At 44.4% G+C, this 69,285-nt stretch overlaps 8 protein-coding genes across 9 annotated transcripts; 3 read left to right on the forward strand and 5 right to left on the reverse strand.

Annotated features, from left to right (window-relative positions):
• Positions 1-6,156: 6,156 nt before the first annotated feature.
• On the reverse strand, positions 6,157-6,929 carry LOC101758734 (BTB/POZ and MATH domain-containing protein 3). The gene has a single exon (XM_004977625.2). The coding sequence runs from the start codon at positions 6,901-6,903 to the stop codon at positions 6,157-6,159; it is 747 nt and encodes a 248-aa protein (XP_004977682.2). The 5' UTR covers positions 6,904-6,929.
• A 4,396-nt stretch (positions 6,930-11,325) lies between these two features.
• On the forward strand, positions 11,326-14,740 carry LOC101771282 (proline-rich protein HaeIII subfamily 1). Its single transcript, XM_004974912.4, has 2 exons — positions 11,326-11,788; positions 13,994-14,740. The coding sequence occupies exons 1-2, from the start codon at positions 11,461-11,463 to the stop codon at positions 14,605-14,607; spliced, it is 942 nt and encodes a 313-aa protein (XP_004974969.1). The 5' UTR covers positions 11,326-11,460; the 3' UTR covers positions 14,608-14,740.
• Positions 14,741-23,969: 9,229 nt separating this feature from the next.
• Positions 23,970-27,574, forward strand: LOC101771675 (probable glucuronosyltransferase Os04g0103100). Its single transcript, XM_004974913.4, has 4 exons — positions 23,970-25,134; positions 25,717-25,969; positions 26,323-26,535; positions 27,118-27,574. The coding sequence occupies exons 1-3, from the start codon at positions 24,401-24,403 to the stop codon at positions 26,491-26,493; spliced, it is 1,158 nt and encodes a 385-aa protein (XP_004974970.1). The 5' UTR covers positions 23,970-24,400; the 3' UTR covers positions 26,494-26,535; positions 27,118-27,574.
• A 457-nt stretch (positions 27,575-28,031) lies between these two features.
• LOC101772080 (eukaryotic translation initiation factor 3 subunit M) lies at positions 28,032-30,960 on the reverse strand. Its single transcript, XM_004974914.3, has 9 exons — positions 30,599-30,960; positions 30,370-30,508; positions 30,051-30,263; positions 29,796-29,940; positions 29,081-29,231; positions 28,868-28,977; positions 28,678-28,775; positions 28,480-28,549; positions 28,032-28,348 (listed from the first exon to the last, which is right to left on the reverse strand). The coding sequence occupies exons 1-9, from the start codon at positions 30,828-30,830 to the stop codon at positions 28,259-28,261; spliced, it is 1,248 nt and encodes a 415-aa protein (XP_004974971.1). The 5' UTR covers positions 30,831-30,960; the 3' UTR covers positions 28,032-28,258.
• Positions 30,961-31,691: 731 nt separating this feature from the next.
• On the reverse strand, positions 31,692-34,941 carry LOC101772488 (rhomboid-like protein 19). Its single transcript, XM_004974915.4, has 8 exons — positions 34,567-34,941; positions 34,024-34,142; positions 33,868-33,928; positions 33,369-33,535; positions 32,974-33,088; positions 32,659-32,861; positions 32,462-32,572; positions 31,692-32,127 (listed from the first exon to the last, which is right to left on the reverse strand). The coding sequence occupies exons 1-8, from the start codon at positions 34,648-34,650 to the stop codon at positions 32,031-32,033; spliced, it is 957 nt and encodes a 318-aa protein (XP_004974972.1). The 5' UTR covers positions 34,651-34,941; the 3' UTR covers positions 31,692-32,030.
• Positions 34,942-47,891: 12,950 nt separating this feature from the next.
• On the reverse strand, positions 47,892-50,250 carry LOC101772891 (glyoxylate/hydroxypyruvate reductase HPR3). 2 transcript variants are annotated; one of them, XR_002678417.1, is made up of 3 exons: positions 49,667-50,250; positions 48,372-49,268; positions 47,895-48,279 (listed from the first exon to the last, which is right to left on the reverse strand). XR_002678417.1 is itself a non-coding variant. In XM_004974916.2 (2 exons), exons 1-2 carry the CDS (start codon positions 50,144-50,146, stop codon positions 48,744-48,746), a joined length of 1,005 nt encoding a protein of 334 aa, XP_004974973.1. In that variant the 5' UTR covers positions 50,147-50,250; the 3' UTR covers positions 47,892-48,743. The 2 variants fall into 2 exon arrangements, 1 of the variants encoding a protein (XP_004974973.1); XM_004974916.2 differs by having other exon boundaries at positions 47,892-49,268.
• Positions 50,251-51,903: 1,653 nt separating this feature from the next.
• On the reverse strand, positions 51,904-53,109 carry LOC111257910 (L10-interacting MYB domain-containing protein-like). Its single transcript, XM_022828257.1, has 3 exons — positions 52,800-53,109; positions 52,434-52,717; positions 51,904-51,961 (listed from the first exon to the last, which is right to left on the reverse strand). The coding sequence occupies exons 1-3, from the start codon at positions 53,106-53,108 to the stop codon at positions 51,904-51,906; spliced, it is 651 nt and encodes a 216-aa protein (XP_022683992.1). The 5' UTR covers position 53,109.
• Positions 53,110-57,021: 3,912 nt separating this feature from the next.
• On the forward strand, positions 57,022-60,083 carry LOC111257911. The gene is made up of 5 exons (XM_022828258.1): positions 57,022-57,193; positions 57,274-57,663; positions 58,090-58,562; positions 58,640-59,116; positions 59,796-60,083. Exons 1-5 carry the CDS (start codon positions 57,022-57,024, stop codon positions 60,081-60,083), a joined length of 1,800 nt encoding a protein of 599 aa, XP_022683993.1.
• The last annotated feature ends 9,202 nt before the right edge of the window (positions 60,084-69,285 follow it).

Below are 69,285 nucleotides of genomic sequence, written 5' to 3' on the forward strand. Positions count from 1 at the left end.
GCCTTGTTGTCTAAGGTTATCGCCAGTGGTGAGTACTCTGATTACTTTGGTAGTCTAAAACTTCGCAGTCTCATCCTTGATTTTTTTAGGACTTGTCGAGAGGGTAAAGGTCGTACCACCAACGGCCCCTATGGTGCCAAGTACTCAACTGGCAATTGCTGAGAAAAAGTGTGTGCGATTGCCGTCGCGATCATCTCGGTGAGTTTTTATGTGGTCTTTCTTTTGATTGTATTTTTGAAATTTCTGAAAAGCGAGTGATGACCTCATGCTTTGGCCCAGGGATGCTGAGGATACCATTCCCGTGGACACGGCAGTGGAGGCTGGTCTTCCGTCTACACTGTCTGGTCCCTTGGTTGATTTGTCGATGGATGACGCACCTGAGGTTGAAGACACAGGTCATCTTGGTGCCACTATCTCCATGCTTCAAGAAGTTATCCGCTCAGTGGAGGTCCCAAATGATCCCTCGAGTTCTGGGGGTGTGCCATCTTCGACGACTATTGGTGGCACTTTGGATTTAGTTGATGCGACTAAAGTGGGTGAAGTCGGCGCGCCGGGTATGTAGTTAGAGTACAAGTGCTTTTGAGGTCGATGTTATGTATCCTGTGATGACTTCGTGGGTTTTGTTTGTCAGGGGCTATTTTGGGTGAAAGTTTGGAGCCTCAAATTGCTAAGAATGCCGAGGGTCCTGTACTCGAGCTGCCGTCGGAACCGGAGTTTCGAAGAGCTATCCAGATCTTTCAGGTGTGTGAACTATTGTCTTTTGACGAATTGTTGTTTTGACAAGTCTTGATGACTTGTTTTGGTTTGCTTTTGCAGGACCTGTATGACAGGGCCCAAAGAAATACTCGGGTCCTCCAGGAGCGTAATGACACCGTGCAGCAGGTTGCGCAACTGGAGCAAGAATGTAGTCGACTTACAGAGTCCTTAAGAGTTCATGAGAGGGCTGCAAAGTCTTTTGCGGTAGAGCGGAGTGACCATGAAGTGCTTCAGGAGCGATTGGAGAATTGCTATAAATCTTTGAACAAGAAATATCAAGGTGAGTACTTCATGATTTTTGAGTATGTTTGACTATAGTTGTAGGATCTGATCTGTGATACTTTGGCGCACAGCTTAAGAGAAAAGAGGCTATTGCAAGTAGTCAACTTCTTGATTGGAGGAATGCTCACGACCGGGTAGCTGATGAGGCTGACCGTCTCCAGGCATCGTTGGCTGAGGCCCAAGCTGCGTGTGAGCATTAGAGGAATAGAAAGAATCGAAACGAAGTTATGCTTGCTATGGCGATGGTTGCCTGTAGGGACCATGGTAGGACCATAGAGAGGCTTCGAGATGAACTCCAAGAATTGACTAGTGCTGCGCAGGAGGTGGTCAATGCAATCGCTCTACTTGAAGATGATGCTGGGCCACGCTCGCTAGTCGAGCAGCTGAAGACTGTTCCAGGTAAAGTTGCTGGCCTCTGTAAGGCTGTTTGCAAACAGGTCCTTGCGGTGGTCAAGTCATATTACCCGAGGGCAAATTTGATGGCGGCTGGTGACGGAGTTGCTCAGAACTGCACAGAGGATGCTTATGTGCAGTATCTTGAGGAGGCTAAGCCGATCGCTTCGAAGATGTTTGAGTTTGTATCTTTAGAGGAGCCTTAGTTTTGTTAAACTATTGTGTCCTGCCTGAGTGCTTCATGGGAGTACTCGAAACAATTCATTGAACTTTGTTTTGAAGTATGAACTATGATCGATGGTCTTCTGTCTTGTATACTCTTTGTAGTTAGGAGGAACAAATCCGAGTAATCGAGTAGTCGCAATCCTTAAGTTTCTCGTGTCCGGGTTGGGCTCGAGTAAGGAGACTTTGGTGGACCTCAGTTGAGTTGCAGAGTCCATACGGGAGTCATCTTCGAGTTGAAGTCAACTTTGGAGGTAACTGGGGCTTCAGCTTGTGTCGACTAGTTCGAGTTGAGGTCAAGTCAGAATCGTAGTCGAACTCACTGTTGTTAACATTGAAAACTTGGTTTTTCTCGACGAAACCTTCCATTTCTTGCTGAAGAAAGTTTTCGTCGAGAGGTTCCTTCACCTGGATGCTAACGATGTGGCGCTGAGATGATCCAGCGCCGTCGACGATGCAAAGCTAGGATCCAAAAACAAAGGTTGCACCTGCCTCAAAGGTGAAAACAGGGTTGATAATGACGGATGCCATCGATCTTGCGCGGAGAAACTCGGTGACCTCCCCTACCTGGCGCGCCAGCTGTCGGTGTTTTAGACCGGCAACCCGCCTAGGGGATACCCTAGGTGGTCTTTTGTACGGTGGGTGTCATCGAGAATCAAGGAGTCCATGGTGACGCAAGGACACGTGATTTAGACAGGTTCGAGCCGCTAGATCGCGTAATACCCTATGTCCTATGTGTTGATTGTATTGAACTTCTTGGCTTCTATTTTGAGGGGGTCCCTGCCCGCCCTTATATAGTCGGGGGAGCAGGGTTACAGGGTGGAGTCCTAGTCGGACATGGTTACAGAATCCTACTCCTAGTCGGTAGAGTAGTTCCCTTGTCTATTCCGACTAGTCCCCAGGGGTCTGGAAGCCTACGTTACCCTGTGGTGTAGCCTTCCATATCCTAATCTCATCCGAGTACGTCCCTGAGTGGGCCGTACAAGGCCTACTCGTGGGCTTGGTGATGTATGCCTGACAATATATTCACCTGAAAGTCAGGTATTTATATAGTCTTACTGCACATGTTAGAAACCACGTGCAACTTAATATTTTGGTCCATAGCAACATTGACCATACATATACTTCGCACTTGCATGTATCTTCTATCTCAGTGCACATATGATAAATACCTTTTGTTTAAAAACGACTTCAAACCCTCTTGACACGATATCTACGATATCTGAATCACATAGTCCATTCTTATTTTTTTTACATTCATAATTTTAGCTGTTCTCCATGAAATATGTTGTGGCAGTGAACATGCTTCATGCTAGACTCATGCTTTTTTGACATACCTAAAAACAGACACATGTTTGCACAAAGATACTCGTTCAGTGGTGAGTTGCATTGTGGTCCATTTTTGCTTGTTTAGAACCCGTATGCATGATTGTGTAAATCTTATCACTGTATATTATTATTTGTATTTGAATGATAATATACCATTTGACATGATACTATTTGTTTCCATTTATTTGCAAAGAACTTTTATGCATTTATTTACATTTCCTTGTATAGTACGAAATAATCTTATTTATAATTATTTGGTTGTTTTGCAGGAATTGAAGCCATTACGGCCGCGAGTGCACTCCCCACTTAGGTGGGATGAGCGCTACGTGTCGTACCTCTAGAGAGCTGGATTTCTGGACATTGTTGTTTAGGTTGTTGCGGGCCTCCCTCCAATGGATGGACCCTTGTTGACCGCCATGGTCAACCGCTAGCGTCCGGAGACTCGCACCTTCCACCTCCCGTGCGGCAAGATGACCGTCACCATGCAGGACGTGGCCATGATCCTTGGTCTTCCACTGGAGGGGCTTCCAGTAACGGGGATCATTCAGAGTGAGAACTGGTGTGACATGGTTGAGCTGCACATTGGGATTAGGCCTGCAGAGCCTGAGGAGGGAGACAACTCAAAGAAGACCTCTAGGGTGAGCTCCGCATGGTTGAGGGAGCACTTCAGCGTGTGCCCACTGGGAGCAGCTGATGAGGTTGTGGAGAGGCATGCTCATGTTTGGCTGTGGCACCTTGTTAGCACCTTCTTGCTAACTGATGCGGCCGGGAACACCGTGTCTTGGATGGTTCTTCTAATTTTGGATAAGGATTGGGACAACATCCATGGCTACAGTTGGGCTCAATGGTGCTCGCCTAGCTGTACAGGCAGTTGTTTGACGCTTGCAAATACACTGCAAGGGATACAAATCTTGGAGGGTGCGCGTATCTGCTACAGATATGGGTTTGAGAGCGAATCTCAATGTGTCGACGTCTACATGTCTCAAGCGTGTTGCACTAGGTGTTGAACTGTAAGACTATGTTGCAATTTGTGCCGCCTGTGTGTAAAAGACTGTTGTAATTTATCGAATCTGTGTGTAAAAGTCTGTGTCAAGTGGTGGAATTATCAAGTGTGTAAAAGAACATGTTGGATTTTAGTTGGATTTGTGCACCAGACATGCTCATTTTCTTTCTCATTTAACCTCATGCGTTTTAAACTTGATAAGTACCAATGTTTATGTAAAACTCGAGTTAACAACTATTCATACCTAGCATTTGCACTGTCAGCATCTAGTTTTGATTTATTAGTTGCAACAGTTTTTGCTGTTCACTTGAGAAATTATATTTGATTCCGAGTATTGTTGTAACATGTCATTTTGTACCATCTCAATTTTTGACTGTTCAATGCTTCTATTAGGAAAGCCTTGTAGAGGGAAAAGATACTTGTTGTCTCTGCCTTGGCAAAGTTGGCTTGTGCCACAGGGTACACATCATACATCTGCCACATTACTTTTCATCCTACTTGTGCTTGTGTTTGGTTACATGGCTTAGATCTAGCCTGGTTAAGCTTTAGCCTGGCTCAGCTACTGATTCGGGCGTACTAGTGTGGCCTGGCTTAGGTGCTCTTTTTGCATTGCGCTGGATTGGCTATGTATTTTGGATAGGCAACCAAACAATCACGAGCTGCATTAGACTAGCCTGGTTAGAGACTTAGCCAGGCAACCAAACACAACCCTGTGTAGTTGTAGATCTGACTGTGTACATGTAGTGTGTGAGTGAGTCAGTGAGGTGTGCGTGTGTATGTGCGTATGCCCATCCGCATAAGGAATTGACACACTGCAGGATTGGTGGAAGGAGGCTAGAAGCCGATGGAACGGGCCAAAAAGAAAAGGTTCGACTCCTTGGTCGCTCTTGTCACATGGGAGTTATGGAAAGAATGAAATGCACGGGTGTTCATAGGAGATCATCTACAGCTCAACCTCCTTCTCCAGAATATCAAGACGGAGGGCCAACTCTGGATCAAGGCAGGAGCTGTGAACTTAGCTTGTCTCGTCGGCGAGTAGTAGACCTAGGTGCCCATGGGAGTCACCGAACCAAAAACGTTGTTACTCTTTATGTAATAGTCTCTCGTAGTTCCAGGGTTCGTAGGCGCACAATTTGTGATGCACGTTGATGCAAAGATGCGCAATTCTCTTGCGTATTCGATAAAAAAAATACCATCATCTAAGAGAAAAACCACTGCCTGCCCACATTGCCATCAACAATCGACATAAAGCATCTCCTTTCATGAGTAGGCTACACTTGACCTTTTGGTTAAAGACAAACACAAACATGTGGTTTATCACTTCTATTTAACGTTACGATTGTACATCACAGCTAGGTGCTTAAACTCTTCAATTCACAAGTAGAAACAATCCTAGTGATTTAATTAAGATTTTATATATAGCAGTGGGCAGTGCTTATTTTGGATTACAGATATATATATTATTAGTTCAGTGTTAAGCTAATCATAGGACACGTTGTGGTTAGCAATTCCAATGAGATTACAACAAAAAACAAGTCACTAATTGGACAATAAAGAGAAAAGGAGATGGAGAAAATGATAGGAACATGTTTAATATAACTCTAGCTCTAATAATTTCTGGAGCTAGGGATTACCAGCTGCAAATTTCTTACAGCATTCATGTTGTCACAATTGCCAACTCTTGCTAGGAACATGTAAAGAATACTAGAACTTACAGGTCCATGCAAATTAACTCGACCATTCATCACGTTGTCACAATTGCCAACTCTTGCTTACAAGCTAGGTAGCTTGGCTTGTAAGTCGATGGTTGCCGCTAGAAAAAAAACGATCAAACAAACAAGAAAAGGTGCATTGCCTCCTTTTATGACGTACGGATCCATTTTTCGGGCAAAGAGCTTTTGCCGTCCCTTTGAAAAGAACTGCATATCTTTTAAAGAAAAAAAACTGAACAAGTAGCACTGCCTATTGAACTATATTGGAAATGAGGAATTGTGTCTAATCAGGGTGATGATACACCAATCACTACTTCTTACAGCACCAAACCAAACCTTATTAATTACTCCCTCCATCTGAAATTACTATTCGTTGTGACTTCTCTACATACATAGCTTTTGATATGTCTAGAAAAAGGCAAAACAATTTGGAACGGAGGGAGTAGAAAATTGCCGACGCTAGCTAGTTAGTACTAGCTTGACAGGAGAGAAGTGGTTAACAATGAAAACTACAAACCCCCAAACCGCAAAGCATAGAATAAGTACCACTACCAGTGCTTGGTACCAGTAGTAACTAGTTGGGTCCGGAGTAGAAGAATTGGATAGCAGCTCCTTCAAAACAGAAGGGCAGCTTCGGGGTAAATGTTGGAACCCATCAGTTGCCAGTACATCATTCAGAGCTGAAGAGGACCTGATCATGAACCGGAAGCAGGCCTTCTTCAGCCCCTGGTAGTTGTGCTGCTCAGCCAAAGCCAAGATGATCGCCACAGAGCCTGTATCAATGTGCTTGCACAGGCTATCTTCGCAAACGAGCTTCAGCCTCTCCATGCCGTACCTGTCTGCGGCGACAAGCAGATGCTGAGCCATCGCGGCTGCTTCGTCTTCTTGACCCGAAGAGCAATAATCTGGCAGTGCGTCGGTGTACAAGAAAGCGAGCAAAGCCCGGAACACCTGTGGCTCCATGTCAGCCACGCGTATCGGATACGCTTGGCTGCTGACATTGCTCTCCCTCATGGCGCCCAAGAATTGTGCCTTGAACACCGACGATCTGGCCGCCAGAATGTACCTGTGCGCCCTGAACGTCTCGCCGGCAACCTGGAACGTCACGTCGGCGCCATGCCCGGCTGCGAGGAGGTCGCCGAGATGCCGGCTGAGATCGGGCGGCGGCACAGCGACGAGGGTAGGCGTCCTGCTGGGACGTACCATCCTGTCCTCGGTTCGAAGCTCCCTGGGGATCATGACGTCGCAGCTGATCCTGAAGCAGTCATCTCTGAGATGCTCTGACTTCTCCAGGAAGTCCCTCCTGATCAAAGGGAAGCCCCATATGCCATTGTTGCCAGGGACAGAGAACTTGAGTAGGCCTGTGGTCTGGGTGTGGGACGGCACCGGCTTGCTGGCCTGATCGAGCAAACTGAATATGGCTTGCGCCTTGACAACAGGAGGATCGGAGGAGGAGGCACGCGCGTCGACGAGCTGGAGGAAGATGAAGATGAAGTCGGAGTACTCGGACTTGAGGCCATTGGGGTAATACTTCATGCTCCAGGAGCGGCCTCCGATCCTGAAAGGGCGCGACTCGATGAATTTGCCCGTGGGGAGCTCATCCTTGGTGCGCGAGTAGCTCTCGATGTGGAGGACGTGGCGCCCGGTCACCCATCCCCCGACAATGGCGGAGGCGGAGTGGGGCTCGTCGTCGGTGGTCGCCGGTTCAAGCGCAGCAGGCACGGCCATGACGGCGGCTGGTTGCACGAGAGGCGGCGCCCGGCTAGGATTTTTTTTTTTTACTTGCCGTTGCTGCCTGCCTTCTCTCGTGATGGTTTTGGAAACTGATGCGAGAGAGCAACGTTGGGCTCTGGCTCTGGCAGTGGGCCATAATCACATGGTATGGTGGGCCGGGTGAAGGTTAACTAACAAACAGCATGACGCCAATCCTATCTGGCTTCCAGAAGCCTATATGTTACGTGGCTTCCGATGTTTAAGATTCGTGTGACAAATTACATCCGTTGGATATCGTCCTCGTTATTGATGGCTCTTAAGTACCAATTCTAAGTTGTCAACTCTAGCATAAACGTCGGAAAGATAAGCATCAACCTAGTGGTAGGAGTTTATTACTAACCATTTCCATAAGTGTTGGTGAATAATTGTATGCAGGTCACTTATCCTTAGAAAGGAGGAGGAAACACACCCAAGTGCAAAGAAACATAACTCCAGCCAATCAGGAAAGAGCACACGGATCCATGCGCCCACCAAAGGGGATAAACCGTCTTAATTTGGCGCGTGCACCTAGGACCGACTCGAGGGCCCATTAGGCAGCATCCCAGACGAAAGGCGATACGAGAGGCAGGGCCCGGGGTTCGACCGAACCAGTGCAGGCTCCCTTCGTGCTCAGCTTCCACATGGCGGCTCCTGGTGACTTCCTAAAGGCGGTTGTGGTCGTTATCCTGGGAGTTACCGCCTCAAAGCCTCGGATCCTGCTACGTGGCACAAGAAAAAGAGTTGGAGGAGAATATTCCCTCAAGATCCCCTTGAGATGCTTGGAGGTTCTCCACTCTCCCAAGGCACCTCCCCTCTATAAATAGTAGAGGGGGGGCTCATTTGAGGACACCACCAACACCATCCAAGAGAGCTTAGAGCCTCATTCCAAAGGCAAAGCCTTGCCTAGCTTGTGCTTAGAGTAGGAAGAGAGTGACGTATGTTTGGGAGGAGTGCCGGAGTGTCAGCACTCCCCTCCCAGCTTGTACCTCTATGGATGCTACTACAATCTTTGAAGTTAAGTAAGTGTTCGTGATTCCTTCTTATAGTGTTATACTTGGTTGCATGAATAGCCTTATTCCCTTGCTATGTTTGTATGCTTGGTTTATATGCTCGTATGCTAGTCATATACCCTTACTATCATAGTATGGGCTTGAGAGCTCTCATGTATGTCTATAGTATACACTAATAGCATTTATATTTGAGTGAGATTAGTTCTCTTACTTGCGGGTACGTCGCTTTGTATTCATACAAGTGTTGTAGTCTGCTGGGGGGCCTAAACGTAGTTAGGTTGCAGTAGTAATCGAAAGCGTAGACATGGTGTCTGGGTTAAGGGTTATCCTTCGTTTACCATATATCCCACAGGTTGCTAGAGGTAGGCCGTAGGTGGTGACAACCCTATTGATCCTTTGTAATCCTCCACATTTGGATATATAGTAGGCTCTTGGCCGGAGGCACCTAACTAATTCAGGGTAAGCCGACACCCGGAAGCGAGTATTTGACCCGAGAGATTGACCTTTAACTCACCTATAGTGCTATCTTTAGGAATCCTCTCTACCCTATCCACCTATTTGGGTGTGTCCTTGGATCGACTAGACTAGAAGCTAGTACACACATGTTTCCTTGGATTCGATACCCTTGGAATACTCTGAGATGAAAGCTATAACGGTATCCGTGCGCTTGCGGATTTATTCGCATTCGTTAATTATACCAACAAGCTTTCTGGCGCCGTTGCCGGGGAACAGTTGTTGTATCTTTCTTCATACCTAGTCATCCTCGTATCTTTTGCTTTTCTTTCCTTCTACCTTTATTCCTGCTACCCATGGAGAAGCCATACTTTCAAAGCCTCTCTATCCCAAAGGGAGAGTTCTTAAAGCCACCACCATCTACACAACTAATCCTTATATCCGGCTGTGAGCTCCTTCCCGACCTTATCGCTTTGGTTCGGGAACCGTCCTTCTCAAGGTTAGAAAGCGAAAACCTATACTACCATCTGCGTGATTTCGAGCAACTGTGTTCATGCTTTGCCATTGCAGGCATGGCACAAGATACCCTCAAGTGGAAGTTGTTCCCTTATTCTCTTATAGGGAAGGTTGAACAATGGTACACGTATATCGTAGGCAGTGTGAACGACAGCTGGGATGAGCTTAGAGACAAGTTTTGTCTTGAGTTCTTCCCCTGTCCCGTATCATCGCTCTACGGGAGGATATCCGCTATTTCCTGCAGAATGAGAAGAAATCAATTGCCCTATCTTATCGATACCCGATTCCATGTTGCTTCAAAACTTTTATAAGGGTCTCGGTAAGAATTTCACCTATTATCTCGACGTCATCGCTGGAGGGTCATTTCCCAATAAGGCTTGAGCTGAAGGTAGGAAAATGCTAGATAGTATCATCAGTACACCACCTTCACAGTCAAGCCCAAACCCCTCCGAGAAGAGTGCAAGTCGAGCCATGAGGATCTTCTAGCGGCCGAATTCGATCCTTCACCTTCCACATCCGCAGATTTAGCCATAAGACCCTCGCCCGAACCAAGAACATCGGAGAGAGAAGAAATTCAACCTCCAAAGTTCCCTCTTCAATACGAGGATGATCCATCTAAAAACCATAGAAACACCTCAAATCTCTTCAATGCCCAACTAGGGAAGGAACTTCCTTCTGTCCACACCGATCAATCTAGAAATCCCTTGACAGAACCTTCCCTCAGACCTACGGTACCTCCTTCCTTCTCCTCCGATCCTCCTAATGAATCATTTCTCTAGGATGCCATGAAGGAGGAATGGGTCGAACAGAGTGAGACACTTTTTCGAACCCCAACGGAGACCCTGCGCGCCACCAGCCTGCCGCCGTCGCGTGTTGTGCCCCCTACGGCCACTTCCGCGTCCTCGAGCTCCGCGCGCCGCAGGCTGATGCGGCGGCCGCCGAGCCCCGGCACTCCACCGCCCAATGAGGTCACCGATGCCCTTGCACGACACCAACCGGCTCGCCTCCCTTCATGTGCCGACGAGCCCCGCGCCCTCAAACTTTGCGGCGCGCCGTTGCCCAACACGGTCGCCGCCGATCTCGGTGCTCCACCACCTAATGCGGCCGCCACAGCCCCTGCACGCCGTCTCAGCCTGCACGGCCGCCACCACTCCCGCAGACCACCGCCGTGTACTGCTGCCATCGCCAGAGAAGATAGTGAAATTTTTTTTCAAAATGTTGATCTGATTTTGATAAATGTTGAATCAATTCTACAAAAATGTTGAAATAGGTTTTTTAAAATGTTGAAGATAGTCTTTTTGAAAATGCTGATATATGTGAAAAAAATGTTGAATCAACTATTTCTAAATGTTGATGTATTTTTTAAAAATATTGAATCTAATTTCTAGAATGTTGAATTTTAGATGTTTTATTTGGATCTAATGGGCTTTAAAGTTATATTGCTTATCCAACGTAGGGAAGCTACATAGGAGCTCCACAACATGATGGATGAAAGTAGGGCACGCTAGGCAATTACAAACTGAGACAGAGAAGTGTATGCATCAGGAATGTACTTCTACAATATATTTGAAGGGAACGTGGAACCCAATATACTAGTATATCAATAATTGAATACACCATCCTTTCCAACAACTATATACATATAAAACATTGGATACATGTTATCCCAACTTGTTTAACATGGCTGTTAAAATGCGAAATCAGGTGAGAACATTTTCAAAATTAGGGTTATAAAGTTGTGGAATCAGTTTCTCCTAAGAATAAAATAATCATATCTATCAAATTATATGTGAGAAAAAGTTGGAAAAAGAGAAAAAGCTCGCTACATGGGCCGACGGGCTGACCGATCCCTGTTCAGAGTCGGGATCCCGTCGGCCCGCCTGCCTATAGGTGGCCACCGCTCGTCCCCCTTCCGGAATCGAGCCGTCGCTCTCCGCCGCAATCCACGCCGTCCCGGCGAGCGAGCGAGCGAGAGAGAGAGGGAGAGGGAGAGGGAGAGGGAGACACTCTACTCGGATCGAGCGGAATCGAGATGGACGGCGGCGAGCACGAGCCGGAGGAGTCCTCCTCCCAGCGCCGGGAGCGCCTCCTCGCCCTCCGCTCCGCCGCCAGCGCGTCGCCCGCGGGGGCGCCTCCCCCGGCGCCCGCGGGGAGCCTGCTCCCGGACCCTGACCTCGCGGGGGACGAGGCCACCTGCCAGCGCCCGCGCCCGCCCCAGCGGTTCGACTACTACACCAACCCCGCCGCCGCCTTCTCCTCCTCCTACTCCGGCGGCGCCACCAATCCGACCTGGTCCCACAAGCGCAAGAGCCCTCCCGCCTGCTACTATCCGCGTCCCGCCCCGCCTCCGCCTGCTTACGGTACGTACGCCACCCTAACATGCTAGCTCGGTTGTTGTTTCTCTTCTCCCTATTATTGTGGATTAGTAGGGCTGCTTTGCTTACCTGCAGGGTCTAGTTCAATCGATTGGTAGTTTTAATTTCAGTATTAGTACTGGAGTTGGCAGCTGTAATTTGATCTGTGCCGATAGTCATACTTCAACCTAACTTTAACGAATCGCTCCCTGCTACAAGTATCAAAAACAAATGCCATCCTATAGGCAAAGGGGAAATTGATAATGCGGGCTTGCTTGGAACCTAGACAATGGCTATGCAATTCAACTCAATCTTGGTTTGCATTTTAAGAGAAACTTAGTTAGTCACCTGTCAGTTTAATCCACATTATTTATGCAGGGTTTAAACATTCTTCAACAGTTAACCTGGCATTAGGGATGTTTTTCTGTAGTTGTATCATTCAGATTGTGGTTTTCCTATGTATTCCATTAGCAGTGAGGTTGTGCCAAACAAAGCAGCTCTTTTAGAAGACAAACTTAGCTGTCACCTGGCATATGGATGGTGTGCAAGTTGTTAAATCAAGAACCTCAATTGCTTGAGATCTGTAAATTTTATGTAGTATGACATAAGCAACCACTTCAGAATCTTGTCCTGACTATTTTTCTGACTTTGCTTGTTTATCTGAACCAAGGAACTATGGTACCTACTATCCTCCACACCAGCACCATATGACCCCAGCACCCATTCACTACCCATCCCTGATGCAGCCAGGTGTACCAGGGAGCAGCCTTTGGCAAAGTCCTATGCAATTCCAGACTCCAATGCCAGGGTACCAAGGAAATCCCTTTGGTGCACCACCTCCACATTTTGCATCTCCAGCTCGATGTTCATATCCAAATTCACCTAGCTTTGGTGGGCTCAAACACACTAATCCCAGTCAAGGGAGCAGCCATATTACTTATGGACCAAGAGGTAGCCCATACTCATCTTACAGGCAAGGTAGAGGCCAAAACTACTGCTGCAGAAGCACATCCTCAAGAGGGAGGGGGAGGGGGGGAAGGTTAGATGCTAGTTCTCGGAATCGTTCTGGATGGCAATCCCAGAGGAGCTACTTCAAAAGCATGGTTGACGACCCTTGGATGGACTTGCAACCTGTTGTTGGCAATATATTAATACCCATGGATGCTCCAAGTGTCGAAGACGAATCAAAGCAACCTTCCATTGTTTGAATCATCGTTGCTTTCAATTTATTTTAGGTCATCTGTATGCGGTGTGCACGTTATAATATAACTTTATAATATAACTAACCTATTATTAAGGATACTGTTCTTGGGTGCATGATGCATATAGTGGTGCCATCCTGGGGATTTCTATGTGTTCTCTTAGGTCGGTTCATACATAATTTTGCTTGAATGGGGCTACATTCAGATTTAATGTCTCTAAAAGTGTTACCGTTGAATGGAACCTTGCTTTTGTTCTGATCTGTGATGTCTCAGTTTATGTAATCATCTCTTGAGTGTATTGCAGATTGTTTTATTTGATTCCAAATTCGAATACAGAGATGTTGCATGTCTGACACTAGCAGATCAGTTAGGAATCTTTATTCTGCACTTTTACATATTGGCCTGTTAATATTTTTTTTAGCTAAGGAATTAGATGGTTAGGCAGCAAGGCATAGAAAAAATGGTTGTATCTAGTTCACCCCAGGCTGATGTTATTGGATTCCAGTTTAGTTAATGTAAGATTGAAATTTCTAGGCATTCATACATGTTTCGTATAACACTCCATCTTACTGGGTTTGGTTAACCAGAGAAGCCACTAAGACTTGAATTGCCATGATGAGAACAGTAACCTTACAGCAATGGTACAGTGGATCGTGGATATTAATTGCCTGAAGAAACTTATACTAGATTTTTAGGTTAACGATTTTCAAGTCTAAATCATTTTGCTTGTACTGTGTGCAGTAAGCTTCATGTTTTGAGTGGCTGCTTCCATTAACATGTGAGGATTCCATTACTGTTTTGAGTGGCTGGTTCATTAACATGTGAGGATTACCATCATCTATTGGTTCTCATGCGTCTAGCATAACTGTGCTGTTTCATCCTTCGGTTTTCTGCATGATTAACTTGCTAATTGTTTTTTATTCGGTTTTAATCTGGGATATCATATTCATAAGTATTCACAATCTCATCCTAGTCATTTCTTCAAACTTTTCATGTTTTGTTGGACCAGGGAACTATGGTGACAACAATCCTCCACACCAGCATCATTTGGCTCCATCGCCAATCCACTCCCCACCCCTGATTCCACGAGGTGTACCAGGGAGCTGTCCATGGAGAAGTCCTATGCAGTTCCAGGATCCTATGTCAGGATACCAAGGAGCACCTCCTGGTGCTCCACCTCCTTGGGGTCCACATTCTGGTCCTCCAGCTAGAGGATCTTATCCAAATTCACCTAGGTTTGGGTTCAGGCACCCTAATCCTGGCCGAGGGGGCAGCCCGATGAATTATGGACCAAGAGGTAGCCTAAACTCATCTTATGGACGAGGCAGGGGCCCCAATAACTATGGTAGCTCAGGTTCAAGGGGAAGAGGGGGAAGGTGCGGATTTGGTTGGCAAGACCGCAGCTACTTCATTAAGTCCATGGTTGATGACCCTTGGCTGGGCTTGCAACCTATTGTTGGCAACATACTGATACCCAAGGGCGACTCGGAGTCGTGGCTTCCAACATCGCTGAGGGAAAAGAAGGAAACACCTGCTCAAGGCCAGATTAAGTCGACATCGGGACTGAGCCTAGCAGAGTACCTTGACTTATCTTTCAATGAGGTATCTAATAAAGAGACATAGTTTTTTTTGTATGATAACTAGGATACTGGTTGATGTTGTTTTCACTATTATTTGCAATAGATTTTACCCCCATTGAAAATCATGTTCTTTATCTGCACTCCTTCCATTGCCCTAGATTGTGTGGCTTTGACAAGTTTTACTACTGTCTACATTTTAGCGATCATGCTGCACCTTGTTTTCAAGGAACTAATTACTAGATGGAGGAAATGAAAATGCTTTAGCAGTAGGTCCATGTCTTGTGTTGTCACCTCTCCAGTTTTGGTGCATTCTCACTTGTAGCAAGTTCCAAATCACCGTACTATATACCTAACATCTGGAGTCATGGAGCTGGGTGTTAAGAGTTTTGCTCTTTTGTAAGCATCTGTTTGTAACTCCATAGACTTTATTCCAGAAATAGACAGATGTGGAGGAGGAAAAAGAACAGAGATGTGGCATGTCAGTGTTTTTTGTTGGTGCATAACATAATGATAGTGAGTCACCCACACTTGTTTCTTGTATTGCACAAAGTCAGGTGCAAATTCTGAGAAAAAAATAGCATGCAATTTTGTTTTTGTAAATGTCAGCTGGAGATGGTGTCCTTTATGATCAGTCTGGTGGCAACCAGTTGCTATATGTAGCCTTGTGTTTTTTTTCCTGTTCTAGTATGGTATAATAATAATAATAATAATAGTAATAATAATAATAATAATAATAATAGAAATTAAAAAAAGCATCTATTGCACCACGTTTGACGATGAAGAGAAGTTTGAAATTTTTGTTTGGAAGGAATCGATCGCTGTCTCTAGCTGTCAATTAGGCGTCATCCAAAAGGAGTCGAAGATCTTTTTGTGAATGTCCAACTAAATTCCTCCTAAGCTTTTGTATGCATCATCAGGATTAGCAGCTATTGTTATGGGAGAACTACAGAGTTCTTATTCACGTTGACTTCCATGCGTATTTGAGAAACGAGTTTGCGAAGCAGGGTTATGGAAAGACTTTGTGTCGGTTAGAAATTCATTTTTTGTCGAGCAGTAAAAGCTTAGAGAGGGCAACTGATTGTGTGAGCACTTGCAAGAGACTAAAAAACTGGGAGCCTGGGTTTATTAAACTGGGCAAATGGACCACATTAATGATGGTTTTGCTTTAGCTAAATCCTTGTACGAGTTCAAACACTGCAGTTCCGCACACATACACATAGACAGAGCAGACAGCATCCAGAATTCAAATGAAAAGTAGGGAACAGTAGCATAGAATACGACTAAGGAACCACTGCCATTACATCCAGGCTTCAGAACTATCAGTTCAACCGCAAGGATGACACCTACTCTTAGGGCAGATTGCAACCAACTTCAGGACATAAAATTTACTTACATACAGAAATGAGCCAATTGCAAAGTGAAAACCCTACAAAAGATCACATGTTTAGGAACCCTAGCAGGTGACCATTCCTAACATGTCATCCTGACATTGAATGTCAGTGCCTTCCAATCAATGCAAGTTCCCAACTTCACTAACAAAATTTACCTACAAACTTGTACTGCACCATGAAAGATTTTTGATGCATAAGTTAGCTAAAAGAAGGTTTCAACTGCCATGTTCATCTATCTACATTTTTCTTTTCGAACAATATCTATCTGCATTTTGGTAAATCTGAATCATCGCTGCCAACAGATTTTGATGCTGTTGTCCAGCTCAACAGCATTGATTCCACTTTCAGGGCATAGATCATCTTATCTCTCAAAATACAAGCATCTCCATACAATGAGTTCTGCAAATCAGCTAATGCTGTAATGCATCCTATCTGTTGGACAAGATATCACAAAGAGTATTCATTGTATGCCTTGCTAGATTTCTCAATCAAGCATCAATTCCTTTCTCATACGTCGCCCAGTCCAGTAAATCCCTTCTGACTTTCCCTTTACACCTGTCCTCCTTTATTTGCAAGGATTGAAACGCTTTCCAACCATCATCAGCAGATTCACCCTGATCAACAGCATTTCTGACACTTTAACCACAATAGTCCTTAACTCCTTATCAACTTCAAATATCAGTTCAAAAACAACAGAGCCTTGCCATATTCGGCTATTGGTCACTTCCACCTCTCCCAAACACAAATTATGCTCAACCATTACATGCTGCCCAAAATTAATTCGGACATGCTTCCGTTCTCCGTAAGCAAGCTACAAAGGAATCTTTACCGTTCACTTTGTCGGGACCATGGTGTGCCTTGGAATCACCCTTGTAAAAATGCCTTCCCCAGACTCGATTCCAATAGAGAGTGGAATCATATTTGCACTGAGCCCTAGCTCATCTTCCACAAGGAGAGCAGCTTGTATTGCAGAACATATAACCATGGCTTCCTCAGGGGGTCGTTCTTGTGCTTTGGTAGTGGCCAAAAACTTCAGAAATAATTCTCTGTATCTTTGGAACTCTTGCCATTCCCCCAGTCAATATAACTTCATCAATATCCTTCATAGGCATCTTAGCATATTTCAGAATGCTCCGGCAAATGACTTTAATTTGCCCTATCAAGTTATCAACCAACTACTCAAACTTGATGCTGGAAATAGTAATGTCCAGATCAAAAGAGCCTCGAGTGGATACAGGGAAAGAAGGGATTGAAACTGTGATCTCAGGCGCTTGTAATTCAACTTTAGCTTGCTCGGATGCTTCTGCAAGCATCATCATAGCATATTTATCTCCATGAATGTCAACTGAATGAAGTTGGACTATCCGTTCCATAAGTACATTGACATACTGTCAAACTGGTCTCCACCCAGAGCAGGGTCACTAAGGGGTGGCCGGGTGGGAACCCAAATGAAACAAAGGTTAATTTTGTTGCCTGTCTCTGATCATTCTTGGCGCATAATGATTCTCCGCTCTAGTCTCTTGACATTCTTGTACCTCATCAAGAAAGTCAGCTAGGAATTCTCTTGATGAAAAGCGCACAAATCTTCTCCTCCAAAGGACAAAGAATGAAAGTTTAGCTGGAGATGCTTGTACAGCAATCAGAGTTTGGTAGCAGTCCATCACGGTCTGCCGTATGTGATGTTCTGTACTTGTTCAACTGTAGCATGTGCTGACGGAAAATGAGAAAAATAAAGTTTGGCAAATTCAGTTAGGATGAAAGGGGCTGTCGCTGCCTGCTGTTGCTCTCATCAATCATCTGTCTGTCTGACTTGGAACCAATGCAACCGACCGATCCAATCATCCAAAAGGGTTTGAAGATTGGTTTGTGTTTATTTGGCGGGAGTCATGAATTCCTCTGAAGCTGGGCCCATATATTGTGGTGTACTCTTGGTTTAGTCCGCTTTGCATTCCTGGTGTGATGGCGATGAAGGCTTTGGTAGATTGCAGAGGTTAGGTAGCATGTATGCCATTTTTCTTGGTGCACAATGTGTCATCCACACTACTTGTTTCTTACACTTGCATTCAAAGTCAGATACTGATTATCTTAAAGCAGTGCGCAAATCTTTGCAGAAAAACACCAAAGAAGAAGAGAAGATCTCCCTGAAAATGATGCTGCCCTTTGCAATCACAGTTAGTTCGTCACTGTCCGTGATGGCAACAAAAGTTGGCGAATTCAGTTAGGAAGAGAGGTCCGGTCGCTGGCCCCTGTATGGCCTGATGCCCTGATGTATTCTGTCGGTGTTGCTTCTCTTCAGTTTAACTTGGCGTTGGATTCTTAGTAGTAGTACCAGTTTTCAAACCACCGTATGGTAGCCAGTGTTAGTTATAAAAGGCTGTGGAGACTGGAGAGGGGGAACCTAAAAGAAACAGAGGTTAGGTAGCATGTCTGTGAATTTTTTTTTATTTTGGGTGCATAATGAATCATCCCCTTTTATTTCTTGCATTGCATCCAAAGTCTGCTACAGAATTCTCCTAACGAAAAGCGCGCAAATCTTTTGCGTAGTCTCCAAAGAACAAGGTCAGCCGGAGATTCCGCCATGGCAATCAGCAGAGTCTGGTGGCAATCCACCGTAGCACTTTTGCTAGCTTGTGTTGTTGCATTGATATGATCCAGGAGAACACGGTCATGCATGTGTTGCACCGCAGCATAGTTTGACTACAAAAGTTGGCAAAATCAGTTTGGAAGGAAGGGCCGGTCTTGGCCGTCTGCTGTTGCTCTCATCAATCATCTGTCTGACTGACTTGGAACAACCAACCAAGCCAAATGGAAAAGCAGCTGAAGAGTGGTCTGTGTTTAGCCCAAGCGGGTTCCTCTGAAGCTGGCCCCATGTGTTCTGGTATGGTTTGGTCTGGTGTACTGGGTGATGGTGATGGCGATGTATCCTAGCTCATTCATCAACATCACATAGTGCACAAGTCGAGTTTTGTTTAATGCGAAATCAGATCCTCATGATCAGTCGAGTTTTGGCCGTCTGGTCAAATACTGCAGGGATCTGCCTAACATAGCCATGAGATTGAGCTGACTGATGGCTCCCACATTGTTTTTTCCTTTGTGTACGTTGCCAACGAGATAAGTAGATATTGTGCAGTGCAGGCGCATGTTTGTTTCGCTGCTGATACAATACATATAGGTCGTCTCAGATCCTCCATTATTTCAGGAGGGAGAGGGCCTCTGGAATGGATGTCTTATTATATGAGTCGGCAGGCGTGTTGGGTGTCTCTGTTTCCATGTGCTGCTCACTGCCAAGCGAGGCGAAAGCAAAGTCTCGTTCTTCTTCGGATTGAATTTTCTATACACCAAGGTCGATACACCTGTTTTCATTTACAGCGATAATTTTGAAATCACGGTACCTAACACCTGGTTGCACTCTTGGAAATAAAGTATCTGCATGCATCTACAAACTAGTTGGCAGGCTTAATCAAAAGTTGTTCTTGTGTTCCACTCCCTCCGTCCCAAATTACTTTTCTAGATATATAGTTTTTGATATGCATCTAGATATATATATTGTATCTAGATACATAGTAAAAATTATGTATCTAGAAAAGTTAAAACGAATAGTAATTGGGGACGGAGGGAGCAGTAGTACAGAGCAGTACATAATTGTAGCAGCAGGACAGGACGCAACCATCAGCTACTGCAACTTTACCGCATGCAGTTGGACCGACGACGGGATACAGTTGGCAAATTCAGTTGGGAAACGAGTGTTAGCGAATTCGTCTGATCGATTAAGATGGCTGGCATGGCCCCATTCAGTCAATTCAGTCGTGGTAGGTTATGGCTTGTTGGGTGATTGGATCGAGGGATGGCGATGTACGGACGATGCAAGTACGTACTGGCTGGAGTTGGTGGTGGAATTAGAAGGCGTACGTATACGGCTTGCATGTTGAGGCTGACACAGTAGGTACTTAGGATATATACTAGTTTCAATGGAGGTGTTACGGGAGGTTCATCATAATAAATTGCTGAACACATCAGCATATTTACTACTTGGCGGGATTTTATAAAAGGGGAGAAGAATAAAGTTTCATAGTCATAACACTCCTCCAGCATAATTACCAAGACATGAAACTAGATGAAACACCTACTAAGACCCTTTCATTTCATCCCATAACACAATTGATCATAACATTATTGAAAAATTAAATATTACAGTAATTGTGCAATGAAACTTTGCACTGAGAATGACAATTTCATTTCATTGAAAAGCTGACATGGCAATATGATGAAATTATACATTGAGATTGACCTAGTTATTACAGCGAGAGATCCCAGATCAGATGCCACGCATGCATCCATGTGGGCATTGGGAGATACTACTAATTCTCTGCCACTCAATCTCACTGGGGGACTGACTTGTACATCTAGCAAGGATTATAGTATTTATCATTGAGATTTCTGGAGAAAACAAACAAACAATTTATTCAGCTGTTAATTGCTATATGGAGTAGACCAAATCGTACCAAGGAACCTACAAGATTAGGACGAAAGAAAACTAGGCGGCGCCGCGGCGGCAGCTGCTGCTACCCGATCTTAGTCCATGAAGAGGAGGAAGAGAGAGAAGTGTGTGATCAGAGGTAGGGCGACGAGTGTTTTCTTCTCTTTTTTTTGTAAGGAAAAAGAGAGGAGGATTGTGGATTTGTGGGTGACAACTGACAAAGGAGAAACGCGTAAATGAATTGGTTGCTTTCGGCAGACAAATCCATAGCTGCGAGAGTGAGTGACTGATTCTCGTACAAGTGGAGCAGACCTGCGTGCCTGCTGCGTCGTCCTACTATATACTGATCATCACTTGACTTGCTCCAAATGCAAATAAACATCCACCTGTCTTTATTTGAAACCACCACACGCTGCCACTCTCTGCTTCCCGCTATGCGTATTCCTTTTCTTTTAGTTTTCAGAAGAAGAAGAAGAATATAAACGAAAGCATGGGAAGAAAAGGTCAGAAGATGCTGGGCTGCTTGGAATAGGCGGCGGATTATTGGATCGTGGATGGAAACGAATGACGCGTCCGTTTCCATCTAGCTCGAAACAAAACTAAACAAAGCGGCCTGCTTTGGAGTTTGGAGAACAGCTAGCTAGCGCGCGCGATAGCCTTTTTCTATCATTCCGTTTCCATCTGCATGGAGGGAGGAGAGACGACCTGTATATGTACTCACTCTGCTTTCGTTCGTGTTCCGTTGGCAGATCCTTTTCATCTTTTTCTTTAATCTTCGAGTGTTCTTTCACCTTTTCTTTTCTCCTTTCAACCCAAAAAAAGAAAGACCGCATGATTGATTAAGACTAGAACCAGTGTCTTGGGGAATTATCTCAACTTCAATTCCTTCTATATTGGTGGAATGAAGGTACGATCTAAAATGTAGTTCGTTTTGACTTTTCTAGGTATATAAATTTTGCTATGTATCTAGATATAATCTTATATTTAGGTACCACCTTCATTTTGGAACGGAGGAGCATATATAGGTGCATGTATGTATTATCTTGATCGTACGAGGATATCATATGGATGCTGCCAGCACAGCAGCACTGGCTAGGAAGGAAGGTATACGGGAGAGTCCAAGGCAGGGCAAGATGAGAAACAATAAGCTCAAGTAGCTGGGCTAACAAGCAACACGTGCATGTACTTCAATAATCCCATCAACCTCTGCATATGCCTCAAAGGTGTCCTATATATACAGTATGCTTCTAATTAAACTTGTCCAAGGACCAAGGCAAGTAGGGGATCAGCAGAAGAAGGCTTGCAAGCAAGCTAGCTGAGAGAACAGACAACACTCCAAAAATGCCTACCTTGAACTACAAAACTCTATGCCTGCAACGCAATGACGTGGCAGACTGTGATAAAACATATATCCTGATGTGTCCTAATAACGATTTTGCAATGAACTACTGTAAAAGAGATTTGTAGGCGCGCTCATATTTTTTAGTCGGACTAAAAGGTCCCCGTACGGCGTACCAAAAAAATCAACACTACTGTAGCAATTCAGCCGTCCTTATAAATCAATTTACACGGATGGATTACGGGGCGAGCTGCCTCTGGAAACAACGGCCGTTTCCACAGGCGGACGATGGGATGACCCGCCCCCGCAAATGGCGAATACGTTTTCAACCAGCTCTAAAAAATCTTTTCTATAGTGATGCAAGAAAAAAAAATACAGTGTTTTAGTATGCATAGAACGGCCAACGTAGACACAGGTAACGTCCACTATAGCCCATTTGCTAGGTCAAATCATTTATCCTTTCTTAATTCTTCAACAGTCCAGTGCGGTATGCTTCAACCTTGGGAAGCCGGTGCTCATTGCACCTCTGTCCATGCACTTTTTTTGTTTATATTTGAATTAAGAAAAATAACACCACATACATCACTTGGAGTTTGAGATTCATACATATAAACCGTTTGGTGAATGATCTCAATTTTTTAATCTCATCTTTTCACCAATTTAGAGCCATGAAAGGCCAAGCTAGTCGAATCGAGCCCGATCAAATGCTTGCATTAGGTTTATTAATCATGTTGAAGTGTTTTTTTTCCTTGGACAGAGAGCAAACCCAGAGTGACAACTTTAAAAACTCTTATATATTAGCAATTATTTTCCGTCTCAGTGTTGAAAAGGGTTTGAGATTATACTCCATCAATATCCAAATTATATTCAATGAAGACTATATTGACAACTCCAAATTAATTAAAATATATATGTTGAAGTTATTAAGCATGTGCGTATTGGGTGGCTTTGCAACAAAATCGAGTAGATCTCGTTACCTGGAATATAGTGGTGTGATCAGAATTTGAAACATACAACTCATAAAAAGTTATCACATTTTTAAGAAAGTTATCATATTCGTAAGAGATGGAGCAAAATAATAAAAAAAAAGGCGTGGGCTGCGGTAGCGGGCTGCCAGGGTCGCGCACTTAGCTGCTAGCTTTTTCCACTGCATCAGCATAGTTGGGACGTGCCCCTGGAATTAGACCACACCACACCACACCACACCTGCCGCGCTGGCGGTGTACGCCGTCGGGAGGTGGGCCCAGCCCATCTCGATCGTCGATTGATAATAGCAAGTGGGGCCCACACGCTGCAGCACCGACCGTGGCAACGAAGGAGAAGCCGGAAACGTTTGACCACCGGAATTGAAGCGTTGAGAAGGTCCACGCGCGCACCGCACCACCCTTGACACGCTACTCCTACCTGCTGGTCGATCACTTTGCGTTGCTGCTCCCAGCTGGATCCATCAGATCGAAGCTCATTGTAGCGAATAATGGAATTGCATTGCAGTGTTTCATTCTCTCTTTTTTAGTTTGCTTAGTCAAATTAATCTGCACAACACCGTGGTGCCTACAGTGAGTGAGTACAGAAAAATGTAATGCCTCCTTTTCCTTTCCATCAGGGGTGGGAGGTGAAAATGCAAACCAAACGTTACAGCGGTATATTTGGTTTTCATTCACATTTTGGTGTTATGTTTCGATTAAAAAAAATCTAATTCTTAACTTGTGACAAATTAACTAAATGAACCCTCGGTTGAGTTTATCATGACGCCATCCTGAAAGTGAGGTTGGTTGAGGTAGGAATAGGATGTCGGGCTTTCTATTTCTTCGAAAATGTTGAGGAGATACTTAGAATTTTCAGCTATGAACTTAATAAACCCGTTCCAAATGCTAATGTTAGTTAGGTTGGTTTTGTTCATATAATCATTCATTTCGGATTCTCCTGTCCAAAACCGTGAATATATAATCGCATTGACCGAGTAATCAACATCGCAGTCCTACAATAGAAAAGACACTTGTTAAGTAGGAGTAGTAAGTATGTACTGGTAATTTAATCAGATGGTGAGCCCGGTTACTTTGACCTGCAGTGCAATGCAAATGACTCCTAGCGGAGCAGTAACTGGTGCAACCTTGGTCTGGGACAGCAGCCGGTTTGCGATTGCAAGCGGAACACGGGAATTTGCTGCCTCTCTTGCCTGTGACGTCGTCTTCCTTGCTTGTTGTTCCTTGCTTTTCCGGGGTCGGTCCACGGCGACCTCCCTTCCCGGTCAGGGATCCTTCCTCGTCTTCCTCCTCCCCCCACGCGGCTACCAACCCCGACCGAACTTTGCCTTCGTCCCTCTCTCTCTCTCTCTCTACCACCTCCGTCTGATTCGGGCCTGCCGCAGCCCAACTCCTGCTGACTTCAACATCCCCCGTCATTCGCGCCATGATTATTCCTCTTTCTCCCTTCCTGAGAGCTACTACTTGTTGCTGATCCCCTCCCCTCCCCTCCCTTCCCTTCCCTTCCAGGCCAGCATCTCCCAACCCAACCTCCTCTGCTCTTCCCCTCAATTCAATCCTCACCCGAGCCAAGAGGAGGAGGCGGGCATTAATTTGGCCCCTTCTTCTTGCCAGGGACCAAGACAAGCTTAATCTAGCAGGCATTAATGGCGTCGATCCGCCGGCCGCACTCGCCGGCCAAGCAGCACCTGCTCCGCCACCACCACCCCTTCGCCTCCTCCTCCCCGCCATCCTCCCCTCTCCGCCACTCCTCCACCTCCTCCTCCTCATCCCCAAGAAACCACCACCACCACCTCGCCGCCGCCGGCTACCCGCACCCCTTCCTCTTCTTCTCCCGCCGCCCGCTCCCGCGCTTCGCCGCCTTCTTCCTCCTCGGCTCCTTCCTCGGCCTCCTCCACTTCCTCTCCCACCTGCCCCACACCCCGCACATCCAACCCACCGTTTCCCCCAACAATCCCGCCGTCACCACCGACTTCCCCATCGTCCGCCTGCAGGACGACGACGACACCAACACCAACAGGAAGAAGCTGCTCATCGTCGTCACGCCCACGCGCGCCCGCGCCGCGCAGGCATACTACCTCAGCCGGATGGGCCAGACGCTGCGCCTCGTCGACCCGCCCGTGCTCTGGGTCGTCGTCGAGGCAGGCAAGCCCACGCCCGAGGCCGCCGCCGCGCTGCGACGCACCGCCGTCATGCACCGGTACGTCGGGTGCTGCGATAAGCTCAACGCCTCCGACTCCTCCTCCATCGACCTCCGCCCGCACCAGATGAATGCAGCGCTCGAGCTCGTCGAGAACCACCGACTCGACGGCATCGTCTACTTCGCCCACGAGGAGGGCGTCTACTCCCTAGAACTCTTCCAACGCCTGCGCCAAATCAGGTACTGCCCGCCCCCATTCGATTCAGCTTTGCGTCCTTCACCAGATTCAGGCATTCAGCCATCCTTTAGTTTGGTGAATCATTTCGTTTGGTACAGACCCGTACATCTCTAATTGTTCAAGGGTATGTCATTTGCAATTGCTCTTGTCAGACAAGATTGTAGTAATTCTTTCGGATGCCAAAGCAGGCAGCCTGTTTGGTATCACCTAGTTCTAGGGAAAGAATCAAAAGATCCTTCCTTTTGCTGTTATGCTGTCTGAATTGACTGAAAGGTTGAAACTTTAGCAAGTCCTTGCAAATACTACTGCTGCTGACTCCACTAAGGGCCTCAACAGTCTTACCATTTTTTCTTGTCCTAGTCTCCTAGATTCAGTAGCATCAATGTTTTGCTTTGTAGGAGCTCATTGGTACAATAGTTCATCCTATTTAATACTGTTCAGCTCAACAAAATTGTTTTTAAAAGCCTGACAAGCAAAAATTAGGCCCGGAGCATCAAAATATAGTAATATTCTGCGTTACTGAAAAAATTGGACTCTGCATATAAATCAGGCTTTTGACTTATTGCAAATCTTGTGATGATTAGGAGGTTTGGCACATGGCCTGTTCCAGTGATCTCTGAAGACAGAAAGGATGGTGTGGTGCTGGAGGGCCCTGTGTGCAAGCAGAATCAAGTGGTTGGATGGCATACAAGTGAGGATAGCAGCAAGCTCCGTAGATTTCATGTTGCTATGTCGGGTTTCGCATTCAATAGCACCATGCTCTGGGATCCCAAGCTGAGGTCCCATTTGGCCTGGAATTCAATTCGGCATCAGGACACGGTGAAAGAAGGTTTCCAAGTAAGTTGCCTGTTTCTTTTTTCTTCTTTCTTTTTTATATTCTGACTCCTGAGTTAGTACCATATATACAATGTTCTTATGCTTTTGGAGGCTACCCTTAATTCATTTTCTGAACAAGCTATGTAGAAAATTGATCTACGTTGTCTCTTCCCTAGTATTATAGAATCCTGGATATGTTAAATTGCATGAAAGTAAAAGGCTGCAGTGGAATAAAATAAGACTAACAAATAGCTGTCCAGTGATCAAACACATGATGATCACCAAATGGAAGACCTATCTGTTCCCTTGTTTGTACTTTGTTTCTAATGCATTTCTGTTGTAGTATCACGGCTGAGATGGTTGTTACTTTGCAGGGAACCACGTTTGTAGAGCAACTAGTGGAGGATGAAAGCCAGATGGAAGGCATACCTGCTGACTGCTCTCATATAATGAACTGGCATGTGCCATTTGGATCTGAGAATCTTGCCTATCCTAAAGGATGGCGAGTTGGGACGAATCTGGATGTGATTATTCCTCTTAAATAATACCACCAGCTATGTTCATCAAAGCACTAACTCCTTTGACAGGTTTGTTTGTACCTTCCAGAAATCTGCTTTGGTTCTCTACACATGGATGGGTTCTTAGTTGTTACCCATTTCTTTCATGCTTCAACTTCACGCTAGCATATACACAAAAGGGTTATTCGGTTCCCTTTCATTTGTCTTTAGTATTTCAGTGAGATCAGCTCCACAAAATCACAGAAAGTGTGGTATCTCCCACACTACTATATTAAATCAATTGACTTTTGATTGCGACACATTTCAACTTTTGATGATCTGCCCTTGAGCCCATAAGGTTTATTACAGTCAGCTTTTACTTTCTATACCCTCTTTGTTAGGTTCAAAACATTTGTGTCATATCACCTGTGCTTTTCGTTTTTGTAATTGAAAGTGCTTGCTAGATTACCTCTACCCTTTTGGTAATATAATTCAGACCATTTCAGAAGCATCAAATTATGCGTTGCAGATTTGCTAACCTGATTGATTGGCACGTGGTCCAAATTTTTATTTGTTTGCATTCACCATTGCTATCCTTTCCACCGCTGAATAAGTTAATATCAAATTTAATATTCATTTTTACCTCAGCTAATTATTGCTATTGTTTTTCAGGCATATACTGTAGAATTAAAAGCCATGAAGCTTTGGCTTGAGTAGTGCAGAGGAATCCCATGTTTGACTACATTTGGGAAGCAGCTCTTGGAAAGAGGAGGCTTCAGTTTTGCGCAACCTAATGCGGAACTTCTGCTGCTATAGTCAAACTTTTGGGAGATATTTTGTAGGGTGAAAATTAGTGCAGCATCAGCAAAGAAGCCAGCAATCTCGCTGCAAAGCTGTGCATTGTATATGTACATGTTTGTTGTATTCATTTTTTGAGTTCACAAGCCAAAAGGCGACATATACAAAGTTTTAAATCTTCTGCATAGTTTCAGATTATTTTAGGAGTTTCAGTTAAAGCATGAGTCACTTTATCTAAAATTCTGAATTTCTTGTTCTTGTGATGTGCTCCGTAAAAAGTGCTGAATTTCTTGTTATTTTGTGATGATCAGTAAAAGTTAGTATTGTAGCAGATAATAAGCTCCCGTGTTTCTGAGCATCAGAAATGCATTTTGTATTATTTTTTAGTTCAAAACCCAAAAGATATATTTACAAAAGTTAAAATCTTCTGCATATTACTTCAGAAGTTTAATATTTAATAAAAGTGTCTTTTTTATGGGCAAGTACGGATATTTTCTTCTGTTGAGATGAGTAATGATGTAAAATTCATTAGCCGTACACAAATTATAGGCTGTGGTAATTTCAGATTCAGAACATGAATATAAGCAACACAGCTACATTTGACTGCAACTCTCTGTACAACCCTACTGAAGGCAGGTTTCGGGGCTGCAAAAGTCAAAAATAGTGTTGAGATGTTTGGTTCGTGTACAAGTCCAACTCTCGAAGGTAGTAAGGTAGTAAAATAATGAGGATGTCACCAAAATGCTCTGGCCGAACACAAATGAATGATCAAGGACTTAGAAAGGACAGGAATTAACAATGAAGAAAAATTATCATGACAAACTGCATCCTGTCAAAAAAATTGGTATGTGTAACAGCTGACTTGCACAGCTGTGCTGACAGAATGTTGCGGATCATACATTGCAATCAAATCTATCCAGCACAGTCACGGGGTCTAACTCATATTACAAGTTGTCTCATACAAGATTCCTCATCTAAACCCTCAAGCTATAAACTCAAACCTCAGGCTCTCCAATCAGCGTATCGTCAAACCTTGCATCGCTTGTGTTCCCTCTTCAGTGACTTTGTTAGCTTGGATTATGTTGATAGCACTGGCGATGTTTCCCTGGATCACAGTTTTCAGAAGAAAACTCAATCAGGAACACGATAAACGTAAACAGGTCAATAAACCAGAGTAGGCTCTCTAGATAACATGCGTAGATCAAGTTGCAAATTTGATGTGAATCAAGAGGTTACCCTCCAAACTCCCAGTTTTGTGCGCAGACCCTGCCACTGTGGCATCCCAAATATCCTCTCAGTATGCCGACTGAAATTTGCACAGAAGACCGCAAATTAACCAAAATAATAACATAACGTCCTATGATGAACAGAAGAAACCTTGATTCAGAACTAAAATATCAAGACGATCTGCAAAAGTTTTAGCAAAGTGAATACCTGACGATGACAGTCTGGTTAAGCTGATCAACCTTGCAATCCAATATCTTGAATGCAATTGCTTTCACAATCCATTGCTCCACCTCATCATCATTGATCTAACAAAGCATTCTCAAAGTCAATTGAAGACACAGCAAGGTCAATTAAAGTTATTTGATCGAATGAACAGTAAATAAGACAGACAATTTACCTGAAGTGCTTCAGTGATTGCTGAATAAGGTACTTTGCCAGAGCAACGGCTGCTCAAATCGAGCAAAGACATGAGGCGCATTTTGGTTATGCACTCCTCGTGAACCAGACCTGTCGATTGATCATCAAAACAAAGAAATGAAGCCAAGATGTATGGCATACTTGAATTTGCAAGGGAAAAAATCATTAGTACTGGTTCAGCAGGAGAACATACCATAATCTTTCAGCAAGGCAGAGTTTGTAGTCTGAAACTCTATATAGGAATCAAGCCTCTTAGTAAGGAATATCTTTAGAAGTTCATAAACTAACTGATATTTTTCGTCCTTCTCAAGCTGTGAAACAGCTGCCATGTTGAGCAAGTCACACTGCAAATACAAAAAATTTCCCATCAACCCAGTACACTGATCAGAAGTACAAAAGCCGGTAAAGGATTTTATAATGTGGCCACCATATTCATAGCTGTCAAGATTAAAATTTGCAACAACTCAGATAATTCAGAGTTATTGTTGACATATAAGATGTAAAGGAACATTATGGAAGAGTAATGGAAGGATTTGACAACATAAATGATTAAAGAAAAATACAACTTGTAAATCTACACCTACGTCAAATCTGCCAATTCATAATCACACAAGTTTGGGCTGGAGTAGATACTGAGAGAACAATCGCTGTTTATATGTAAGCTGGATAACTTTAAAGCATCTTTTGTCGGTACGACTAATGCTGGCAAGTTAATACCAAATTCGACAATCTGATCAGACAAATTTACATTTGGATAAATGATACAAGAACAGGAATTGCAATTCTAGAAGTGAGGCACTAATGAACAGCTGAGGAAAAAAGGACATCCTTCTTAGGCACTATATATCCCCTGAATTTCTTCTCATAGAATTGAAAATTACAGAGGCATAGCTGGAGCAATCAAGCACCTGAAAGAGGTTAGAAGATTTGACAAATTCAATGATTGCTGCAACAGCCTCTTCCTTTGCATCACCAATTGTAGCAGAGTCATCATCTGATCCCTTGAAAGTGGCGAGGTACTTGTTGAGAAAGTTGAAGTACTCCTTGGCCATGCTGTCCATGGGGGCAAAAAAGGGTCAAATTGTATCAGTGCAAAACCTCGCCGGATAAGTAATGAACGAAAGGAACTTGATGGTAAGCAGCAAGCGCCACGCACGCCTCACCCCTTGTGGTCTTTGAGGATCCTGGCGATGGCAAGGTACAGCTCCCTCTGCTCTGAATTTCCAATTCCCCACTCACTGACAAAGCTGTTGATGTTCTTGAATGACGGGATGATGTAGTCGGCAGCCTTTCCAGCTGTGGCGAGCTCGAGAGCCTTCTTGTAAACAAATGCTTTGCCATAGGCGCTCGGGAGCAGGTTGTACAAGCTGAACAGACTACATGTATACATTGGGAACAACATTGTAATTTGTAAGCGAACCTAGCATCCAAGAAACAAAATAGCTCAATTGATAGAATGGTTTGCTAGTTGTTGTTGCTTACACTTTGAGGCGCAGCGCTGGCTTGTCGTCGGGCTGCTGGGTGAGCTTGGTGCAGATGAGGTCGGTGATCTGCAGCGCCTGGTCCTCCGACTCGGCCTTGGTGACGACGCTGCAGATGACGGAGAGGATGCACTCGAGATCTGCAAAAGCCGAGTTGAAGGCTCAATTCCCCATCCCGGAGCAACCAAATCAAATCCTCAATTGGAAGAGAAAGAGAAAAGGGAAGGTGCCTTTGTCCGGGACGCGCGACGGGCAGGTGAGGAGGAGGTCGGCGGAGGCGAGCATGAGGGAGGCCATGTCGAGCCAGCACCCGGCGAGGATGTGCTCCTGCGCCTCGAGGCAGAGGCGGGTGACCTCGGGGTCGGCGACCTCCGGGCCCGCGTCGGCCCAGGCCAGCTCGGCGGTGAAGCGCACCACCGCCAGCATGGGCTCCTCCTCCGTCGTGTTCACGATCGTCGCCATCTTGTTGCTCCTTCGCTGCGCGTGAGCCGGAGCTGCCGCCGCCGTCGCCGCCGGAGAGGAGAAGGGGGGAGGAGACGGGTGCGAGACTGCGAGGGTTCTCCACTCGGTCACCCAACCTCTCAACACTCGAGCCGTTGGATCAACAATCCACGGCCCAAAGTATACTCCCATGCAAACTCCGAAGGTACCTTTTTCGCAGCTGTGTAAATTACTAATTGCACACAAAAAAATGTCTCGATGATTCAAATTCAAACAAAGGATAGCAAATTTAGTCAATACCTCTAATAATAATAATACCAAGCACATTTATCATTGGTTAGCGGAGGCCACGCATCATCTTAATCTTAAACCCTCAGTCTCCAAGATCATTCCCTAGGTGGAGTACTCTTTTAGTTTTAGGGAAGCTTGAGAGTTTGTCAATTTAAATTTCATTACGATTTATGTATGGAGAAATTCGCAAAATTACTTAACCATTATTCACATACCATAGACGGAGGCCATGGTTGAGTTTAGACAATTTCGCAATGGCATGTTAAGAATCATTCCAAATACAAAATGTAGAGTGGGAACACAACAAGACGGTCCTAGTAGTGGATCAGTGCCTAAAGGCTGCAATACACGAGTCAGATTTGTTTTTACTAACTACAGTGGTCCATTTGAAAAAATGAATCCACGTGCATGTGTTGTTTTCAAAGTGGTTAGTTGTGGCAAGTTTGATGTTATCAGTAGCTCTGCATTATTTCGTGTAGGAAGAATGCATTATTTCCATCTTGCCAGCCGTTTCTAAACTCTGCTGTAAGTCTGAATTAAAGATTGCTTCAGTATATTCTTTCAGAAAAGGAGGCAAGCCAGGCCACAAAATTCAATGCACCATTTTCTCATGTGAACCCTAATATCCACTCAAATCATGTTAACTAGAAAAAAAAATCATCTCAACGTTGATCCTGACAAGCCATTCTTCTTTCTACATTACATCTGGCTGGGAATGCCACTCTTTTCTTCTTTTACTGTAACAATAATAATCGGACTAGAACACAATTTAACCAATAAATCTTCGCAAACGAAGAAACAAAAAAGGAGTAAGACATCATATTATTGGTTCTGTAAACTGAATGCACTCTCCAGGACACAAATCTGGAGAGTTGCGACGGTGGAGGGAACCCGTGGCTCCTATTTAAGGTGTTGGGCTGGAGAAAGTTCTCAATCTTCAGCCGTGCCATGGCCGTGAGCTGGGGCTTCAGTATCAACAGCATGATCGGCAGCCAACCTTTCTTCCAGCACCCTCTCACCACGCTCCCTGTAATATTTAATTGAATCAGTGAGCCTTAAACTGGTAATATTTCTTTTTGAGATGTCATAGCTCTCAAATTTTCAGTCTCACAGCACCTTAGCTTTATTTTTTTAGAGGAGCACCATATAGCTTTATTGAAGACACAAGTAACTGGTTTATGCCATAGTTTAACACTACTGTTCTGATACTAGCTTAAGTTGAATTATAAATTTAATACCATCTACAGGTATCACTCTCAGTCTTAAAGTATTACTACCATTATAATCATGGAAAGGTGTGAGCAACAAGTTCGACTGATATGCACAACCACCCCCACCTAACTAAAGGAGAACCTATATACCTTCTTCTTGACGCCTTGGTAGGATCTGAAACTGGGAGAGCAACTTCGGAAGTCCTAGACCTTGCACACAGCATCCTATCAAACAGATTGGCGACAGGGTCCGTCACTGGTCTGCAAGGGGGAAATGGAGGCGATGTTGTCAAAAGTGGTATCAATAGTGAGTACATGCTGATGCAGAAGGAAGATTGAAAGTTTACCGCATGGCTGCTGGGAACAAACTGGGGAAGGAGAAGTCATCACTTGGATCACCCTTAAGTCCAGTCAGGGGGTTCCTTTGGAAGTATCTCAGGTAAAGCCAACTAACATACATCCCAGACACCAAAGTTGGTAGGAAGTTGATGGAATCAGGCACGATGAAGGCCATGATGCTTGAGAAACATACAACAAAGAATGGCATCCACTGCAGTAACAAGATATAAGATAACTCAGTATCAACAAACTTGCTGAAGAAGTATACCATTACAATAGTATAATAGGCACAGAAATGGCGATAGAGTCATCAATTAATGTACCTTTGCTTTTATTTTCCAGAAAAAGCACATGGGGAGCTCAAGGTTTGGTAAGAGCTGCTTCAGGGCCACAAGAAAGCCAGCAAGGCAACCATGGAAACCAGAAAGTGGTGTGACACTGTACAACATGGCGTAGCAAGGTCAGGTAATGTACCATATTTCAGACAGTAATTTTTATTTCGTAGACAGTACTATGTTACTGTGTAACCCATTAACTGGCATAATGCAAAAATAACAACAGTTCTAGTGTGTGATCAATGTGTCCAAAGAATAATTGAAAAGATGAGTAGCTGTGTGATATCAGCTCGTGTAATCTGTATTTCTTACAATAGACTGAACTATTAAGTGTAGTGCATATCTAATACCAAGAATAGACTGAATGGTGGCCTGAAACTTACAGGAAGCTCTCCTTTCCTGTGACATAGTAGAGTCCAATCGCAATGCAGAATGCAAGGATGCCACATATGGAGTTGACCAAAATAATGAACTTCAAGAACTCCTTGCGGCCCCATACTGGTTCGATGTCCTTTCCGCAGAAGAGAAGACCAAGAGAACTGCCAATAGCCTGTAAAAGGCAGGGTTTTTCTGGTTACCATAAGGCATAGACCAAAGAAAAGGATCCTAATTTAAGCTGTTGAGTAATGTCAGTCACTCTCCCTTTCTTTCTACTTTCTTCTTATCATGATAAGGTAACAAACATCACCGGTGATAATAGTTGCAAATTGCAATGTGATAAATGAATTTCAACAGTACACACAATTTTGCTTGAGCTGTAATGTTTGATTTGCAATGGTATAGGAAAAGTACTCAAGACAGGACAAGCATTTCACAGCCATGATATCGAAATTTCCAATCAAACAGAGCAGAGTAATGCAATTTGGAAGAAATTGAGCTCACCCCTGGAAGAACTTGTTCGATGTACCCAGCCGTGAAGACAGTCCATACATACGGAATTGTCCTGCAAGACGTCCGAACAAGCTTAGAAACGTAGTACTTCACTGCGAGAAAAGCTGTTTCTTTGCGGTGTCGTGGATCCAGGCAAGTACTACGTACTTTGAGGGGATGATGGCGAGGTAGTTAAGCGACGAGGGGAGGAGCTGGAGCAGGACGTATCCGCCGATGAGCACGACGACGAGGCCCTTGCAGGTGCGGGTGAACTCCTTGCCGGGGACCTGCAAGAAACAGCAAGCGTCAGCAGGCATGCGGAAGTTGCAGTAATGCAGCAAAGACACGCAGATCTGAATCCCGCGAGCACCCAGCGAGAGTCAGACGATGATGCGAGGGAAAACAAGTAGAAGGCTTGGTCATGGCGATGCTTCCTCAACCCAGGTCAACGCCGCGAGCTCCCCCCAGATCCCCCAAAACTATCCCACCAGATCTCGCGGCTCCGGTCGGTGAGAAGAGCAGTTGGTAGAACAGGGTGAAGCCCCAGATCTCCGGGCTGGGAGAAGCTATCAACTCGAGATCCAATCGCCAGAATGGCAGACTCCGGATTCGGGTGGCCCGGCTGGTAAGCTCGATAGGCAACGAGCCAGCGAGCGAGCAAGCAAGCAAGAAGAGCAAGAAGGACAGGCAAAGGAAGGAATCGGCGCTTACGACGGCGGGCGGCGCTCCGGCCTGTTCTTCCCCAGCGGCCGGAGCCGTGGCCGTCGGCTCCTGCAGTGGCTGGCTCTCCATCATCACTGTTCCTCCTCTGCAGAAGGCTGGAGATCTCCCGCTCCCCGGCTACCAATCTCTCGCTGCCTAGTTTGGTGGAGACGTGGAGTGGTGGCAATAAGAAAGGAGAGGGAAGGGGGAGGGTTGTTGGGGGTCACTCCACCACTCCGCTCCGGTCAACCCAACCCAGCTGCTTCCTCCCTCCTCAAAGCTTCCCTTGTCTTCCTCCGCGTCGCTCGGCTCGTGTGCTCAGCCAGTACCGGAAAGCGAGCGAGCGAGGGAGGAGAAGCGACCGTCCGTCCTCCGTCCTAACCTCATCGCGTCCATTGCGCTAACCTCCCTCCCTTGATTTTTTTATGTGGGCCCGCACCACCATTAATCAACTACCCATATCTTAGGGCACCCGTAATGGTATATATAGAACATAGATTAGTTCTCCAGCACGTATACCAACATTTTGTAAGTCCCATCTTTTCGAAAGTACTTTATCAATTGTTATTTTCTTCTTGCTTAGACCCTACTTCTTAGTAATCCCATATCTCTTCCTGTCTCTCTCTCCACGAGTCCTCATCTTCCCCAACCTCCCTCTCATCTCTCCCCGTTCCCGTCCAAGCTGGTGCTCCACCTCCCCATGCCGGCGTCCGCGTCCTTCCTCCACGCATCAGCGGCCCGGCGATCGTGCCTTGTAGCTCCCTGCGTTAGCACCTGGAGGACACCACCGCACCACGCCCCACCCCAACCTTGCCCCGCGCATGGCAACCCAGCGGCCGCGCGCCGCCCTTCCCGTGCTAGCAGGCCAACGGCCGTGCCTCGCCGCTTCTCGCGCTGGCGTCCCGCGTCCATTCCTCATCCTCCCCGTGTGCGCCGCCCGATGGACACCTCACCGCCAATGCCTAGTGCCCAAGCCTCGCAGCATCCCCGCGCCAGCGGCCTGGTGGTCGCGCCTCCACATCCCTATGCCGCCGCTCGATGTTCACGCCCTCGCCACTCCTTGCGCCACCGCCGGCGACTCATTAGTCCCGCGCTGCCGGTCGCGCCAAGGGCAGTTGACTAGAGCGGCGGAGGAGTGAAGAGATGGGCCAGAACACAAGGTAGAAGGAGCACAGAGGGAGAAAAGAAGCTGAGCACATGGCGAGGCCTGCTTAGCATGGGGACGCGTGCTATCGGCTCTTGCCAGCTGTAGCGGCAGCTTCTTGTCTCTCCTCACTTCTCTCTCCTACGTGGAGGTCTTGTAGAGAGACTAACGGCCCCATTGCGGGTGCCCTTACTTTTTTGCCCCCAACCAAGTCAAACAGAGCAACCACTGCTACACATTAATTTTCTTTGGAGCAAAACAGGCGAAGTTTAAATTTTTCAACTTTATGTAACAAATACAGAAATCGCATGGCAGAACTACAACAACTCGATGTCTTATCTTACAACTATTATTGAATTAAAAGAAGAAGAATCATAGATAAACTTTTAGTTCTAATATCTTAATGTATCATAGTATGTTTTCTAATTCAGAAAATGAAATATTTCCAATATCTATGATAGTGGTTTTGCAAATGCAATTATGGTCCATTTCCACCTTTCCTCAAAATGGTATTTTTTGCTAGCCTTTCCCTAATTCCTTTTTTTCTTTAGGATGTTGCTTATATATGTTGGTGATATGCCTAAGATGCAAAAATAACAATTCAGATTGAAGGCCCAAAGGATATTGATCCATGAGCGATTAGGGTACTAATGGGCCTACAAGGTGGAAGCCTATTAGCACGCTCTATATATATGTAGGAGGGGCTGGGGGCGCCACCAACCATCTCGCCAAACCCTAGTCGCCCCTCCCCACTCGGCCTACACCCGAAACCTTAGCCGGGCGCATGGTGTTAGCACACTAGCGCACGACGTTCCATCCCTGCACGTGTGGACTCCGTGGAGGCGCTGCTACTGTTGCTGCTGTGCTGATCGGTTATGACGGCGTGAGGTTGCTGCTGGGATGAGGACGTGGAGATCGGTTCGTGGGACGAGATCGACTACTTCCCCTACACCGACACGTGACTACGTTGGATTGGCTCTGCTCCAACTTTTCTTCCGCTGCGCTACGCGTCTAGCGATAACGATCCATGACCCCTTTACTCGCAAGTTTCCTGGGTATGCGGTAGATGTAATGCTAGAGTAGCCTACTTGTTTCCCTTCAGTGGCATCAGAGCCGTCTTGCGTAGTTTTTGTCTAGATCTTGCACATATAGGTGATATGTGATGGTAGTAGATGTGATCTATTATGGTTAAGTTCATGTAATGGATATTTTGATGCACGGCTTGATTAGATCAATTGGTCATAAGGGGATGGAATAAGTTTGAGTAGATTGCATTATGTGACAAAAAAGATTAGTTCGTGCTCCTTCTTTGTTCTGCGCGTGACTTGTCCCCACTGGTTGGAATCACCATCGAGGCTAGTCATGTGCGCAGTCAGTAGATTGAGCCAATAGATTAAGGTCATGTATTGCTGTCTTCTCATATACACTTGTCGCATTGATCAATATGATTGATTTAGTGGAAATTGAAACATTCTGAATGGCTCAGAAATTGGGTTGATGTGATCAATCCGATGAGATTTCCATAGCAATTTCATAGATGCGGGATCACCATTGCTATCTGCTATAGTGATATCCTCATAGTGTTTCAGTAGAAGATGTTCTACGCTTAACTTGTTTTTGCAGGGTATGATGTGAATGGTATGACCTCAATGTCATGTGATGATCTTTGTGTAATATTTGTGCAGCCTACGTTGCTGCAAGTTAACACAATCGGGTTGAGGTTGTTCCATTATTGTATAACAACCTGCATGTCGACTTGTGATGCTTGATCCTTCATATAATTTATTTATCAGCTATTAGATGTAGTAGCTCTAATATTCATGGAGGCCTTTTCAAGCATGGTGGCGATGGTGATCACCACAAGACAGGTGGCATGGCGATGGAGATCATGGTGGAACCATGGAGATGGAGACCACTATAATTCCAAAGGCCATACTATTCACAATATAATATGATTATATGTCTATGTTGTTTACTTTCCTGTCTTACTATTCTTTTTATGCTTTACATGTGGTGGATGTTTTTGTCATGATAGAATAGCTTCCCTCAGAAAAGTTGATTTTTTGATGCCTTTTACTAATAGCTGCAACTATAAAATTTTTATCGTTGTATGGTAAGTTTGCCAAAGCAAAGTACCACCATCTATCACTATGAATAGGGTGGATGTTGGATATCCACAAGCATAGTATTGGTTTACTTAGCAAAGCTATCAAAACGGTTTTGGACTTTATGGCATGGAGTTGGGAGCCGGGGCATTGGATGTCACCCAACAAACAAGAGTCATATAGAGATATGATTAACAAATAGTTGTTTACCTATGTCACTAAGTTTCTAGCAGTGAAGCCAAAGCTCACTAGGATTTTAGTGAATATGGATCTTTGACCACTATATGTCGTTAGAGGGAAGACGATATTGATATAGTGGAAGTGTCTTTTATTAAATTGGTTAATATAAAATTGTACATAACTTAGTGCTAAAACTTTGCATTTTTATCCTATGTTGTAGATCATGTTTGTTATTAACAATTCCGATTTTAATTTGCAATCTATGCTTGAGAAGGAAAAGCTCAATGGAACTAACTTTATTGATTGGTACTGCAACCTAAGAATTGTTTTCAGGCAAGAGAAAACGGAGTATGTTCTTGAGCAACCATACCCAGATGATCCCCTTGTTGATGCCAATGCTGCAGCCCGTAGAGCTTATCAGAAGCACTGTGATGATGCACTCAACTGTCTCATGCTTGCCACCATGTTCCTTGATCTGCAGAAGCAATATGAGCATGTGGATGCTCACACTATGATTGAGGGGCTGCGTGGAATATTTGAGAACCAAGTTAGGGCTGAGAGGTACAACATCTCAAAGTCCTTATTTGCGTGCAAGCTGGCGGAGGGTAGCTCGGTTAGTCCTTATGTGATCAAGATAATTGGTTACATTGAGACTCTGGACAAACTTGGTTTTGAACTCAAGGATCACCTGGCTATAGACATCATTCTTCAGTTGCTCACGATGAGCTATAAGCCGTTCATTCTGAACTATCAGATGAATGGCATGGAGAAAACATTACTTGAGTTGCATGGCATGCTGAAGATAGCTAAGGAAAGCATTAAGAAAAATCCCACTCATGTGATGATGGTTCAGAAGGAGAACAAAAAGAGGAAGCGTTGGACGCCTCCCAAAGGCAAAGGCAAGGGAAAGGTCGTTCCCAATGAGCCACCAAGCTCTAAGCCTAAGCGAAAGGGCAAATCTAGCCCTTCTCCTGATGATGAATGCTTCCACTGTCACCTCAAGGGACATTGGTCTAGAAATTGCAAAAAGTACTTGGAGGATAAGAAGAAGAAGAGAAGTGGACTTCTACTTCAAGTATAAATGTTATAGAAATTAATATTGCTACATCTTTTAGTGAATCTTGGATATTTGATACTGGATCGATGATTCACACTTCCAAATTATTGCAAGGACTAAGTAAGACTTGAAGGTTAGCAAGAGGCGAGCTGGATATTCGTGTCGGCAATGGAGCAAAGGTCGCGGTCATAGCAGTCGGCACTTACCAGTTGTCATTACCCCAGGATTAGTTTTGGAATTGAATAATTGTTATTGCATTCCTTGAACATTATCTCTTCTTCATGTTTGGAAGAAGTTAATGGGTATGTGATTGTAATAAAGAACAAACATTGTTCAATTTATTATAATGATATTTTCTATGCTCATTGTTCATTAGTGAATGGATTATATGTTCTTGATCTTGAGAATAAATATGTCTATAACATTAATACAAAAAGGACTCAACCAAATGATTTGAATCCCACTTTTATTTGGCATTGTCGCTTAGGTCATATAAATGAGAAACACATTGAAAAATTCCATAAAAATGGTTTGTTGAGCTCATTTGATTTTGAATCACTTGACACGTGTGAGTCTTGTTTGTTTGGAAAAATGACTAAAGCGCCTTTCACTAGTCAAAGTGAGAGGGCAAGTGACTTGTTGGGACTTGTACATACTGATGTATGTCGACCAATGAGCTCTGTAGCCAGAGGTTTTTTTCAGTACTTCATCACTTTTACTGATGACTTTAGTAGATATGGGTATATCTATCTAATGAGGCATAAGTCTGAATCGTTTGAAAAGTTCAAAGAATTTTAGAATGAAGTACAGAATCAACTAGGCAAGATAATTAAATTTTTGCGACCTGATCGTGGAGGTGAATATTTGAGCCATGAATTTGGTGATCATCTAAAACAATGTGGAATTGTTTCACAGTTGATACCACCTGGAACGCCTCAATGAAATGGGGTCTCTGAGCGGAGGAACCAAACCTTGTTAGACATGGTTAGATCGATGATGAGCCAAACTGATCTTCCACTGTCCTTTGGGGGTCATGCTATAGAAATTGCTGCGTTTACACTTAACAGGGTTCCAACTAAATCTATTGAGAAGACACCATATGAGATGCGGACCAGGAAACGTCCCGGATTGTCTTTCCTCAAAGTTTGGGGATGTGAGGCTTATGTCAAACATTTGATGTCAGACAAACTCACTCCAAAATTAGACAAATGCTTATTTGTAGGGTATCCTAGGGAAACTAAAGGATATTATTTTTATACTAAAGCGGAAGACAAAGTGTTTGTCGCTCGCGTGTCTTCTTGGAGAAAGAGTTTCTCTCAAAAGGAGTTAGTGGGAGCAAGGTGCAACTTGATGAAATTCAAGAAACACCTGAAAATATTTCAGCACCCACTGAACCTACACGGTATGTACAAGATGTTGTGCAACCTGAACCTGTTGTTGAAGCACCAACCCCACGGAGGTCTACAAAGGCACATCGCGCACCTCAAAAGTTGACACTCCTAACTACGGAGCAGCGTGACATATTATTGTTGGACAATTTTGAGCCCATGACCTACAATGAAGCAATGATTGGACTCGACTCTAAAAAATAGCTTGGAGCCATGGAATCTGAGATAGAATCCATGCATGGCAATCAAGTTTGGAACTTGGTTGATCCGATCAATGGTGTGAGACCTATCGATTGCAAATGGGTCTTTAAGAAAAAGATAGACATGGATGGAAATGTTCACGTTTATAAGGCACAATTGGTGGCTAAAGGTTTCAAACAAATTCAAGTTGTTGATTATGATGAAACATTTTTGACCGTCGCAATGCTAAAGTCTGTTCGAATTCTCTTAGCAATTGTTGCATATTTGGATTATGAGATATGGCAAATGGATGTCAAAATGGCTTTTCTTAATGGAAACCTAAGTGAGGATGTGTACATGACACTGCCTGAGGGTTTTGTCAATCCTAAAAATACTAAGAAGTTATGCAAACTTCAAAAGTCCATTTATGGATTGATGCAAGCATCTCAGAGTTGGAATCTTTATTTTGATGAAGTGGTCAAAGGGTTTGATTTCATCAAGAACGGAGAAGAACCTTGTATTTACAAAAAGGTTAGTGGGAGCGCACTTGTTTTTCTGGTCCTATATGTAGATGACATATTGCTAATTGGAAATGATGTTTCAATGCTTAAGGCTGTTAAATCTTCATTAAGAAAGAGTTTCCTAATGAAAGACTTAGGAGAGGCATCATATATTTTGAGCATAAAGATCTATAGGGATAGATCAAAAAGAATAATTGGATTAAGCCAAGACACATACATTGACAAGATATTGCATCGGTTCAATATGCAAGATTCTAAGAAAGGTTTCTTGCAATGTCACATGGCATTACTCTTAGCAAGGATCAGAGCAAGAGAGGATGAGAGCGATTCCTTATGCTTTGGCCATTGGATCCATCATGTATGCCATGCTATGCACGTGCCCAAATGTCTCCTATGCTCTAAGTGTTACGAGCAAGTATCAATCAAATTATGGTGAGACTCATTGGACAGTTGTAAAGAGCATTATCAAGTACTTCAAATGAACTAAGGATGTGTTCCTAGTGTTTGGAGATGAAGAAGAACTTGTTGTAACATTTTACACTGATGCTAGCTTCCAAACAGATAAGGATGATTCCAAATCACAGTGGTTTGTTTTTCTGCCTCAATGGAGGGGTAGTGAGCTGGAAAAATTCCAAGCAAGAGATGGTAGCTGATTCGAAGATGGAGGCTGAGTATATTGCGGCTTCTGAAGCTGCAAAGGAAGCTGTTTGGATCACAAAGTTTGTTTCTGAGTTGGGTGTTGTTCCTAGTGCGTCCAGTCCAATGGATCTCTATTGTGATAATAGCGAAGCTATTGCACAAGCAAAGGTGCCTAGGTCATACCAAAAGTCCAAACATATACTGCGGCGCTATCACCTCATCCGTGAGATCATTGATCGAGGTGATGTGAGGATTTGCAAGGTGCACACAGATTTGAATGTTGCTGATCCATTGACCAAGCCTCTTCCACAACCAAAGCATGAGGCGCACTCCAGATCTATGGGTATTAGATACTTACATTAGTGATCCTAGTGTGTGTGGGAGATTTGAGTCATGACTATGTTTATGTACCATTGAATAAAGTGTTATTTGTTCCTTGAGTAACTATTATTTATATTGATGAACAAGTATGTGACTTGGTTCGTGGAACTCTTTGTTGATTATGATGTTATTCTAAATGATCCCTAGTCTATATCATTATGTGGGACAATAATTACACAGAATGGCACATGTATTAATTGATGATCATGTTTCACGGGTCATAGATATGGAGATATCAGATTAATAATGTGAACACATGTTAGTGAACATGGTGTTGGATTGACCCACCCTGAGACACTACTGGGATTGTTATTCTGTCTGTACCATCAGTTGGTCTCGAGTGGTACACTTGCTAGATCCTTAGACCTGAGATTGCCATTGTTTCTCACTATGTGTAGTGGTGCACTTTGGGACTTCCAAACGCTACTCCGTAACTGGGTAATTATAAAAGTAGTCTTCGGGTCTATCATGAAACATGGAATGGAATGTGAGTGGATCAAGATGGAATCTGCCCCCCTAATAACAGAAGAGATATCTCTGGGCCCCTTGAGATAGTTGGATTAGGAAGTGCATGGCCATGCCAATATGTTTAAGGAGTTAATCACAATAACTAAAGGTTAGTCATGAATTGAATCCACTATTTGATCGAGTGAATGGTTGAGCTATCACAAGGGTGGCACATATCTCTGTAAGAAAAATAGCCCTCTAGGCCATGACTGTGATTTTAGTGATTGAATGATAATATAGTCATTAAGACTAACATGTGTATCAAGAATGAGCACTTTCAGGGTTTCATAGGTTCCATGGATGCATCACAAAGAAAGATACCAAAGCCGAGACAAGGAGAGGAATAAATTGGACTTGTCCCATTAATAATTATTTTTGGGTTGATCAAATGGCTTGGATTTTTACAGAATCATGTATAATACTTCATAAGATTTCCATAGAGTCCAAGATTATTAAAATCGGACTCCGGAGTAGAAAGTTATGCCTAAAATAAGATGTGCTGAAAAATAGGCACAAGAAGTTTCGACGGTACCAGCGAACAAAGCAGAAGAACATCCGGTGCTTACAAAAATACACTCAACGGATGATTTGATGAATATAAAAGGGCATGCACCGGATCATCCGATGCTACCATCAGAGTTTGCATATTTACTTTGTCAAAATCTCTAGAGAGGTTGACAAATGGGTAAGGCGGCACCGGAAGGTCCAACGCTCAAAAAATTGTATGCGTTGGATTTTTAGGTCATTCATCAATGGTAAAAGTTGATCAAAAGGTCTAGATTTTTTTGAGAATATTTTGCAGAATTTCATAATCTTTCTAACAAGTACAAGACCATCAAAAATGGAGTTCAGAGTAAAAAGTTATGACCAAAATACGAAGAGTAGCGACGTGGTGACCAGAAGGTCCGATGGTGCTCAAAAAGTGATTGATGGTCTGGATTTTTTGAGAATCTTGTGTAGAATTTTATAAGCTTTCCGGCAAGTACAAGTTCATCGAAATCGAAGTTTGGAGTTGGGAGTTATGGTCAAAATACGGAGCAGCATACGGTAGCACCACTTATTCCCATGCTAAAAATACATACCATCGGAACATCCGATGGTACACTTTAACTAGCTGTTGCAGCAACATCTCTTTGATGCCTTGGGCTATTTATACCCCCTTCACTCGTCCATTTGAAGTTGTTGGAGTGTGTAGGAGTCCACTGGAGTGCAAGACACATCAAGAACACATCTAAGCCACCAAAAGTGCATAAGTGAGCTTAGCACAAGCTTAGAAGAGTGATTAATGCTAGGATATGCCTAGAGAGGAGAGAGTGCACGGTGTGTCTGCCTTGTGATCAGTTCAAGGAGTGAACCACAAGTGTACAAGGTGTGCCGGCGTCTTGGAGCCTTGGTGGCTCGCTGGTAAGTCTTCGACCCTTCGGCTTGGTGTGGAACGGCATCGACAATCGTGTACGGGGGACTAGGAGATCCTCTCCTTCGTGGAGAAGCTCCGTAGTGATACGGTGTCAAGGTGATGGGAAGAGAGGGAGTGGTGAGCCTTGCCTTAGTGGCAAACTTTTCATCCGGCTTGGCACAAGCCTTTGTGGCGAGTCCAAAACCTTGACCAGGAGAGACTTGGTGACCAGGAGCATATCCTTGGTGGAGCTCCAATGTGGATTAGGGGTGGCATTTGCCTACCGATACCACGGAATAAATCGTCGTGCCGAGATTGCATTCTTCCTAACCCACTCCTTTACGTTTCCGCATTTCATACTTGCAACTTGGGTGCTTTACTTTCTAGAGTAGTATCTTACTAGGATTGACTTTAGGTTGCAAAACTTGTTTTGGGTGGGAAGAATCACTAGATCAACCATAGATTGCACATGTAGATAGCATGATCTAGTTTATATTTTGAAGCAAATAGTGGAAGCCATAGGTTAAGGATTTTAAGTTGCCTAATTCACCCCCTCCCCCTTAGGCTACAATCACCGATTCCTTACAATCTCTCCTTGAGCTTGACTGGTATCGTGTGGCGGTGGGATTAGTATGTAAATGAATGTACCTAGGTTCGGTCAATAAGATCTTTATGTACATTTGGAAGTCAGTGTCCTGCTAGGTACCGCTGATGACTTGTGGTTCATAAACGGTTTCCGGTCACAGGGGTTGGAATGTTGAAAACTTGCGATTGTCTCTAGTGCAAGTGGGAGATTGTATGTGATATACTCAAGAGGCAATCATAATAATTCGGATTAAAGACCCAAAGGATATTGATCCATGAGCGATTAGGGTACTAATGGGTCTACAAGGTGAAAGCCCATTAGCACACTCTATATATATGTGGAGGGGGCTGGGGGCGCCACCACCCATCTGGCCTAAACCCTAGCCGCCCTTCCCCACTCGACTTACACCCGAAACCCTAGCCGGGCACGCGGTGCTAGCACATCGGCGCACGACATTCCATCCTTGCACGTGTGGACTCTGTGGAGGCGCTGCTGCTGTGCTGATCGGCTACGGCGGCGCGAGATTGCTGCTAAGACGAGGATGTGGAGATTGGTTCGTGGGACGAGATCGACTACTTCCTCTACACCGACGCGCAACTACGTTGGATCGGCTCTGCTCCAACTTTTCTTCCGCTACGCTACGCGTCTAGTGGTAACGATACATGACCCCTTTACTCGCAAGTTTTCTGGGTGATGCGGCTTGTGAAAGTCACACAATACTTCCAAGTGTATTGATTTTCCTCATTTGGTTCCTTCTTGAGTTCTTGTTGTGCTACTTATTTATGCCTGTATCACACTTATAACCTGTATGTGTTTTATTCTTGTAAAACCATTTTATCCTTAACAAATGGTGGAATTTTTTCATCCCACTTATCTGACCAGACCAATGCATCGAGCAGGCTTGCATTTACCTGGCCAAAGATTATCAGCACCTTGCATTTACCAGTCCGGCTTATGCCCGTAAGTTAAGTGTGAAAACCCAAGAAAATCCAAAAGCATTTGGGAAATACTATAAGCCTGATCCAAAAGACCTAGTATCATTGTAGGGCTCGAGCCTGAATTTTCAACACGTCGGGCTCATTGTGTTTTTTGGTTTAGTGCGGCTTATAATCAGGTCTACTTCCACTTGAAACCCTCCAACAAATCTAAATCGATTAACATGCCAATTATTCAAACCAATACAAGTAGGCTAACAATTTTGTCATCTTGTTTTTTTCCCTCAAATCCACCTAGAAGACCTTTGTATAGCTAAGTGAGACCCGTGGATTTGCGCCGAGTTTAACCCCAAGTGTGCATGGGTGAAGAGACAATTAAATTAAAAAACAATTTCTCTATTCTGTGTCAAACTACTAACCACGTGGTCGTGTGAGATTATTTTGTGGCCATTTGCTCGGTGGAGGATAATGTACAATGATTTTTCTCTTTTTCCAGAGCAGCGGAGTGCTGACTGCGCGAAGGCCGGGCTGCATAATTTGCATAATCACGGGCGGGCGGGCGCTACAGAATAGTATCTTCTCTTCCGTTCGAAAGTGCTGTCTCTATAATCGTCTTTGTAATAGATGGAGTAAAATTAGTTTTGCGAAATGAGACACGGACTATATTCCGAAAAGAAGAGGAAAAAAAATAGAGAGAGAAAGATGTAGACTATAAGCATGGATTAATTGGATGCCGCGAACCTCTTTAAGTTTCCTGGCAAGCACTTTTTTGTTTCCGTGATGATGATGTGTACAGGCCACCAAAAACCATTATTTTCTGTGACTTTATTTAATAACTACTCCGTGGCCGACCTTTTTGGGTTGTTGCATTACATAGCATGTAGTCTGGTTTTCGCCTTTTTTTTAATATAAACGATAACTCTTGTTTTAGAATTGTATATGCCACAGTACAGTAAAATAAGTGTATATCAAAAGGTTAGAGAAAATAGAAGAGTGTTACCAGAAAATCAGAGGAGACGACGACTTCTCACCTACCAGTTGTTGACATGGAAAACACGAGGGTTTCGTGCTCTAGTGGCTCTTAACATATCTTTAGAGTTTTGATGAAGAACAACACTAGCTCGATAGACTTAAATAACCTGTCAAATGCTCGACGCATTTCTACTTCTAAGTCAAACCCGATAAATACATATTAACATGAATTTCAACATCTTTCTGTCATTAATAACAGATGCTCCCTCTGCCCAAGACTTCTATTCATTTTAGCTATGCACCTAAACATAATATCAATCAAAATGTGTATCAAAAGCTATGCAACTATAAAAGCCAAAACAAATAGCAATTGGGACGCAGGGAGTAAATTTCAAACCTTAAGTTTTAAGAGAATTATTGCACCATCATCAACATAGCATGCTAATCTCCCATATGCAAGAGGACACACTGAACACCTACGTACCTACAAGAGTTGCTAATGGTCTGCAAGCCTGTAACGAGCAAAATCTGATACACCATTTTCGGAAAATAACAAATATCAGAGAAATATGGCACCATTTGTGAATGGAGAAACACATAGCTCAGGCTAGAAGGAAAAAGGTTACCTTCATTACTCATGACTGATTGCACGAAAAGTGAAGTACTGGATGAAAAATCTATAAATCATTCTGCTACTTCACTTTGCGTGCAAATAGATGAGATGAACATTAGGTTATGTAAGTATTATCATCTGTTCAGCAACCTAAAAATTCAACTCATATCATAGTAGACTTACACCATTGGATTGAAAATGAGATAGTCACAAATTTCCTCTGCTTTTTGCAAGGAGATTCTTATGAAGTTTCCTCTGTTTTGCATGGAGATTCCTACAAACTTATCTCTTTGGATTCTTACAAAATTCCTGTTGAGCATACAAACATCTTCAAAGAATTATCTATTTTGTATTCACTATAGAAACTATTAAAGAAGGGTATCACAACCAATTTTCCCTCAATTAATGTTTTTTTTCAGAGAATTCATTCATATTCTTTCTTAGATAGCAGATAAATCATGGGCAGATTAATAGAAGGCACATCAAAGAGCAAGTAACTACACCTGTAGTGCTGATATACTCTGAAATGTAGATAGCATATCATCCAAAATTTGTGAACACCATCCAAAGGTTAGGCAAAGATCGAAATTCTGCTGGCCATCAAGTGCTAAAATATCAAATCACAAAAATTACATTGCTGGGCACACACATTCTTTTGAATACATTGCTGTAGATGGCTTTTGAGACATTTTGCATGGGCTGAAAACAGTAAAAATGCAAAAATGAAATAGTATAAAATGGAAAGCACACTCTTTAGCGTGTCATTATAACTAGAGTGGTGTTTTACAGAATATCTTCATGAGACAAGGTAGTAAAGCGATACATTTTTCAGATGCAGTGCAGTAGCTTTGTACTACTATTCAGCTTTTCAGCATGCGTATCGGTTCCATCTTAAAAGGAACTTTTGTATGCACCTTTTTTTTTACTGTAAATGAAAAGATATACTTTCAGAGTACACTTTACAACAGCCCAAATGGTGACTAAACTACCTGTAATCATCTAGCTCGGAGAAAATAAATATAATGGTGAAAAATGAAGCATTCCCCGTCCAATAGTTGGACTGATCGACTGACTTGCGATACGACCTGCCTTTTCAGGGCAGCACCTGCGATACGATTCTGGAGCAAACGCCGGGTCAAGGCAATCCGCATCAACTGAGACATACACTCCCTTGCCAGTAGTATACCATGCATCCAGAATTCTTAGTTACCTTGAAAAGGAGTTCTTGGATCATTATCCAGATCTGACTATTGATCAACACCTATATAACTGGACTGCATCTACAGGCAATGGAGCTGTTTCTGAGCCATCTTCCTTCCAAGATACCTATTACATCCACAATTTCTTCTTTTTTGTAAAAGGAAACTATTAATCTACAACGTTACCCAAGCTCAAGTTAGTACAATTGAAACAAAAAGAATTTTATGAGCTAGAAATAATTCGTGTAATGAACAGATGATGTGTGAAATAATTTGCTTTATTATATAGGATCCTTACTGCCTTCAAGTAGAACTGTCACCACAAAGAAGACAACACTCTCGCATGGGGTATGCTTTTTTCATTTCTTGCAATGTGACCTTACTTACCAGGGAAGCACCTGCGTGAGCAACGGCTTCCCGGAGAAGAAGGCTTCAAGGTTACCGATTGTGGTGTCACGCAAGTCAGACCTGGACTCTGATGTGAAAACTGCAACATGGGACGTCATTACCACATTGTCCATGGAGAAGAGCTCTGCTGGCACCTTGGGTTCATTCTCAAAGACATCAAGGCCAGCTCCTGCAATCCTTCCCTCTTTCAGCGCCCTGACCAACTCTGCCTCATCAATGTTTGCTCCACGACCGATGTTTATGATGATCCCATCCTTTCCCAGGGCCTCTAGAACATCCTTGTTGACAATGTGCCGTGTGTCCTTATTCAATGCACATGCCACAACAAGCACATCTGATTCTGAAGCGAGATCGTGAACGTTAAAGAAGTATTTGTAGGGGACTGAATCCCTCGATCTTCTGGAGTTGTAGTGGATGATACAGCCAAATGCTTCAAGCCTCTTTGAATTCAGGGAACCGATGTTCCCTAATCCAATGATGCCAACACGCTTGCCACCTAGCTGAAAGCATCAAAGTAAGAATGTATTATTGTAGGGTTATTGGACTGGAAGTTGAGAACACTACATGAACTCCACAAGGTTAAAGCTTCACACGAACTTGAATCAGCGGCACTGGATGGTATAAAATGTTTAAAGGATCCTGCTGTGATATCAAGCCGGTTAATTCAAGAGTGTAACCAATCTAAAGGTCAATCCAACTATATAAATCTTCATCCTTTCATGATAAACAAGTTCTTGATACTAGTTCCGGCGTTCTGTCAAACATTTGAACCCAAAATATTCCAGGGTGGGTGTGCAGATCTCTTCAAATTTTGTACCACTTGATTATAAAGAAATGAAAAGATCAGTTCAAGACGCTAATAAATAAAGTATGACTCCAGTCAAGAAAAGATCCGGACCTTGGTGCCGAGGGGGTAGTCCCCCTGCGCCGGCCAGAGGCCGCTGCGGACGAAGCGCTCGGCCGCCGAGACGCGCCTCAGCACGTCGATGAGCATGCCGACGGCGTGGTCGGCGACGTCGGCGGAGTAGACCGTGCCGGAGTTGGCAACGGCGACGCTGCGCCGCGCGCACTCGCGGAGGTCGATGTGGTCGACGCCCGCGCCGGTGCTGAAGACGAAGCCAAGGGACGGGACGGCGTCGAGGAGCGCGGCGTCCACGCGGACGGCGCCGCCTCCCATGACGACCGCGGCGCGGGGCGGGTCCGGCAAGGCCGCGGCGCCGGCGAGAAAAGCCGGGAGGGGCTCGCCCGACGCGAAGAAGTCGAGGACGCGGAAGCGCTGGCGCAGCGCGGCGGCGAAGTCGGCGTCCAGGCGGCGGAAGAGGAGGAGGGCCGGGAGGAGAGGGACCGGCTCCTCGCCTGACGCCGCGGAGGATGCCATGGCTGGTTCTGGTTGACAGTGACAGAGACCTGGAAGCCTCGAGGCCACACCGAGCGACGCCGTCCGCAATGTCCTGGGAGTAGTCGAACAAGTTGTGAGCTCATGTCAGCTGCAGCAACCAACTTGTGGTCCAAGATTTGACTTCCCGAATTTCGCTGGAAACTGCCTATCTTACGGTGCGTTTGGTTGGGCGGTGGCTTTTGAAAAAGCTACTGTGAGCTGTGGACTGTGGAAAAGCAGCTGTGAGAAAGTAGCTGTGGGAAAAGCAGAAGACCGTTTGGTTAGAGGAGTTGTGAAACTGTAGGCTGTGTAAGAAATACCTGTAATGCTCCTAAAGGTCTGTGAGTGTGTTTATATGCAAATTGCTCGTAACAAAATAATGCGTTCACTAGTTCAAATGTAAACCACTATTTTAAGAAGAAACAAAAAATAAATTTTATATGTTTTTCATCCATTAAAGTAATTGGTCCACATAAATAGAACTATATCCATCAAAAAGTTCTATACAAGGATGCCAGCCCTCAACATTACTCTCCTCCTCTCGCACTAACCAAAGCATCAGCTATCCCAGTGCGAATGGTATTCATGGTATCCTCATTCTCCACATTATCACTATCATCTCCTTGTGTTTGTCTCATACCACATGTATGTTGTACCAAGTAATCCTCATCATCATCACATCTCTTAAACTCCTTATCACACAAATTGCTATCACGAATAAAATTATGCAATGCAAGACAAGCCATAATGATATGTTTCTGAGTACGAGGTGAGAAACTTGGCATGTCCTTCAAAATACGCCACTTCTGCTTTAAGACTCCAAAAGACCTTTCAATGACATTACGAAGAGATGAATGCAAAAAATTGAACATCTCGTACTTTCCTTGAGGAGGTCCCGAACGATGCTGAAATTCTGGTATATGGTATGTGCTTCCTTTGAAAGGCGCAAGATACCCAATTCAGTTTGGGTAACCTGAGTCCACGAGATAATACTTTCCTACAAAATCAAGTTAGTAAGGTACATAATAATACAAATATTGCTAATTTGTTGAAAGAATCATGTATACCTTTAGGAGGCATGGGAAATGAAGGAAAATTTGCCAATGCATGATTGAGGATACGTGTGTCATGTGCAGAACCCGGCCACCCGGCAACCGCAAAGGTGAACCTCATATAAAAGTCACAAATAGCTAGCACATTTTGAGATGTATATCCATGACGGCATGTGTGGTTAACCACTTCGTCCACTGGTACTACCACTTTGACATGTGAACCATCTATTGCTCCAATTGCGCCTTTAAAGTATGGCCAAAAACGGTCCTCTCTCACCCTTTCATGCTCCGTAGAAAAAGTAGGATCCCTCGGCTTAATATTGTCCTTAGCTAACTTGCGTAAACATTTCAACACTTCGTGAAACTTCATGTGAACTGTCCAAAGTGACCATGTGAAACGATTTTCAGCTTGTGAAAAAGATTGTGGTCCTCCGACGATCCACAAGAACATTGCCAATGACTCAATAGACGAAACATTGTTGGTTGAGGTCAATCCGTAAGTAGAGACTAGCAAATTATGAAGTTTATCAAAAATCTCGGTGCTCATCCTAAACATCTTATAAAAATATCTCGGACGTGACATACACCTCATCACCCATTGAATTTCAATTTCTGACGTTTCTCTGTATTCAGCTTTGTGCAAGTACCGCTTAGTATACAAGTTGCCCATTTCTCCAATAGCACCAGCATGCTGTGCAAGTTCAGCTAGCAGTAGTAGTCCTTTTTGCCCTCCTTTAGCCACGTCTCCCAATCTATCATCCATCTACATGAGACATTAGTACATTAATAATTAAATACAACAAATATCTTGACAATACTAAATGAAAAAGCTCAACATAACACACTAATAGATAAATAATGTTTCAATATAGGGTAACAAATTATGGTTCAACATAGGGAAATTGTTGTCACATATGACAATAAATAATTTGACAAACAGGCAAACAAATCAGTGGCACTTCATCATCTCCTTTTCTAGCTCCCTCTCAATCAAATCCAGTCTGCCTTTAGCTGTTTCTAGAGAGCTAAAGAGCTCCCTAAATTCAGGTTTAACAATTAGGGAAGCGGCTGTGTGCATTAGAGCAGTTCCTTCTTGCACCCCACATTCTTTCACCATCTTCATAGTCTCTGTAATGGTAGGAACTAGGTTAGTTGGAGGAGCTGATGATGCTTCAACACTTGTGGAGATCCTCTCTACAGCATTTTCTATCTTCAAACAAGTGGATTTGTACAAACGAAAGAATGGGCTCTTCTCATCCTTCTCTTCAACACCAATAGAGGTACCCTTGCGTTTCCTTTTTCCTAGGTTCACTGTCATATCCTTCTGCGTAGGTTTCACTACCTCATCCACATTATCATCACTTGCCTCATCGGATGATATATCTCCAGGACAGGATGCAGAAGACCCAGTTACATGTGCCTTGCCAAACAAAATATGCAGGTCATCGAGAAACTTGGGTCCTTGTTTTCGAAACTTAGTATGGTGGCATTTGATTCCTTTCTCACGATTGTTGCATCTCTACAATTAGAAAAAAAAATTAGCAAGGCACACCATAAGAAAGAATGGGAAGAATATAATTATCAAGAAACATAGTTCTTACAGCAAGATGTTCGTCCCACCATTCGTCTGAGCAGTCAACAGTTTGTTTTGCCTCATCCCATCCAAGACCAGTTGCACAATTCTTGAACTCCATAAACGTGACATACTCCTTTTTCAGAAGATCTAACTTGTTCTTCAATTGTTTTTTTGTTCTCGTATCACCGGATTTTTGTGCAAACTTGGAAACAACATTCTTCCAATCGGTAGTAGTGAAAATTCCCATCGGCCTATTCCCTGCTTCAATCTCTTCTTTGCAAGCATCAATCAAATGCCTTAAAAAAGTATCACCCCAATCCGCCTTATCACCCATTCTTCAACCAATCAAATAAAACTCATAAGAACTAAGCTAAGTCATAACTATGAAGCCAACTATCCAACTATTAAACTAATGAGAAATAAGCATAGATGTCAAAGTACAAACGTTCATCCATTATATAGTTTTGAATTATCATTTTGCATTTAACCATACTGATAGTAGAGAAGTGCTTTATCTCATAAGCAGGCTATAGTGGATGTTGATAGGTAAGTCAAATACTAGTACAATTGATTGTTCATACCTTAAGAAATTCCTTTTCGCAGGTAGCTTCCTATTTGATTTTATGTTATAATTGTACCTGATAACATAAAACAATTGAATTAGTGTAAATAATTTACACTAAACAAGTGTTATAAATTATAAAAAAAATAGCTGATACATACCACTATATGCTCCTGGTCAGTCACCAGGAGCAGGGGCAGGAGCCGGCGATGGGGCGCCCTCCTGTTCAAGGGGGCGGCAGGCCCGGCGGTGGGCGCTCAGGTCCCGGCGGCGGGCGCTTAGGGGGCGACGCGGGCCCGGCAGCTGGCGGCGGCCGTCAGGGGGCAGCGATGGAGCCCTGACGGCCAGGGGAGGCGGCGGGCGTCGGGGGGCGGCGATGGGGGCCCGGCGCCGGGCGTCAGGAGGAGGAGGAGGCTGTCAGGGGGCCGGCGGCGAGCCTCAGGGGGGCGGCGGCAGCCGTCACTCGGGCGGCGGCGGGGGCCCGACTATGGGGGCGGCGTCGAGCGTCGGGGGGGGCGGTGATGAGCTCGGCGGCGGCAATTAGGGGGCAGTGGCGGCGTCCTTCCGAGGGACGGCGACAGCGGCCCGGCGATGGGGGCCGGTGGCGGGCGTCATGGGGGCGGCGGCAGGGGCCCAACGATGGGGGCGGTGGACGGCCGTCAGGGGGAGGCGGCGCGAGGCCCGACGGCCAGGGGCGGCGATGGTGCCTCGCCGGCGGCCAGGGGAGGCGGACGGCCCGCCGGCGGCCAGGGGAGGCGGACGGCCGGCCGGCGGCCAGGGGAGGAAGGCCGGCGGGCGACGGGTGGGGAGATGGCGCTGTGCGGGTGAACGGAGGAGAGGAGAGGTCTGTGCGTGCGGTAGAAAAAATAGATCTGAAAGGGTACATCATAACCAGTGGCAGGTGGGTAATTTTTTACCCCAAAAGCACTTGAAAGCAGGGGGGAAGGTGCTTTTGATTTTGTACTAGAGCAAAAGTAGCTTTTGGGCAAAAGCACGTAGAGCTTTTAGGCCCTTTGGTTGGCTTTTGGCTTTTGCAAAAGCAAAAGCAGGTTGGAAAGCCCAACCAAAGGGAGCCTTAGAGCTAGATTCCTTTGACAGAGCTTCGGAAAGGTGCTTCTCTACCAACTTCAGCTTCGGAGAAAAAAATCCTCAAATCCCACTGAGAGGAGCGGGAGTAAAAAAAATGTAGCTCCCAATGGTTCCTTATTTTTTCCATCATTATCCCCGAGAGGAGCTCGCAGGTGGAGCGAGGAAGCTGGTAGAAGGTAGCATAAGGTGGGCAGCAACGGGAGGTGGGGGCAGCAACAGGACGGTCGAGGGACGTCGCGGTGGCTAGAGCATGAAGGCGGCGAATCGGATCCCTGCGCAGGTGCCGAGGCTATATGTCGCATACGCGACAAAAAAACAGTGTGTCACCTTCATCCTTTTTCTTCGCTCGCCACCGGCGCCACTAGGGTCTTCGAGCGCGGGGTTGTCAGGGAGCTCCAATAGATTTCGACCTTGAAAAGGGAGGAAAGGGGCGCGGCAACGGAGGTGGGTTGTGGGGCGGCACGGCGTGGCGGCGGGGACGCCACCGGCCGAGGGCGGCGGCTTGACAACCGGTGGGCTAGGGATTGGCCAGGGGGTGGGGCGTGGGCTCTCTCTGGTGAGCGGCCACTGGGTAAGCGCGCGGTGGGGAGCGGCCGCGGAATCCAGCGGTGAGAGCTGCCGGAAACAGTGCTGGAGGCGACGCGGGGGCGAGCAGCCGAGGTGGAGGTGGCGGCGGCGCATGGATTAGCCCGCGGCGGTCGTTGGCCGCACTCTTTTTTCTTCAGGTGAATCGTGCGGTTTTATCACCTTCGGTGATATGTAACCGCACCCCTCTGCAGGAGCTAGCCTGGAGTGGCGGTGATGGACGCCATGGCGTGGTCTGCCGGTTCCAGCTTCGACGCTTGGCGCGCGGCCTGCCCTCCACACCTTAGGGCGTGTTTGGTGTCCTGCACCGGCGTGAACCAGGCTCACCGCATGCACCCTCGTTTAGTTTGGTTGCCTGGTCGACCCCGCGAGCCAGGTCCTGCGCGTGCAAAACACCCCCCGCAGCTAGGCTCCGCGGATACGAGAGGAGCTGCCGTTTCTGCCAGGCATGGCTCCCGCGGTGCGACGGCGGGCACGCGGGAGGCGAAAAGTTGGCTGGCGGGAGCTTGCGCCATTTCGCTAGGGTTACCTCCCCCTTTCACGCCACTCACCGCAGATATATCCCCCTTCCCGCCGCCTCCGCTCCCCATCGGTCACCATTCGTCTTCTTCGCTAGATCTGAGGTGCTCCCCTCCCCTCTCTTCCTCTGGTTTTCATTGATTCGGTTCATCGATTCGTGTCGTATTGATCCCCTCCCTCCTTCATTGATTCCTAGGTGCTCTGGATCTGAGTTCTTGCGCAGGTAATCTGGTTCGCCTCCCCCTCCCACCCCCATGTTCTTGATCTCCTAACTCTAGATGCATCTCTCACTGGTTCTTGTTCAAATCGATGCAGGGATCTCAGATCTGTGTTCCCCGCTTGGTTCCAAGGTATGAATCCATGTTCTTGGTTAGGGTTATTTTTTCCTGTTTATTTCTATCATTTTCTTAAGGTATGAATCCATGTTGCTTAGGGTTCTAACGTATGAATCCATGTTGTTGGTGCTAGGTTGCAGATCTGCTGTCGGTTGTTTGTTCGTCTGCATCATTGTTTGGGTGCTTGCCGTCCTCGTTCGGTATAAGCAATCCTCCCCTCCCTGTCCATCATTTCTGATGAATGCGGGTGCTATCGATGCTGATTGCGTGCGCTACAGATCTGATAATGCTATTTTTTCTGAGCTTATGTCCAAGTCAATGATGTTTTCTCTTTTAATCTGAGCATATGTCCATGCCAATGCTGATGCTTGTTTTAATCTGAGCACTTGTTCAATGCCGATGATGTTGTCTCATTATACCTTTAAATCTGAGCATGTGTTGAATGGCAATGATGTTTGTCACCGTTTTGCTGCTTTGTTAGTCATGGTAATTGTCTTGTTTGCTTAGATGGCTTTGGAGGACCAGCAACGCTTGCTGTTTGCCCGAGCTGCTGCTCTTATCACGGCTATGTATGCATTATTGTTCACCAGGATAAGAATGCAACATAGTTCAAGGCCACATATCAGTTATGGCCCTTTGAGCACCATGGATGAGGAACGCCAAAAGAACCTGGACAAAATTTACAATTGTAATGATATAGAGTGTGTTGCTATGGTTCGCATGAGAAAATCACCTTTTTTTGCACTATGCAACTTGCTTAGGGAAAGGAATTTGCTAGCAGATAGCCTTCATAGTTGTGTTGAAGAGCAACTAGCAATGTTTCTACATATTGTTGGCCACAACCAACGCTTTAGAGTTATTCACCAATATTGGAAAAGGTCAATAGAAACAATGCATAGATATTTCAAGGAGGTCTTGTATGCTATTGGGGAACTTAGGCAAGAAATGATTAGAGCTCCATCTAATGAGACATCAGTTAAGATAAGCAATAGCCCAAGATGGTACCCATATTTCAAGGTAATAAATTTGTCATGTAGCTTGTAGGTTATTGCTGCATACTTGGGTGCATATCATGTAACAAGCATGTATTGGGTTTTCATGTAGGACTGTGTTGGGGCAATAGATGGACTCATGTATATGCTAGAGTGCCAGCCAAGATGCAAGCAGCATTAAGGGGAAGGAAGCACTACCCCACACAAAATATTCTTGCTGCTGTTGACTTTGATCTGAAATTTACTTATGTCTTAGCTGGTTGGGAAGGGTCTGCTCATGATGCTACTTTTCTTGCTGATGCACTAGAGAGGGAGGATGGGTTAAGGGTTCCACCAGGTAATTAGCTGAATTGGGTACCTAAATAAAAATTGTAACTTCACAGCAATGGACTTAATGCATTTCTGTACTTGTTATAGGAAAATTCTACTTAGTAGATGCTAGATATGCTTGTCGTCCTGGATTCCTTCCTCCTTACCGTGGCATTAGGTACCATCTGAAAGAGTATGGTGCTAGGAACTACCTAACCAACCCAAGGGAGTTGTTTAATTTGAGGCATTCAAGTCTGAGAGTTTCTGTTAAAAGGGCTTTTGGTGCTTTGAAGAACCGTTTTAGCATAATTGATAATAAACCATTTCATCCCTACAAGACACAAGTGAAGATAGTACTTGCTTGCTGCATATTGTATAATTGGATACTTGGGCATGGGGTTGATGAGGTAGTTCCTGCTGAGTTCTCATGGGTGCCCAACAATAATGCAAGTCCTAGACATGGGGTCCAGATGGATGACAATGCTGTTTGGGCTCAAAGTAGGAATGAATGGGCTCATCACATGTGGTCCAATAGGGGCAACTCTCACATCTAAGATGTATCTATTTTGTATTCTATCTATGTTGAACACTGTTGTTTATTTCTGTTCTGAGGTATTGAACAATTGCAATGATGATTTTACTTATTTCATTACACAATATAGCTAAAGCATTGGACATGTGCAATGATGTTACACCAATTTTGATACTACACTAGACCTGAGGCTTGAGACATTTGCAGTGATGATTTTATTTTCCCTGATACTTCCTTAGAAATGATACTTCTTTAGAACTGAGGTATGAGATATGTGCAGTGATGAATTTTTATTCCTAATTTCCTCTTGAGTGCAATGCATATTGATGATATAGGCTAGATGACACATGCAATGATGTTTCACCAACTATGTTGGTCCTGTTTCTGAGTAGGGGTGTGGCAATTGGAAATAGGAATGGCTGAGAAGATGAATGCTGAGATCCTTGCTGCTGATGAGCTTGTTTTCCCTGGTGGGGTTGTTGGGGCTGTTGGGGCTGATGGGGATGATGGGCCTGTTGGGGCTGATGGGGCTGTTGGGGTTGTTCCTGGTGGTGCTCAGCAGAGACCTGCTATGAGGTGGACAGATGTGATGTCTGGATTTATTCTTCACCGCATGTGCCAGCTAATTTCAACCGGTGTCAGGACTGATAAAGGTTTCAAAGAAGTCCACCTCAACCAGGTTGCCAAGGCTCTGCATGAGTTCAGTGGCAATGAAGTCACTGGCACACAAGTGTATAACCACTTGAGGAAGTGGAGGCAAAGGTGGGTTAAAATCTCAAAGCTGAGAGAGTTGAGTGGAGCTCTGTGGGATGGGGACAATTCCATGATTCTACTTAAGGAGGAGCACTACAATGGCCACATCAAGGTATGTAGTAATGTTGATATTTTCTTTCTTCAATGTTCAGCAGTTAAAGTATCTAACTTCAGTTGTTGTAATGGCAGGCACACCCCAAAGATGTTGAGTACCTGAACAAGCCAATTCATCACTACCAGAAGATGATGGTCATCTTTGGTAATAGTCAGGCAACAGGTAAGTATGCTATGGGGTCAAATGAGGCTCTTGGTAGTCCTTCTGACATTGCTGACAGCCCAATGAAGCATGACCTGCCTGAGGAGCTTAAGAGTGGCAAGACTGAGGCAGCTTATGTTTCCAAGTCAGAACCACTTGTTGGAAGCAAGAGAAAGAGGTCCATGCTGTCAGATGAGGATGTCCTTGTGTTCACTGGCATGACTGATGCAGTGAACAATATTGCAGATGCTATACGTTCTACCAAGGTTGAGGATTCCCACCCTGACTTGTATGGTGCATTGATGTACATGCCAGGGTTCAGTGAGGAAGCTCTAATGGTTGCATATGGTCACCTGCTTAACAATAAGGCCCAGGGATCTGCTTTTGTGAAGATGTCTGACTCACACCGTGTTCTTTGGCTGAGTACCTACTTGGCCAAAAACTACTACATGTGAGGGCCTAGGCATAGTGGTTGAGCTGGTCTGGTTGGGCAGTAATACTCTTTTGGATGAGCTGGTGCAGTTGTGGCTTCTTTTGTGCATACCTGTTGGCTGATCTGGTGGTCTTTTGTGCAGCTGACATGACCCTGCATTCTTCTGGACAGTTGACTTGATCCTGTCTCCTAACTATATGGCTAATTGTAGCATATAGTTGCCTGACTTAGATTGGCCTACTATGAAGTCATCTTATTATGTCTGAGTGAGATATTAAACTGAGCATGTGTCTATTGTGCCTATTGTGTCTGTCTAAGCACATGTCCATGCCAATGATGATATGCTTCTTCTTCTTGATTCCATGCTGTTGATATGCTTCTTCTTGATTCCTTGCTCATGATATGCTTTTATTTCCTGATACCTTGCTCATGATATACTTCCTGTCTTATTCATATGTTGCATGTTCCTAATACTGTCTGTTGATGGTTCTTGCTTGCTGATTCTGGTCTGTTCTTGATCCTTTCTGTCTGTCTGAGCACATGTTCCTGATATGCTTCCTGTGGCCCTTTCTAACCTTATGATGTGATCCTTTGTAACCTTCATATCATATGCATCTTTATATTTATATACGTTACTAATGTTTCATGAATTGTAGACATCTATAGCCTGGTATGTTGTTCATGTTGACCGACAACCTGGAGTTTACTCCAATTGGGTTGATGCCCATGCTCAGGTCAGTGGCTACAAGGGTGCTTGCCACAAGAAGTACAAGTCAAGTGAAGAAGCATTTGCAGTCTTCTACGGTCTTCAAAATAAAGAGGTCAAGCCAACTGCATCACATGAACCTGTTGCTTCGAAGAAGATGGAATTATGGAATGTTAAAGATGTAATTATAGTTGTTCAATTTGTAATCATTGCCTTTTTGGTTTGCAAGTTGCTGTAATGTCGATCACGTTTGCAAGTTCCTGACATTTTAGTTATGGTTACCTCCTTGTGCTGAACAAGGTAGTGGTATTCTTACCACTACATGCAGGGGGTAACCTCATCTTGTTGCATGCGACTAACCAAACACCATTCCCTGCATCTAGTCTTTCAAATTTGGAGTACATTCAGGCAACCAAACACCGTCTCTGACGAGCCTGGCTCATTGTGAAGGATCGTAACGGGCGACCAGAGGGGGGGTGAATGGTCGTAGAAGCCAAAACTTTCTAACAAATATTTCTAACCCTTCCCCTAAACACAAAACCTGAATAAATCACGTTTTTCAAATCTGGACAGAACTCTATGTACCTAGTAAACCTGATGTGGACGAAAATCCGTAACTCCGATCGACCTAAAAATTTGTCAGATTAAACTAGATGAAATTACGAAACTAACCCAACTGGAATCACGTCAATCGGACTTACGGATCTTGAGATAAAAATAAAACAAGCAGACTATGTCAGATGCTGACGAGAATTGTAAAGAACCAATCGAGATGCACAAGATCAATCATTATAGATGAAAGATTAAATCGAGTAATTGAACTTACAAAAGTGCATCTAGCCTCCGGCCGAACATCCTCCCTCTCTTAATCGGAGAGATCAACAAAAACCTCTCACTAGAATTCAAACCCTAGGCTAGACCGGAGAGAGGAAAATTGAACCGTGGAACCCCAGGGCACGAGTACTGTTCACGGGTACTGTTCACGCGTGAATAGTAACTCGCCGGGAGTCCAAAACGTCCACTTTTCCCTCAACCCTAGGTGCCACATATTTATATCTCCAAAGGGTGACACGACCTATTTTCACATAACCCCCTACGCTAAATAAATCCAACGTAGGGGCGTAAATTCCAATTACGTCCTCCATGGCAAATTCCGCGATGTCCGCGATCCCTCCATCTCCGCGATGTGATCCTCGCGATGTCGCCGCACAACCATCCGAAATCGTATCGCGATCGCCAGAATTTCCATCTTCGCACGCCGCACGAGCGTCCCGGTACGATGCATGGCTTTGTGGCTCAACCAGCGAACCCCGGATTTTGTGGCATAATCCGGAAACCTCCATCGACGTCCTCCCGCCGTGTAGCCAGGTACAGTAGACGTACACCGCACGATCGCCTGTCCCTCGAACGCAAGCCTCGATCCGCCCTTCTCCGCCCCCGCGGTTTTTCGACGCGGCATCCTATCTTCGTTCTTCACTCGTCGCCGCATGTACCTTGTCTCCACCTGTCACCTGCAACCACAACCTGCCAAGAGACACGTCACACGCACACCGTGTTGTCAATCGCTCATCACCAAGGTGCTAGCCCACCGGCATCTCAATCTCCCCCTTGATGAGTGCATTGACAACACCACACCGCACAAATTTATTCGTACTGAAAAAGAAAAAATAAAAAGAAAGAAAAAGAAACGATCTTAATCCCCAAAGACATGGGCTAGCGAAAAAGCTAGGCTCGACACAATCAAGACAGAAATTCACTCTCCCCAAAGTGAATCAAAAGCCATATCAATCTCCCAAAAGAAATCTCAGCAGCAAAACTCACAAATTTCAGCAAAACTCCCCCTGAATGAACGAACTCCCCCTGCAAGAATGAATTTGTGCGCTACTCACCCCCTGAATGAACGAACTCCCCCTGCAAGAATGAATTTGTGCGCTACTCACTCTCCCCCTTGTTGACAAAGCACTCCATCAAGATAAAATGCAAGGAACCAATTTAGAGAAAAGCATGTGAGAAAGCACAAGTTGAAGCTTCTGAGACATATGCCAAATACTTATAAAAGCTAACCAACAACACTAGCTATCCAGAGAAGGAACAATACAATGCCATGACCAATAAAAATTTAGAACTGAAATCTGTTTGAAAACTAATGTGCCAGGCAAAAACATGCACATTCCAAACTCAGTGCAAAGCTGAAGACAAAACATATAGCGAGCTCACACGACAGATACACAGCTTCAGTCAAAGTTCACTGCAACGCCCACAAATGCATTCACTTGTCATATTTAAGTCTGACTTTTGTGAGCATGATAAGCAGGGATATGGGAAGCAAGAGTTGTGCCCAGCCAGTTTGTTTAATTTTGTTTATGAGCGAGAACCAGCAGGGACATGGGAAAAACAGAGTTGCGCCCATATTTAAATTCTCAGTAAGGCAAGCAGATCATGAGCTAAATAGCAGAGATATGGGAATTCAGAGTTTTTGCTCACAACCATACTATGCACTCCCGAGTTAAAACTTGGATTGTGAGTTACATTTGCAGTGAAAACCCATTAAAAGAAGCTGACTACCGAACCATGAGCAAGATATATGTCAAGTATTCAACAAGTCACTAGATTCAGAAAAGCAAGCATAGCCCAACATAATTTTTTAAGTATATATCTGTGCTGTTTTCAAAATAAAAATTGGTCAAGCAAAGCATTCAAACCTCTCCAAAAGCATCGATCGCAAACTAGCCAAAATAAGTATAAGGCATATGTAACTGAAGCAACTTACAATGATACTAGAATGGGTAACACACCCCGAACTCACCACGCAAACGTGCAAACGTGGTTTGATCGAGTGGTTTAGTCAGAATATCAGCAAGTTGCTGACTAGTATCAATGTATTTAAGCTTAATATCACCCTTCTCAACATGATCCCTCAGAAAATGATGACGAACCTCAATGTGTTTCGTCTTAGAGTGAAGCACAGGATTCTTTGCAACACTTATAGCGCTAGTGCTGTCACACAAGAGAGGAACGCGAGAAAACGACAAACCAAAATCGCGAAGGGTAGCTATCATCCATAAAAGTTGAGAACAACAACTAGCAGCAGCAACATACTCAGCCTCTGTAGTAGATTGAGCAACATTAGATTGTTTTCTAGAGGACCAAGAAACAAGCGAAGAACCCAAAAATTGGCAAGTACCCGATGTAGACTTTCTATCCAAACGACACCCAGCAAAATCAGCATCCGAATAACCACACAAACTGAGAGTTGAAGCAGCAGAGTACCAAAGGCCAAATGCAGGAGTAAATCGAAGATACCTCATTATGCGCTTCACCGCCTGACGGTGAGAAGTCCTGGGGGACGCCTGAAACCGAGCACACATACACACAGCAAAGTGTATATCTGGCCTCGTAGCAGTCAAGTACAGCAGCGACCCAATCATGCTTCGATATTCCTTCTGATCCACGGGCTCTCCGTCCTCATCAGCATCCAAAGCAGCGCTAGTCGGCATGGGTGTAGAAATTGGCTTCGCATCATCCATCGCAAACTTCTTCAGGACATCCTTCGTGTACTTTCCCTGATGCACAAATGTACCTTCCGAAGTTTGTTTTATTTGTAAGCCAAGAAAGAAATGCAGCTCGCCCATCATAGACATCTCAAATTCTTTACTCATCACATCTGCAAACTTTTTCACAAGAGCATGAGAGGAACCACCGAAAATGATATCATCCACATAAATCTGAACTATTAAAGTGTCATTGCCTTGCCTGAGGAGAAAAAGAGTTTTATCAACTGAACCCATTTTGAACCCGTTTTTAAGCAGAAAAGTTTTCAATCTAGCATACCAAGCACGAGGTGCTTGCTTCAAACCATATAAAGCCTTTTGCAACTTAAAAACACGATCAGGAAAATTGGGATGTTCAAAACCAGGCGGTTGTTTAACATAAACTTCTTCTTCTATAAAACCATTCAGAAAAGCACTTTTCACGTCCATTTGATAAAGCTTATATCCACGTGAAGCAGCAAATGCAAGCAAAATACGAATGGCTTCTAAACGAGCAACAGGAGCAAAAGTTTCACCATAATCAATACCCTCTTTTTGAGAAAAGCCCTGAGCAACCAACCTAGCTTTATTTCTAACAACATGACCATCTTCCCCTTGTTTGTTCTTAAAGATCCATTTAGTTCCAATTGGTTTACAAGAAGGAGGAGGATCAACCAAAACCCAAACCTGATTCCGTGCAAAATTTTCTAACTCCTCATGCATGGCATTGACCCAGTTAGAATCAGATAAAGCATGTCCAACATCTCGGGGTTCAAAAGAGGCAACAAAGGCAGTATGCGCAAAGACACAATAATTTTTATTTTTCGTACCTCTGTTCCTTGTCGTGCGTTCATCCAAATTACCTATTATGTTCTTGGCAGGATGACGATTCTGAATGTGTCGTGGTGCTGTACGTTCTGAAATCGCCTCCCCCTCAACTGCAGCCGGTACATGATCAACAGTCGGTGAAGCTGCAGGCTCTGCTGTAGATATACGTGTCGGCGATGGTCCATCCTCCAAAGTGGTGGAGGGCGCCTGCTCAGGCTGGGCACCAGGCTCCCCCTGCATCGCAGGCTGGGCATCATCGTCATCGTCGTCGTCACATCCATCGTCCTCTTTCTCATCCTCAAAAATATCCTGCCCGATCTCGTCATCACCTGCACACTCAAAAGCAGAAGAAAAACAAGGTATTGTCTCGTCGAAGCTGACCTCACATGTCTCATCGATGCGGTTAGTATCAAGATTAAGCACACGGTACGCTCGCCCTTGCAAGGCATACCCCAAAAATAACCCATCGGAAGAACGCGATTCAAATTTATCCAAATTTCCCTTTTTCAATATAAAACACTTGCAGCCAAAAACTCGAAGGTGGAAAACTTTGGGAGGTCGACCAAATCTCAACTCATAAGATGTTTTTCCTAGAAAAGCTCTCAGAAAAATGCGATTAGCAACATAGCAAGCGGTGTTGATAGCCTCAGCCCAAAAACGTCTAGGAGTTTTATGTTCATCAAGCATTGTCCTAGCCATCTCAACAAGCGTACGATTTTTACGCTCAACAACACCGTTCTGGGGAGGAACGTAAGGTGAGGAAAACTGATGATCTAAACCTTGTTCTGAACAGAAAGCTTTCATGCGAGAATTCTTGAATTCCGTACCGTTGTCACTGCGAATTGCTCTAACGGCATTATTTGACAACTCATTTTTCAGCTTCAGAACAAGATCATGAACATGTGAGAAAGCCTCATCCTTAGATTCCAAAAAGAACACCCATGAATATCGAGAAAAATCGTCCACAACGACGAGCACATACCACTTCCCACCAGCAGACCGAACACGGGCTGGACCAACAGTGTCCATATGTAACAGTTCACCTGGTCGTCTCGTCATCACCTGAGTCACAGGTGAATGAGAAGCAGCAACCATTTTTCCATGCTTGCAGGGAGCACAAATCAAATCCTTTTCAAACTTGAGTTTCGGTAAACCATCAATTAAATCCAATGAACTCAAACGACAAAGCAAATCAAAGCTCAAGTGGCCCAACCGACGATGCCACTTCCAAATCAGGGGGGAACCATGAGCAACTAAACAGCGAGTTTCACCAAAAGATTTAGAAAAATCAGCTTTAAAAATCCGTCTAAAAGGAGAAATCTTGCAAACAAGGTTACCAGCAGAATCAAGAACACGCGAATTTCCTTTCTTAAAACGAACCTCAAAATCATCCTCAAGAAGTTGCGAAACAGACAGCAAATTATAATGCAAATTCTTTACCAATGCGACATCCTTTAACGTGTATTTATCTGTTACCTTGATGCAGCCATGCGCCATTACCTTACCTTGACTTTTATCCCCAAAAGTGATGTTTTCCTTTACGCTCGTGGGGGTGAGGCTGGAGAACCATTTATCATCTCCGGTCATGTGGCGCGAACAACCGGAGTCCATTATCCATATGTCCTCCTCGCCTCCAACCTGCAATCAACAACGAGAGCGAGGGTGAGCTAATGACTCAACACTGGGGTTAGGATAATGTAATGAAAACCAGTGCTGAGCCACTTGCTCAAAAGAAGCATTAGCAAAATCAAAGCTCTCAAAAAAACGATGAGAACCACGAGGGGGAAAACGTGGTCTGTCATCCCGATGTTGTGCAAGAGCACGAGTACGTGAGCGAAAACCAGAAGAGCGAACAAATGGCTCACGTCTCAAAATAGGACGATCATGAGTACCACGTACAGGGTACTGCTCACATCTAAAAACACGACGATCATGAGTACCACGTGTGGGGTGCTCACGTCGTTCAGCACGCATCCTCCGATAACAGAACTCATAAAGATGACCATCATGACTGCAAAAATCACAATGATAAAGCTTGCGTGCAGGAGCGACAGAAGCCTCAGCATTAGAACTAGAAGCAACAAAAACATGCTTAGCAAAATGATCACAAGAAGAACCATTTGGCTTAGTATTTTGTATACCCTTGAAGTGTTTTGGCTTAGGCGCCCAAACCTGCTTTTTAGGAGCAGATCTAGATGTCTCAACCAGCAACCCATCAGAGGTGACACCTGAACCCTTCCTAGGAGGTGGTCCAGTATATTTAGCCAAAGGTGGATTCTTCTCATCAACAGGCGGTCCACTTTTTTCACCAAAAACATGTTTCAAGTCATAACCGGGACCAAAACGCTCACCCCGTTTAATTTGAGCAATAGCCATACCAATTTGAGGCTCACGAATAGAACACCAACCAAGAATAGTTCTCAAATGCTTATTTTCTTCTTCCAAATCAGCAAGTTTGGCCCTTAAATCATTATTTTCAACAACAAAATTAGGACAAGTTAGGCATGAAGGAAGAACCGGACAAGTGTGTTTTTCCAACTCAACAATATGTGATTTAGCAACATTTAATTCAGATCGTAAAGTTGGACAAATCAAACAATCCGGCAAATCAGGACAAGTGTGTTCTTCAAAATTTTTTACCCGACATAAAGCATTATCCAAGTCAACTTTCAAAAGCGGGCAAGAAACACAAGTACCAAGCAAATTCGACCGAGAACGAAGTTCATTTAGTTCAGCGTAAAGTTTATCTCGATCATCAACAATGGAAGAATACTTGGTTTGCAATTTAGACAGCGAAATCATATGAATTGAGCATTCTTCACATTCATCAGGTTCAGCAGGATTAGATGCAGCATTTTTGAGAGTAGCTAGTTCAGCACAAGTTTTATCATAATCAGTTTTAAGTTTAGCCAACACTTTATTTTGCTTATGAACAATTTTAGTTAAATTAGCTATTCTTTGTTCTGCAGAAGTATCTACCTCATCATCAGAAGTTTCATCGTTGCTGTCGGTTGATGCATCACCCTCCAAGGCCATAGTACATATCCCATCATTGATGCCGGCGTCAGTGATGAAGCAAAGTCCGTCTGTCTTCTTCTTGGGTGTCTCATCCTCGGAATCTGAATCGCTGGAGTCTGACGAGCCACCTGAAACATACTGTCCAAGAGAAGATAACAAAACATTTGCAGCCTTAGCGACTTGCTTGTCAGAGTATTTTTGTCCGCCTTTCTTCCATTGCTTATCCTTCTTCTTCTTCCTCTCCCTGAACTTCTCCTGGCGCCTGGAGGAGTTATTGCCCTGCTCAAAAGATCTCTGCTTGTTTGGGCAATCAGCAGCAAAGTGTCCTCGCTCACCACAGTTGAAGCAACCATCTGAACGTCTTCTATTACGCCTGTTGTCATACACACGCTTAAACTTGTTGGAGAGCAGTACAAGCTGATCATCATCTAGCACCTCCAACTCCTCATCTGCAACATGACACAAAGAAGACAAAGCAAAACTGGAAACATTTGGATTAGCATTAGTGTTAGTCTTATTTCCAGAAACCAAAGCCATTGGAACGTCAGAAGAAGAAGCAGTTGTGGGATTTTTCAATTTACGCTTAGAAACAATTTCAATCTCTTTTGATTTGAGCTTACTGTAAAGCTCATCAGTGGTGAGAGTTTCATAACCTACAGATTCAACGATCGCCTCAACTTTCATATCCCATTCATCATTAAGTGAATGTAATAATCTGAGAGCCCTAGCATGATCATCATAAGGCATATTTCTATTCATGGCCTTCATCTTATTAACAATCACTTGAAAACGTGCAAACATGTCATCAATAGACTCACTAGGCAATTGGCAAAAAGCATCAAACTCTTTTCGGTGAATCTCAAATTTTCGGTTTTTCACAGTGTTTGAGCCTTCATGATATTTTCTAAGTTTCTCCCAGATCTGATAAGCGAGATCTTCACTAGAAACCCGATCATATTCAGTTTTACAAATAGAAGCCTGTAAAATAGCAACAGCACGATGATTTGTTTCAAGAAGCCCGATCTCAGCGGCGTCAGTCGGTTCCTCAGCTGGAATCACATATGTGGCATTTTGTGTGATTTTCCATAGCTTCAGCGACTTGCCTTTGAGATAGTTGGTCATACGTGCCTTCCAGTAATCATAATCAGTCCCATCAAAAAACGGAGCGCGAACATCAAACTTTTCATTGGTCGCCATAGCTTTCAGCACCGATTAAGGTATAGAAAACCTAAACCGGCTCTGGTACCAATTGAAGGATCGTAACGGGCGACCAGAGGGGGGTGAATGGTCGTAGAAGCCAAAACTTTCTAACAAATATTTCTAACCCTTCCCCTAAACACAAAACCTGAATAAATCACGTTTTTCAAATCTGGACAGAACTCTATGTACCTAGTAAACCTGATGTGGACGAAAATCCGTAACTCCGATCGACCTAAAAATTTGTCAGATTAAACTAGATGAAATTACGAAACTAACCCAACTGGAATCACGTCAATCGGACTTACGGATCTTGAGATAAAAATAAAACAAGCAGACTATGTCAGATGCTGACGAGAATTGTAAAGAACCAATCGAGATGCACAAGATCAATCATTATAGATGAAAGATTAAATCGAGTAATTGAACTTACAAAAGTGCATCTAGCCTCCGGCCGAACATCCTCCCTCTCTTAATCGGAGAGATCAACAAAAACCTCTCACTAGAATTCAAACCCTAGGCTAGACCGGAGAGAGGAAAATTGAACCGTGGAACCCCAGGGCACGAGTACTGTTCACGGGTACTGTTCACGCGTGAATAGTAACTCGCCGGGAGTCCAAAACGTCCACTTTTCCCTCAACCCTAGGTGCCACATATTTATATCTCCAAAGGGTGACACGACCTATTTTCACATAACCCCCTACGCTAAATAAATCCAACGTAGGGGCGTAAATTCCAATTACGTCCTCCATGGCAAATTCCGCGATGTCCGCGATCCCTCCATCTCCGCGATGTGATCCTCGCGATGTCGCCGCACAACCATCCGAAATCGTATCGCGATCGCCAGAATTTCCATCTTCGCACGCC

The sequence above is a fragment of the Setaria italica genome, chromosome VII (assembly GCF_000263155.2).
Source record: "Setaria italica strain Yugu1 chromosome VII, Setaria_italica_v2.0, whole genome shotgun sequence".
Lineage (NCBI taxonomy): Eukaryota > Viridiplantae > Streptophyta > Magnoliopsida > Poales > Poaceae > Setaria > Setaria italica.

Bases quoted from the DNA above. Each gene is read 5' to 3' on its own strand.
- LOC101758734 (XM_004977625.2), bottom strand. From the start codon at position 6,903: ATGGTACGTCCCAGCAGGACGCCTACCCTCGTCGCTGTGCCGCCGCCC.
- LOC101771282 (XM_004974912.4), top strand. From the start codon at position 11,461: ATGGACGGCGGCGAGCACGAGCCGGAGGAGTCCTCCTCCCAGCGCCGG. The intron at 11,789-13,993 runs GTACGTACGCCA...TTGTTGGACCAG, and splicing joins CCCGCCTCCGCCTGCTTACG to GGAACTATGGTGACAACAAT.
- LOC101771675 (XM_004974913.4), top strand. From the start codon at position 24,401: ATGGCGTCGATCCGCCGGCCGCACTCGCCGGCCAAGCAGCACCTGCTC. The intron at 25,135-25,716 runs GTACTGCCCGCC...TGTGATGATTAG, and splicing joins CAACGCCTGCGCCAAATCAG to GAGGTTTGGCACATGGCCTG. The intron at 25,970-26,322 runs GTAAGTTGCCTG...GTTACTTTGCAG, and splicing joins CGGTGAAAGAAGGTTTCCAA to GGAACCACGTTTGTAGAGCA.
- LOC101772080 (XM_004974914.3), bottom strand. From the start codon at position 30,830: ATGGCGACGATCGTGAACACGACGGAGGAGGAGCCCATGCTGGCGGTG. The intron at 29,232-29,795 runs GTGCTTGATTGC...TTGTATTTGCAG, and splicing joins AATCTTCTAACCTCTTTCAG to TGTGACTTGCTCAACATGGC. The intron at 28,550-28,677 runs GTATTCACTTTG...TGCAAATTTCAG, and splicing joins AACCAGACTGTCATCGTCAG to TCGGCATACTGAGAGGATAT.
- LOC101772488 (XM_004974915.4), bottom strand. From the start codon at position 34,650: ATGATGGAGAGCCAGCCACTGCAGGAGCCGACGGCCACGGCTCCGGCC. The intron at 34,143-34,566 runs GTAAGCGCCGAT...TGTTTCTTGCAG, and splicing joins CCGGAGCGCCGCCCGCCGTC to GTCCCCGGCAAGGAGTTCAC. The intron at 33,929-34,023 runs GTACGTAGTACT...GACGTCTTGCAG, and splicing joins CTCGCCATCATCCCCTCAAA to GACAATTCCGTATGTATGGA.
- LOC101772891 (XM_004974916.2), bottom strand. From the start codon at position 50,146: ATGGCATCCTCCGCGGCGTCAGGCGAGGAGCCGGTCCCTCTCCTCCCG. The intron at 49,269-49,666 runs GTCCGGATCTTT...TGATGCTTTCAG, and splicing joins ACTACCCCCTCGGCACCAAG to CTAGGTGGCAAGCGTGTTGG.
- LOC111257910 (XM_022828257.1), bottom strand. From the start codon at position 53,108: ATGGGTGATAAGGCGGATTGGGGTGATACTTTTTTAAGGCATTTGATT. The intron at 52,718-52,799 runs GTAAGAACTATG...TTCTAATTGTAG, and splicing joins GGTGGGACGAACATCTTGCT to AGATGCAACAATCGTGAGAA. The intron at 51,962-52,433 runs TTTGTACAAATC...TGTCTCATGTAG, and splicing joins GAGAAGAGCCCATTCTTTCG to ATGGATGATAGATTGGGAGA.
- LOC111257911 (XM_022828258.1), top strand. From the start codon at position 57,022: ATGCAAGCAGCATTAAGGGGAAGGAAGCACTACCCCACACAAAATATT. The intron at 57,194-57,273 runs GTAATTAGCTGA...TACTTGTTATAG, and splicing joins TGGGTTAAGGGTTCCACCAG to GAAAATTCTACTTAGTAGAT. The intron at 58,563-58,639 runs GTATGTAGTAAT...TTGTAATGGCAG, and splicing joins ACTACAATGGCCACATCAAG to GCACACCCCAAAGATGTTGA.